Source organism: Leptodactylus fuscus, chromosome 1, assembly GCF_031893055.1.
Source record: "Leptodactylus fuscus isolate aLepFus1 chromosome 1, aLepFus1.hap2, whole genome shotgun sequence".
In the NCBI taxonomy this organism is placed as follows: Eukaryota; Metazoa; Chordata; class Amphibia; order Anura; family Leptodactylidae; genus Leptodactylus; species Leptodactylus fuscus.
Window position 1 is genome coordinate 243,075,756 of NC_134265.1, and position 72,089 is coordinate 243,147,844.

The following is a 72,089-nucleotide window of genomic DNA, read 5'->3' on the forward strand; positions in this document are numbered from 1 at the left end:
TATACCTATGGAACTCTCTGTAGAGAAAAACTCTGTGCACTTTCTGAGAAAAACGCTGCTAGAAAAAAAAAACTTTGTGGTGGGGCTTTAGCCACTTTTTTTTTTTTACCCAATTAAGAGTAGTGTACCTTGTAAATCTGAAAAATCTCAGTTTAAGAATTTTTTTTTGTTACCCAGTATACATAAAACTGCTGCCATTGTAACAGCAAGAAAAGAACAAGCTGACTGACACAGTTCTAGTCTAATACCATGTCACCATTTTAGTGTTTTTAGAGGTTTGCTATTTTGCTTGAAATAGTGCTTTGTAAAAAAAAAAAAAAAAAAAAAAAGACATATACATGGTGTCAAACTGTTGTCATTCATTATACTGACTGGAAAAAACAGTAAATGACAGGGAAAAGAAGGGGGAGGGAAAACTCATGCAATTACTAAAAATAAGAACGTGGGAGGCAACAGCAACGCTATTCATGTTTTTTGTTTTTTTTTATACTTCCTGAGAATGAAGATGACATGTTTGATTGCTTAGATCATTCAAATGGTTCACAGGAGAATATTGCTTCACAGAGTGATGTGATCTTAAGTTAGAGCTCTGTGTGTGTTCCTCCTCTTCCTCCTCTAATTTTGTAACATATAATATACCGCAGGGCCTTTCTGGACTGTCAAGCATGTCTCCATTATATTCTTTATTAACAGATATCCCTGGAAATAATGTGGCACTTGCTGAGAAAACTATTTCTCCTAGTCAGAGCTTTTTTCAAGGAGTGAAGGCAGAGCTGGAAGAGGAAGACATGACTGTTGGAGGTAGTAGTGGCAGCAGGTGTGATACTACTACAGGTAATCTGTCTGTTAATGGCACTAGGGGTAAATATGAAGATGAAAATTATGAGGGTATGCAGACATCGCATGGACATGATGAGTCAAAAAAAAGCAAGGAAGACCATGGCATTGTCAATAATGATTTATTTGCAGATGGGTCCCAGCAATCATGTCAGTGACATTAGATGAAGAGGGTGATGGCAGCGGTTATAGTAATGATTCCAGCCAGGGCATCAGGAATTTTGGGGCCCCATACAGCCTACGTGTCTGCCCCCCCCCACGCAAATTTAACTTTTCTGTTGACTCCGCACATTCATTTTTCATGTGCTCCCACACAGTATAATCCTCCTACAGTCACCTGTAAATTATATACCCCCCCATCTCTCCCCCAGTTTCATATACACCCTTCCTCTGCCCCCAGTTTCATGTCCCCCCTCCATCTCTGTCCCTAGTTTCATGCTGTTCTCCCCCTTTCAACTGCCCACAGTTTCATGTCCCCCCCGTCTCTGCCCCAGTGTCATGCCGTTCCCCCCCTCATCTGCCCCAGTGTCATGCCATTCTCCCCCCCCTTCATCTGCCCCAGTGTCATGCTGTTCTCCCCCCTCCTTCATCCCAGTGTCATGCCATTCTCCCCCCTACATCTGCCCCAGTGTCATGTCATGCCATTCCCCCCCTCCTTCATCCCAGTGTCATGCCATTCTCCCCCCTACATCTGCCCCAGTGTCATGTCATGCCATTCCCCCCCCCTTCATCCCAGTGTCATTCCATTCTCCCCCCTTCATCCCAGTGTCATGCCATTCTCCCCCCTTCATCCCAGTGTCATGCCATTCTCTCCCCACCCCCTTCATCTGTCCCAATATCATGCCATGCTCTCCCCACCCCCTTCATCTTCCACAGTGCCATGCCGTTCCCCCCCTCCCCTTCATTTGCCCCCCTGTTTCATGGGCCCCTTCACTTACCTCTTCCATCGCTGCGTGTCACCCGCCGCTCCGCTCTCACGCCACTGAAATAATTTAGGCGCGATGTGATGACGTCATCACATCGCGCCTACAGACGCCGAAGCCGGACAGCAGCGTTTAAAGAAGGAGCTGAGCTGTCACAGCTCCTGCTTTAATTGCGTAAGTATTCAGCTCATCGGCGTCCGACGGACGCCGATCAGCTGAAATCGGGACCGGCAAGTGCTGGGGCGGGCAAGTGCCGGGAGCCCCAAGAGGCTCTGTGGGCCCCGGCACTTGCCCGACTATGCCCTGCGCTGACGCCGGCCCTGAATGACTGGTGCAGGCGCCAGGAGGCCGGCACACGGTGGCGGGCCAAAACCGGGCCCGCACCAGTTTTCAATTTGGCCGGGCCCCTGACGCCAGTACCAGTAATACTGGCCTATCGGCGGCCCTGATTCCAGCCAATCCCCAACATGCAAGAATCCTGTCCTGGGCAGACATACACGGTAGAAAGGATGAGGTCCAGCAATCAAACACATTCAATAAAACTTAACTTTTAATCAAAAAACATATTACAATAAAAACAGGGGATGCTGTACACAAAAAAAATATAACCCCTATCATGCATATAAAGTGTCTGGGCAGACATAGATGAACTTCACAAGGTTGGGGCAGTGGCAAACACATTTTCACTTCTGCTGGTGTTTCAGCCATTCCTATATTGCTATAAACACCCTGCTCGACTTTTCCCTTTGCAGCCTCTTATTAAAACTGGAAGTTCCCTTTAAACATGCTGGAGAATCTGTATTAGCAGCAAAAGGGAGTAAACATTTGCTGCATGCAGCTGGCTACAGTAACATTGTGTTTTTTTTGAGATTCACTATTGGAGGCACATGTGGGAAGTGCGTTGGCTTCTCAAGCCCTTTGAAGTGGCAACCAAATTTGTCAGCAGGGAAAACTGCTGCATCAGCGATGTATTTTCTTTATTATATATTTTACAGGAAACACTCTCATGTGATGAAAGACAAAAGAGGAACAACAGATTCCACCTCTCAGTCTGAGCTGGAGAAGGATGAAGATCTGGGTTAGTGTCTTAATGTTGAAGGAACTGGATCTTCTAGACTGGAAGAGGAGGAGAAAGAAAACTCTCTTTAGGATGTAGTTGGGCCACTGGTATGTCACAGGCACAACCACGTGAGAAGTTTGACCCTTATTTCTTTCAGGATGATGATGATCATGATTATTATGTCCATGCTGGCCAGAAGATTAACCATGGCAAGTTCCTGGGTCCGTGAACTCATTTGCAAGCATGGCATGCTGCTTACAAAGCAACAAGCCTATTATTAGCATCAAGCAGAGGGATTAGCTCTGGACTGGAATGCTCTTAGACCCTTTCTCTAAATAAAAAAGGGGAATTCTTCTCTTCCCCCAAAAGGGAAACAAATTTGAAATATTGTTCGGATAGGCTGTATACCCAGCTTACCACAGCTTTTAGGGAGACCACTGCAAATGCCAGTTAATCACTTTCCCTGGTGTACTTTGTATGTTCCCAGTCCATCTCACTCAGTACTCCACCTCCCAGTGCCATAGTTACAAGTATGAGGAGTAAAAGCAGTATCAGCAACCAGAACACCTTCTGCAACATGATGAACCATAAGTTTTTTTTTCACTTTGCAGCACCAACCCAACAAATAACATGCAAATAACACCCACCAGCTACACTAGCAGGTATAGTCATATATAGAGTGTACCTATATTCCTGCAGATAACTCTGACCCCATGGAATTCTGGGACAATAAGTTAGAGCAGTGGAATGAACTAACCCTGTTTGCCAAGACAGTTTTATCTTCTCCAGCCTCAATCGTATTAGCTGAGAGGGTGCACCAGTGTTGCCAGTGGCATTGTGAAACCTAGAGGGACAAAACTGTCCATGGCTAACATACAAATAATTACTTTTGTCAAAATGAACCAGGCATGGATCCATGGGGATTTTCACACACCACCAACTGTTGCCTCCGAAACGAGCTGACACTGATTCCATGTATCATTTTCCATTTACTGTATAGATGATGGTGTCTCCGAAACAGCCAGACATCATCTCTTGCATCCCATCCATCACAGTACTCCATGTTTCACTGCCACTCATCAGAGCTACCACCACTGCCTCCACTCAACCAGATGTCCTGAGGCTTGATCCATCACATTCCACTATATTTCACTGTTAATGCCACAGTGTTGGCATCAAAAGCACCAAAGTTGGATTGAAAACAGTCCCCACATCAAAAAAGAAAACTCTGTTTTAGCATTTTTCAATTCCAATGCCATTTTGATTTCACATCTGCTCCTATGAATGTATCAATTATAATGTCTTTTTGTTTTGGAAACTCAATTCTTCATCACTTTTAAACTTGGCAGAGCCACAAATTTTTCTCACAAATGACACGCCTTTAGCATTTACAAGTCATCAAAGGGGCCAAATTATTTACAAAACCATTGCTTCTTGCAATATAGCCATCATATGTGTCTAAAAACCACACACCTTTCCCAAAAAAGGGTAATTTTGTATCCACTGCTTACCATCCATTCTTATGCTACTTTGACATGTGTTAGGCTATGTTTGGCTATGTTTGCCTTAGAGAGCTAGAAGATAGGTTCCTAGGAGCTCTGACATGTTTTAAGCCAATTCAAGCACTGGTTTGTAATGAATTTCGTCAATTTTTTTAGCTGAACCACCTTAACTCAAAAAACAACGAAACTTGAGTAGCTTGCCCTTCTCTAGTTGTGCCTTTTTTGAATAACTTTACAATATGCAGTACAATAATAAAAGTACATTCTGATGTGTGGACCAGACTCCGTTTTATGAAATAATATTTTCTGCTGCAGTGGATATTTCACAGCCACTTAAATGGGAAAGAGAGATGTATGTTTAACCTCAATCCAGAACTTATCCCACAGTCTCTGTCAGGTGCTTTAGTGACTGAAAGTGCAGAATAAATTGGTGTTAAGTGTAGACTAAGGCTTTATTTACAGACGAGAGTTTTTGTCAGTGTTTTGAATCAGTTTTTTTAAGGAATAATGGAAAGATTTAAACCAGTTCTGTGTTATCTACTTATTCCTGGTTGTGGTTCGCAAACATTGATGTAAAGTTGAAGACAGGATCAATGTGTACCATCTGCCTCATTTACAGGGGCATAATTAGCAAAGATTGATCCCCATAGAAAACTTTTGACTTGGCCCCCTACTCCCATTGTGCCCCCATTCCTGGCCCTCTCACAGTATAACGCCTCATTTATAAACACTATAATGCCCCAAAGTGACCTTCCCATAGTATTATGTCCCATAGTGGCCCCTTATCACAGTATAATGTATCATAGCGGCCCCTGCATACAGAATAATGTCACATAGTGGCCCCTTCATGCAGTATAATGTCATATAACAGACCTTCCACACAGTATAATTTCATAAAGCGGACCCTCCACACAGTAAAATGTCCCATAGCAATCCCTCCGTACAGTATTATGTCCCATAGCAGCCCCTGCACACAGTATAAGGTCCCACAGTGACCCCTGCAAACAGTATAATGCCCCATATTGGCCCTCCCCACAGTATTATGTTCCATAGTGGCCCCTACACACAGTATAATGTTCCATTGCAGCCTCCATACAGTATAATGTCCCACAGTGGCCCCTCCACACACTATAACGCTATATAGTGTACTCTCCACACAGTATTATGTCCCATTGTGGGTTCAATAGTGTTCGTTGCAAACATTGAAAACATTTTGGGTTCAGCAGAACCCAAATTCTTGGGGGTATACCACCTGCAAATTATTATTATACTTTATATCTTTTATATTTATTATACCTTTTTAGACCCAAGAGGATAATTATCTGAAATTATTTGAGGCCCTTGAGAGGTGACAGACAAAAACAAGTAGTACTAATCTCTCCTCTTCAATTAGGACATAGATGTGGATTAATCTGGCATCATCTTACTTAGTGACGTTAGCCTTACCCGCTTGATGTCTGTGATGTCACAAATGAGGCCTGAAGACAGCATGGAGTCACACCGGAGAGGTGAGTACAATTTGTTTTTATGTTCACTCACCTCTCCATTGTACTTGGAGATCTAAAAAGACCTCAGAGTATTTGTTAGGGTTCGCCCAACAAATACTTTTGCTCTTGGCCCTTGGCCTTACTTACAGATCTCTGCTCCTGCTCATGGCCGCCACACTACTCACTTGTATATCATCTCAAAGCTATTTTATTTTACTTTACAAAAGTGCCATACATAATAAAGGTATGATGTTTGTCACTGTAATGTGCTCCGAAGCATGGTGATGACAGTAGAATATGTTTATGGAAAGTGGTAAATTTTCTTCAAGGTTGGATCAAGGACATTGTTGAATGTCATCAATTGCTTCCTTGAATGTCATTGTTGCAAACCCTCCATTAAACTAAGTGTTTTTTCTATTGTATGCTGTCACACATGCATGATTCTTTAAAGGTCTTTGAACCTTTACATTGCACAATAGTAATTCACATACAGTGGTTTTAGAGGGAGTCTGTCAGCAGTAAATTGGTTATAAACTTAATCACAGTATCTTATAGAACTGATTGTAGAGTTTCTAAATACACTTGTGTTATTCAGCTTTTCATGCTCATTGTAATGTAAATCAACGTTTCATTCATTTGTAAATGAGATGATAAGTGATTTAGAGTCTTGTCATGGCTTACCTGGGCTTCAGTCTCAGCTCTAGATGCAGGGTCGGACTGGGGTGTCTAGGGCCCACCAGTGGAATTGTTTCTAGGGGCCCACCATCAGGACCCCTGCAGACCAGCGATACTGAGACAGGGTGGCTAAAGGTAATAACATGTCGGGAGCCATGCTGCTCACCTGCCATACAATGTGCAACAACGCACTACCTAAACCTATTGCTACATTCTGTATGGAAAGTGATCAGCATGGCTCCTAGAAATGTTACCATTACCTGTAGCCACGCTGTCCTAGAAGAGCTGATCTGCAGAGGTCCTGGCTGTTGTATCATCACAGATGTAATATTAATGGCCTATCCTAAGGACAGACCATCAATATTACAAAGATGGATAAATCCTTTAAAGATTTGTCCAGGAATTGGAGCAACCCATGTGCCTGGCGGGAGGTGTAAAATAAAAAATAAATAAATAGAAAGCGCCTTCACCTGTCCCCATTACTCTGTTGTCCGCTGCCAGTGTCCATTTAGTCTCATGCCGCCGCCTCTTTGCTGGGAGTCCTGCACCTCATGTGACGGCTGAGACCAATTAGGAGCAGGATTTCCAGAAATGAGGCCATGAAACTGAACAGACACAGGCAGGAGGATAACGGGGTGCTAGGGACAAAATCTCAATGAAAAACACTGTGTCTCACTGTTGTGCCTAATCCTTAAAGAGGACCTTTCACCATTTCGGGCACATACGGATTAATACACTGCTTGAAAGCCAACAATGTGCTGAATTCAGCTTACCCATTCTGTGCTATTCAGTGTCAGAAGGGCGTTTCTGAAAGTTAGGAACGCCCCTTCCTCACAGTAGCGTCTACTGTGCTGTACTCTGAGAAGGGGCGTTCCTTAGCACCCAGCCATGAAGCTGAGCAGTGAGGAATGCTCCCCCCCCAGTACTTGTCTATCGATGAGCATTCTCAGGAGGGGAGGGGGCGTTCCTCACCGCTCACAGTACAGCGCAATAGACCCTACTGTGAGGAGGGGCGCTCCTGACAGACTGTCAGGAACGCTCTTCTGACAGTGAAGAGCTATGGTACTGGCACCAATAGCTCTTCAATGGGAGCACAGAACAGGAAAGTCGACAGTGTGCTGAATGCAGTGCACTGTTGACTTTCTAGCAGTGTATAAAACCACATGTGCCCCAGGTGGTGAGAGCTCCTCTCTTAACATCTCAAAATACTGTACACCACACTATAAGGACAAGGCCTAGCACAGCATCCCGCATCCAAAAAGCGTTGTGGGAAAAAACCCCGGCGGCAACTCATCAGTTTTCTTGCAGCACTTTTTGCAGAAACTCCACAGAGGTTTCCTGTGAGGACTTTCTGCTTCCTTTATACCTATAGGGACACTGCCGGTGTTTCTGTAGGTATAAGTGACATGCTGAAATTTCCAAAAATTGCAACAGTTACTTAGACACTCATACATATACATTCATATATACTCAAACATGTGTGTGTATATATATAATAGCATATATACACTTATCCTAATATCCTAATAATATTATAAATGTGAAAGTTTGTGGGTTTGGATGTTTGGGGGGAGGAACCTGAGCATGGGGGGGGGGGGGGAACCTGTGAGCGGGAGGGGCGGCACCGCAAGGGAAGGCGGGGAATGGGTGCAGGCAGTCGTACGGGGGGGAAAGGCGCATGGGCGCGGTAGCGCGTGCGTGGGGGAAGGGACCTGGTGCGGGGGAAGAGCCCTGGTGCGCGGGGAATGGGGAGGCGGGGTGTAAGCCGTAAATAGGGAGGGGGCCCGATGGCGTAAGGAGTGCGGTGGATCATAGCCACCATGAGTTCGCTACATATAAGCGGCTCAGCGCCGCAACCAGCCCGCAGACGAAGTCGTGAGCACATGCTAGTATACCATATATAAGTCAAATATATACTTATATGAATACTATATATAGCCATACACTCACTCATATACATTATAGCATATACACATTTATATACATTCATATATATACATATATGAATACTATATATACTCTCCTATATACATACACTCACACATTATTATAGCATACTGTATATACACACACATACCTGTATACAAACATACAGTCCTCACACAGTATACAAGACACAGACTTTAACCCTTAAGTACTATCATGGTGTCTGTCATAATGATATGTGTATGGTAGTGGTGTATGATAGACACCATGATAGGACTTAAGGGTTAAACAAATGTACACAAATACATATTAAATATTACATTTTACCAAAAAAAAAAAAGAAAAAAATATACTCACATTTGTGAAGTAGAAAGGTGATGATCTGATCGCAGCAGCAGACTTCTCTCTGTCCCCTCACAGTACGATGTAAGTGATGACTCACTGCTGGGAGGGGGAGGGGAAAGTCCCAGTTTTCATCAGCTTGCAGGGATATCTGCTGCAGCCTTCAGTCCTCCCGATGTATACTTTCCCTAATAGGGAAAGTATAGCACTGGCAGGAGGCCCCTCTGTGCATGTCAGGGCCCTGGGAAACTGCTGGCAGCCGGCCATCTTTAATGATTACAGTGCTGCCGGCAGCCTGGGGCTGCGAGGTTACAGATCCAGCCCCTGCCACTAGCAGTGCTCATTTCCCCAATGCAAATGCATTGGTTCAGGGGCCCGACCCGGCCACTGAAAATGCCGATCGGGCCCCTGACCAATGCTTCTGCATTGGGGAAATGAGCACTGGTAGTCAGGGGATTCCCCGGCTCCCCGGCGGGCCAGTCCGACCCTGTCTAGATGTACTTTTCCTCTCCTTAGCATATGAACCAGTGCCAATTTACATTAACTCGAACTCTAAAGCTGAATAACAGAGACATATTTGGAAACTGTAGAATCACCCCCTACAAAATACTGTGACTAGGTTTATAACCAATTTACTTCTGACAGACTCCCTTTAAAACCTGCAGGAATGTGAGTTTTAGACATTATGGGTTTTAGTCACAGCACGTGGATGAGATTTGTAGAAATCTGATCCATTATGATGCTACAGTGTATTGCCGCTGATATCAAGTCGCCAGCATGTTTACAGTAGTAACGCTCTATCACTTTTTGTGTGTCCTTTACTTTCAACTAGAATTGTACAGAATTGTTCAGAATTTATTTATTTATTTATTTTTATATATATAATTGAGAACTCTGATGGTAGTTTCCCATTCAGGACACTTATTTATGAACTAGGGCAGAGAATTGTTATCAAGAGTATTTTTGTTCAGTAGAAGCCATGAAACATGTGCCGCACACAGCCTTCACATTCATTTCAGTGTAGAGTGTGTAATGCTATATTGTATTACTAGTTACTGTCTTTGATAAATCAGGGTGAAAATTACCTATATGAAAAAGGCAATTACAGTTGGAGAGGGGAAATGGCAATAATAATGGATAAATGTAAGAACAAGTGCAATTTTTTGTGCTTAATACAGTCAAGTAAATCATGCAGTATATTATCTGGTCAGATTCTAATCTTTTTTTTGAAATTTAATATCTGCACATATATAATTTAGGTCACGTCTTCTGATCATCATGTTTTAAATGCCAAAATATGTCAAATGCTCATCTTCTTGACCTTCATGAAACTTGATACATTTCTAGTGACATTAAATTATGTCATGTATTCTAATTTTGCAATAATATCAATGTAATATTAATAGAGGCAATGTTCAAAAAACTTGATAACATTTCTGACTTAAAGACATGCATTGTAATGATAGCAGTGTCACTGTTATGGAATTGCCCCTGGAGCAAAACCAGAGAGCAATAGAACAAGTTACCTATGTCTCACATTGCGCTAGGAGAGAAGGCTACTCAAACTGTTCACCAAACCCCATCGCAAAGCCAGTTGGATGAGCTGAATTTGGACTCAAATTATCACCCCAGAAGCTTATTGTAAGAAATGCACTAATATACTGACATCAAATCAGAGCCCACAGCAATACTCACAATACAGGTGAAACTAGCAGAGTGGAATCTAAGGGAACAATGTGTCCAAGCCAAGGTCAATTCTGAGAATTAACAGGCAATGCCATAATCAGTGATCAAATGAATATGCATTAAGTTCAGAGATACAGCAAACCAATAGAAACAACCAGAGTACGGGAGCCTCACTGGTAAATAACAACAAATTAATAGCAGGCACATGATAAACTCTGAACAGACTTTAAATATCCCTCCTCAGCTGCTGATTGGTTCAGCAGATCAGAACTCTGATTAGTGGCTGTGTCAGTGAACGCTTCACATTTTGACCTGGCAACCTTAACCTCTTCCCGACATCCGCCGTACTAGTATGGCAGATGCCAGGTGTTTAACTATGGTGGCCGCCTGGGAGTTGGGCGGCTGCCATAGCCACCTGGTGTCTGCTGTACCATACAGCAGACACAAAGCGCTAATGCCCACAGTCAAAGCTGTGTGCTACCATTTTACTGGTGATCGCCGACACCTGCAGCAAGCTCCAGGACTGATGTCACGTTAGCATGAGAGCTGGGAGCCTTGCCTGCAATCACTTTCTTTTTCAGGTTACTCTATTCAGCCTGCAAAAGAAATGACAATTTTTTACAATGCATTGCAATGCATTAATAAATGCAAAAAAATAAATAAAATAAAGAAAATTAAAAAGTATTAAAATTCAAATCACCCACTTTCCCTAGAACACATATAAAAGTAGTTAAATACTGTGAAACACATACAAATTAGGTATCCCTGTGTCTGAAAACACCTACTCTACAAATCTATAAAAATATTTTTCCTGTACGGTGAACGCTGTAGCAGGAAAAAAAGTCAAAAGTGCCAAACCGCCATTTTTTCACTCTGATAAAAATTTGAATAAAAAATGATCAAAGCAATACCAATTCCCCAAAATAGTAGAACTAAAAATTACATCTGGCCCCGCAAAAAAAGATGCCCTATACATCCCCGTACACAGAAGTATAAAAAAGTAACAGGTGTCAGAATATGGCGACTTTTAGAAAAAAAAAAAAAATTGGCAGAGTTTTGGATTTTTGTTAATGGGTTAAAATGTAAATAAAACCATATTAATTTGGTATCTCCAGAATCTCACCGAAACATATAATACAGGTGGCATGTCATTTTGGCTGCACAGTGAACGCCGTAAAAATGAAGTCCATAAGAAAATCACACAAATGCACTTTTTCTTCAAACCTCCCATTCCGAATTTTTCCAGCTTCCCAGTACATTATACAGAATAATTATTGGTAGGATCATGAAGAAAAATTTGTCCCGCAAACATTAAGACCTTATCTGGCTCTGAGAGCGGAGAAATAAAAAAATTATGGGGTGTGGAAGGAGGGGAGTCAAAAACGAAAAACGCAAATCAAAAAATGCAGTGTATTAATGCGGTTAATTAATCGGCTTTCCCGTTATGTGCCCCAGCTGAAGAGCACATAATGGGAAATAAATATATATATATATATATATATATATATATATATATATATCTCAATTAAAATATTAATTATATTATTTTTTCTATTTCCTAATTACAGTTATATCCCACTGATATTGCTAACAGCTAAGTGATTAAATAAAATTAGAGTTAGAGTATTATGCTTATAATATAATTTATGTGCATTGCATTATTTTACCTGATGATATGATGCGACCTGTTAACATTTTTCAGTTACTCAATTAGATATTTACATTTTGTTTATTAATTGGACTGATTGATTATACTTTACTCCAACCATTTGATTTACTTTATAACACATTGTCTAATAATTCCATAACTTATGAATAGATTTCTATTTGACACTCAGGGAATGTCCTTTATCTTTATATAAAACAATTTTATTTTATTGCATAGTAATAAATTATGCGGTTTATTGAAATAATTATTAAAGCTATTACTTTCCTATACATTCTCTTATACATTTCATTAATTTTGAGCCTATTGCAAAACACTGGCTTTATATATATATATATATATATATATATATATATATATATATATTTACATTTAAATATATATAAAAGATATATTCCCAGAGTAACACCTTGATACAGAACTGTTAAACCTTCCCAATTAAAACAGGCTTCATACTGTGGGTACTCTAGGTATTTTAAAAGACAAAAGCTTAATTAAACAAAGCCCACAAGAACTCCCTAACCTTCACTATATTGCCAATTAAAAATTAAGATCAAGTATTTTAATTTATTCATCTCATTACAATTGCTAATCTAAAAGTTGTACCAAATAAAAAATAGCTTAATGATTTTAACAAACTTGAATTTACTACTTATATTTCACACTAAAGGTGCATTCACACTAAGTATACACTGAGCTGATTCTGAATGTAAAACATAACGTACAAAGCAGATCCCATCCATTTCTATGGGAGCCGGCATGTGTGCGCTCCCCATTGATATAAATGGGCTACTTTTTTCCCCTATTGGTTTCAATGTGATACGCGCGTATCACATTGAAACCAATAGGGAAAAAAGCAGCCCATTCACTTCATTGGGGAGCGCACGTATGCCGGCTCCCATAGAAATTAATGGGATCTGCTTTGTACGCGCTGATTCTGAACGTGTTAATGTTCAGAATCAGTCAGCGTATACTCAGTGTGAATGCACCCTTAGACTAAAGTCACACAGTGTGGAAATGCAGCAATTTTTGTTGCAGATTTTTCTGCTATTTTTTGAGCCAAAGTCAGGAGTGGCTTGAAAAGGAATGGAAAATATATAGAAAGTAGAGATGAGCGAACACTGTTCGGATCAGCCGATCCGAACAGCACGCACCCACAGAGATGAATGGAAGCACCTGTGATGCTGACTTTGCCGCCGGCCGGCGTCACAGGTGCTTCCATTCATTTCTATGGGTGCGTGCTGTTCGGATCGGCTGATCCGAACAGTGTTCGCTAATCTCTAATAGAAAGCTCTTATACTTCATCCTTCTTCTCAATGCACTCCAGACTTTGGCTCAAAAAAAAAAAATAAAGCAAAATCTGCAACATAAAATTCTGCGTTTCAGCAACATGGGGTCTTAGACTAAATCAAGTAATATGCACGTCTATAATAATCCAAACTCTTTAATCATTGTGTTATTTAGATCCAATGCATAGATTAGGACAAAACAGTTTAAGGCTATGACCCCATGGGACGTCCAGAAGCCAAAAAGGGCTGTAGGAAATACCGCGGCGGCAACACATCGTGGTTCTTCCCATAGTACTTTAAACAGAAAGTTCAGAGTTTTCCTCCACGGACTTTCTGTTACAGTTATACCTACGGGGAAACCACTAGTGTTTCTGTAGATATAATTGACATGCTGCAATTTCCAAAACCGCGCCTGTTTCACGTCATGTCCACACCGTGGTTTTTACTGTAAAGTGGGGATGAGATTCGCTAGAATCCCATCCACTTTGCACTTTCTGTAAAATGCTGCAATTCTTCCCATGGGAAAAATGCAAATCGCAGCGGTTATGTCTAGTTGAGCTTTGCCCTAAGACTGAGGCCCCACATTGCAGAAACAGAGCTTTTTTGTTGCAGTTTTTTTTTTGGCCAAAGCCAAGAATGGTTACAAAAGGAATGGGAAATTTATAAGACGTTCTTATATGTCTACCTTCTTCTCAATCTATTCCTGGCTTTGGCTCAAATAAATGCAAAAAAATCTGCAACAAAAAAAGCTGTGTTTCTGCAATATGGGGCCTAACCCTAAGGCTTAGGCCCTATTTAGCGAAACACAACTAGAAAATGCTGTGGAAAAAAGGCAATGAAAGACATCATACCTTTTTTTCTGCAGCGTTTTGTGTATTTCTCCTGTATTAAATCTGCAGATTTTCCATAGCGTTTTTCCTCCTTCAATATGTAGATGAGATGAAATAATATCCCATTTACATTGTTGGTACTGTAAAACAGTGTTTGTTTTTTTCTCTGTATTTCTGTAATGTGGGACCTTAGACTAAAGCTGATGTTACACCTTTCAGAAACGCTGCATTTTTGATGAAGTAAATATAAACATCATACCTGACCATATTTAATATCTTAATGCAAATATCAATAGCAAAGGTAACCAAAGCTAATGTATATCCAATGTAATGTTAGCCATGAAGCTTAGAACATAGTCTTAGCCGATTAATCACAACACTAATTATACTAGATATTTCCAGATATTTGTATTAAGATACCTGGTGGGTTTTTTTTAATTTTTAAATATAGTCTGAATGGATGTTTATACCTATTTTAATTGAATTAAAATTGTATTACATCAATGCTGAGTCAGACTACTGTTGTGTAGTAACTGTAGTTACTTGTTCTTTATTCAATTTTAATTATATCCAAAATTAATTATGGCCTGAAGGCTTCTTTTAGCAATATTATGGTCAGTATTATAATTTGCAGTAGTATTTGTAAGCCAAAACAAAGACTGGAACCCAGACAGAAAAAAAACTAGAAAATAGATAGCAACCCTACTTACAGCAAAATAACTCCCAATTACCATCACTTGAAAAATATAATCCCAGGTTTTGATCAAGTAAAAACTATAATTGCAAGCAATTTAATGCAAAAAATATAGTTTTTTTCATTTTTAAATGGCAATATTGCTAGTGGATGCAGTTTCCTATTAATGCTGTGCCCTCTGAGTTGTGCAGAACATTGATAAAAATCAATAAGCCCAGTATACATTCTACCTGTAAAATGTGAAATTTCAGCTCTATTACTGAAACCAGATCTTTCATGTCCTCGGGCACATGCGATTTTATATATCCCTACAAAGCCAATAGTGTGCTAAATTCAGTGCGCTGTCGGCTTTCCTGGTATGTGCCCCAGGGCTGGAGATATTGGTGCCGTTAGTTTTGTCACCAATCTCTCCTCAATGTCAGAAGGTTGTTCCTCATAGCCTAGCTTCATTGCTGGGCTGTGAAGAACGCCCCCTCCCAAACAGTACTAGTCCATAGCCCTATACTGTCAGAAGGGGCGTTTCTTACCGCCCAGCCATGACACTAGACTGTCAGAAACATCCTTCTGACAATGGGGAGAGATTGGTGCCCAAACTATCAGTACTGAAATCTCCAGTCCCTGGGCAAATACCAGGAAAGCTGACAGTCTGCCGAATACAGCACACTGTCGGCTTCCTAGCAGTATATAATACCACATGTACCTGAGGACAGGGAAAGGTCCTCTTTAACAACTTTCAGGGAACACTGCCTGTTACAGTAAATAGTGTTAATAGAGCTAGTAGTATTTTAATAGTTAAAGGGGTATTCCTACCTCAGCCATTTATGGAATATCCAGTTTAAATGCTGGGTATGGGAATCAATCACTTATAGTCAACCCCTTTTATACGATCATGCTCCAAGTATCCAAAGTGATCCTTTGGATACTAGTTCTCCTGACAGTACTAGTCTATGGATGAGAGTGGGGGGTGTTCCTCACTGCTCAGCATCTTCGATGGGCGGTAAGTAACACCCCCTCTGACAGTATAGAGCTACAGACAGTACTGTCAGGAATGCCGTTCTGACATTGAAGAGCTATTGATAACGGCACCGATACAATATCTCTTCCCCTGGGGCATAAAATGGGAAAGCGACAGTGTGCTGAATTCAGTCAGCTTTCTAGTGATACATAAAACCACATGTGCCTGAGGACATGAAAGGTCCACTTTAAAAAAGAGATTATTTTACCATATTTGGACATATTCGGACATTTATAAATATATTCATCTTTTTGTGTACCTAAATGTGAGTTGTAGTTTTTGTTTGTAAATAAAACTTTTTTTTCTCTTTCAAAGTTTATTGAACAAGAAGTACATATATGACATCCAGTATATACAGTAAATTATTTATGGTCTGTTCACATCTGCGTTTGGGGTTCCACTTGCCCCCCCCCCCCCCTGAATGGAAACCTATACGCATAGAAAAGGGTTAACTGGGAAAACACGTGGACCGCATAAACTATAATGGCTTCCATTTAAGACACAATTTAAAATAAATTAATATAGTTACGAACTCTTGGCTTAACCACCATCTTCTACACCATCACTGGAATACATGGTCCTCTGATGAATGAAGAACTTTGGGAAAAACTGTCAGGTCAAATGGCCAAATATTTAAACAAATAGTGAGTAATTGTAGTTTTGTGCAATAGAAACAGTGTCCTATATCATCCTGACTATTGTCATGTAAGAGACTCATAATTTATCACTACATATGAGCAACATATCAATTATCTTTCATGATGTGCTGAGTATGGGCCAATTCTGACTGTTAGTGTTAAGTGTGACCACAGTCTTGACCTCTTAGTGAATATATCTGAATATAGTCATAGTCTCTTGATGGTACAGTTTGATCTATAGGATGTAATTGTGATTACTATAACTGTATAGGTCTACACTCATCTATAATTCCATCTGTGATGTCCTTATTTTGTTTTAGTTTTACTGTTCAGTGATTCCCCAATTCCTTCTATAAGCAGATGCACTGACTGAATTCAGAACAATGCCAATTGTTTATTCTAGCAATGTATTCTGGATTGTTTTCTGAGTCCTTGCCAATTACTGTTAGTTATCATTCAATTATTCTTTGTGAAGAGGCAAACAGTTGTGAATATAATAAGCCATTCTGCATACAATATCCATTCCACTAAAATTTTATCTTTCATCTTACTTTGCTTCTTTTATTTGTTTGAAATAAACCGTCTCCTATTATCTATTTGATATGAGTTAATTTATTGGTCAACATTCCTGTATGCAATAATTTATCATTTAGAATGTATCCTTCTGTATGTATTGTATCCTTACTATGACAATCTATTATCATATTTGCAGCAGCAATCCTTTCCCATTTACTTGAAGTGCAAATGATGGCATAATTATCATTCAGAAATAGCAGGAAAAATATGTCAAATTTCAAGTGCTTACAATCAGTATCTGTCACATAGTATGAGCCTGAGATGTGAGATATCCATTGGCCAGAAGACTGACTCCAGCACAAATGAATAAAAATTAATTATTAATTAAAGTAAAAAAAATAATTATTTCTAAAATATGAAAACAAGTTTTGCAACACTAGATATAAATCGTCATAAAAAACATAAAAAATATAAACACATCCTAATTAACCACTAAATCAGATGCTCTTAGGCTTAGGCCCTTTTCACATCTGCGTTCGGAATTCTGTTCAGGGAGTCCGCTTAGGGACCCCTCGAACAGAATAGTATTAAAAAGCAGAATGTATTAAAAAGCGGTAGGCAGAGAAACCATACAGACCCCATAGACTATAATGGAGTCCATGTGTTTTCCACGTGGTGTCCGCACGAATCATGCAGAGAGAAAAGTACTTCAAGCACCACTTGACACCACACGGAAAACACACGGGCCCCATTATAGTCTACGGGGTCAGTGTGGTTTCTCTGCTAACCACTTTTTAATGGGCTTGGGATTCCATTCAGGGAGGGGAGGCCCCAAGCAGACTTCCCGAACAAAATACTGAACAAAGATTTGAATCAGGCCTAAGGCCCCACCTAGCAAGTTGCAGCCAAGAAACGTTGAGGGTTTTTTTTTTTTTTTTCAGCTGTGTTTTTCATAGAAAGTCTACAGAGGAAAACGTTCTGCCTCTATTATACCTATACAGAAAATGCCAACATTTCCGTAGATATAATTGATATAATGAGCTTTAAACAGGACCTTTCAGGTCCTTGGGCACCTACGGTTTTATATACCGCTAGAAAGCCGACACTGCACTGTATGTGTTCCATCTTAGCCCTACTCCCTGACAAAGCCATTTCTGGTGAAACGTGCGTCAGGGCACGTTATACTTAGTATGTGGTGAGGTTTTCTCTACTTGCATTCTGGACTTGGACTTGTTTTTTGTCTTTTTATGCAGCATTCGTTATTCTAGTGACAGAGTGCCCTTTCCCTTTCACTTTTCATTATATTATCTTTGGCTATGTTTATATTATATGGAATATCATTTTCCAATTGGTGCGCTGTTTCTTATTTTTGGGATGATCATTCTACTTTAATAGGGTCAGTGTGGTTTTTTGTCACCATATTGAATTTATCAGTAATATTTTTATTACATCTGTCACATCTCAGCCCTAGCTTTCTACTTTATATGCACCTCCTTTGCCACACTGTTATCTAAAGTGGATATATTTGTCTCTTCCTCTCCTTATTTTTATGTCACTAGTATATTTGCCAGTACTTAATAAATTATATATTTATTATAATTATATTGTGTGTGGGATTTCTTTGTTATGTGCTATGATTTGATTCCATAATTTGATTTCATGAATTTGATTATTGGCCCAATTTTGTTTTTCCAACCTTAGGGGCTCTGCAAATGGGTAATAATTAGAGATGAGTGAGTAGTATTCGATCGAGTAGGTATTCGATCGAATACTACGGTATTCGAAATACTCGTACTCGATCGAGTACCACTCACTATTCGAATGGAAAAGTTCGATGCAGAACCAGCATTGATTGGCCGAATGCTATACAGTCGGCCAATCAACGCTGGTTCTTCTCCTACCTTTAGAAATCTTCTCTGTGCAGCTTCCCCGCGGTGTCTTCTGGCTCTGAATTCACTCTGCCAGGCATTGGGCCTGGGCAGAGCCGACTGCGCATGCCTGCTTGAAGTGCGGACATGCGCAGTCGGCTCTGCCCAGGCCCGATGCCTGGCAAAGTGAATTCAGAGCCAGAAGATGCTGCGGGGACGCTGCACGGAGAAGACTTCTCGGAGGATCCAGCCCGACCCTCACTCGTGGACTTGGTAAGTATAATTTGATCGAACGTTGCCTACCCCTGAAATGAGCATTTTCCCCCCATAGACTATAATAGGGTTCGATATTGGATTGGAGTAGTCGAATATTGAGGGGCTACTCGAAACGAATATCGAATCTCGAACATTTTACTGTTCGCTCATCTCTAGTAATAATACCTGAAAACTATTCTAGTAAAATTTGCCCTCCAAAATCCAAATAGCTTCCTTCTGCTCCGAACCCTGCCATGTTCCTGGAGAGGATTTTACCAGCACATATGGGGTACTTCTGTATTCAGAAGAAATTGTGAATGAAAAATTTGGGGCTAAAGTGACATTTTATTTGAAACTTGGGACTAAAGCAACATTTTATTCCACAAATTTATAAATATTTTACCAAAGGAAAAAATTATGTGAAAAACCTGTAGGCACAAAATACTCACTATACTCCTTGATAAATTCCTTAAGAGGTCTATTTTTGAAAATGGGTCACTTTCTATGGTTTTCCACTGCTTGGCACCTCAGGGGGTCTGCAAATGGGACATGGTACCTACAAACTATTTCAGTAAACTCTGTCCTCCAAAAGCCAATTAGCACTCTTTCTGTTACAAGTGCTGCCCTGTAACTGAACACCAGAGTACCCCCACATAGGAGGTATTGCCATACTCAGGAGAGAAATTTTAGTTGCATTTTATCCTTTATCCCTTTGTGAAGATCAAAAATTTGGAGCTAAAACATCATTTTATTGGAAAAAAGTAAAGCAACTTTTCATTTTCACATCCCAATGGTAATAAATTCTATGAAAACCTGTAGTGTTAAAATACTCCCTATACCAAAATGGGGGTCAATTTCATTGGGTTTCCACTGTTTAGGCACCTAAAAAAGGTACAAGGTACAAATGCATCTCAATTAGAATTTAGTCAAAAAGTTTTTATTTTTTTTTAGAAAGTCAATTGCAACAGTGAAACACATATATTATATTGAGTCATTACAGCCAAGGAAACCCCAAAAGTCATTATCTCAGAAAATTAGAATAATAATTAAACCAAAACAACTGCAAAGGCTTCCTAAGCATTTAAAAAAGTCCCTTAGTCTGGTTCAGTAGGCAACACAATCATGGGGAAGACTGCTGACTTGACAGATGTCCAGAAGGCAGTCATTAACACACTCCACAAGGAAGGTAAGCCACAAAAGGTCATTGAAGCCGGCTGTTCACAGAGTGCTGTATCAAAGTATGTTAATGGAAAGTTGAATGGAGGGAAAATGTGTGGTAGAAAAAGGTGCACAAGCAACCGGGATAACTACAGCCCTGATAGGATTGTTAAGAAAAGGCCATTCAAAAATCTTGGGGAAATTAACAAGGAGTGGATTGCTGCTGGAGTCAGTGCTTCAAGAGCCCTCACACAAATGTATCCAGGACAAGGGCTACAAGCGTGGCATTCCATGTGTCAAGCCACTCATGACCAATAGACAACGCCAGAAGTGTCTTACCTGGGCTAAGGAGAGAAAGAACTGGACTGTTGCTCAGTGGTCAAAGGTGCTGTTTTCAGATGAAAGTAAATTTTGCATTTCATTTGGAAATCAAGGTCCCAGAGTCTGGAGGAAGAGTGGAGAGGCCGCTGTACACAATCCAAGCTGCTTGAGGTCTAGTGGGAAGTTTCCGCAACCAGTGATGGTTTGGGGAGCCATGTCATCTGCTGGTGTATGTCCACTGTGATTTATCAAGACCAAAGTCAGCGCAGCCATCTACCAGGAAATTCTAGAGCACTTCATGCTTCCCCCCCAACAAGCTTTTTGGAGATGGAAATTTCATTTTCCAACAGGACTTGGCACCTGTCCACACTGCCAAAACTAGTTTAAGAACCACAGTACTACTGTTCTTGATTGACCAGCAAACTCGCCTGACCTTAACCCAGCAGTTTATTCTATTTATTACAATTTTTTTTTAATGTTTTCATATGCATATTTGTTTCTACAATAATTCTCATCCAATACCTTCCAATTGTCAATTTTTTCCCGACATCTCTCACCATTTCCACCAAATTAAAATACTTAAAAAAAAAAGAGCTCCCTCATCTCTTTTTCTGATAATTTCTTTCAGATTAACTGCTACTTCTTTCTACTCAGTCACATTTCTTGTCTAAATGTTTTCATCTAACACAGTACTCTGTAATCTAACACGCCACATATATCAGAGACTTAAGTGTAATGTAGATATGTGTCATATTTGTAATATCTGCACTAAGCCAATTTATTAAGCAAGATAGAGGAATAGTTTTATACAGTAACATTTTTATATATACTAATTTGATGGAACAAATAAGTTCAAACATTTATTATCTGCTGACAATATTTTTTTTACCCCTTAACATCTCCAATAGGAATTAATCAGATTAGACCTTTTAAAGCCCCTCTTTGGGCATTCCAATTTTAAATGTAAAAAAAATACTTATCTTGTGGGACATTATAGGCTGTGTACATTCAAGGTCTCACTTCCCAGTATATTACTTTCAAAAGTTATCCACTGCTCTATTGAGATAAGATGATGTTACTCATTGGTATGTAGTGAAGCTTTCAAGATCCTCTGATCCATTTCCCAGGGGTTTGCTTACATTTACATTAACAATTAATTTGTGAATGACATAGAAACATCAACTTTAGCTAATAAATATTTCTTCACAAGGTTGTGAAAACTCTTCATTTTCTCAGCATGCTGATTTATTGAAGATTTTATTGATGTCATCTCTTGCCAGCAGGGCCATTGCTCCTAATGTTTGAAATGTTGATTAGATTGCAATTGTTTGATTTTGTTTATATATTAAACCCTCTGATCTATAAAGTGCTATACAAGTAAGTTAACCATGCTTTGGTTACTTGTGTACTTTGGGTCATTGTCTTGTATAACACAGCATCTCTTCAGCTACATCTCATCTCTTCAATTTGAATGAGGTTTCAGAGGTCAACGTTATTTTACTTCAAATTATAGCGTTATGTATCTGTTGATAGAACATTTTCCTAAAGACATTTTGAAACATCCGCGTGATCTCAGGCAAACTTGAAATGGACTGAAATGGTTTATGGTGAGCAGCTTCCCAATTTATTGTGTTCTTAAATAAGGACAAACCTTGTTTAGAGCTTTTCTAATAGTGAACACATGAAAAGACGATTTTGCCTGTATAGAGCCAGTAGGTATTTTGATATTAATCTTGGATTCTTTCTCACTTCTTTCAGGATTGTCTGTAGTGTCCTTGATCTTAACAAGACAACATTACTTATAGATTTTCTCAGTTTAAAAGAAAATTTATCTAAAACCTGGTTCACATCTGCGTTCGGTATTCCATTCAGGGAATACGCATGGGTGCTGAATGTATTGACAAGCAGTGAGCACTGAAAGCACACAGACCCGATAGACTATAATGGGGTCCATGTGTTTTCCACACAGTCTCCGCATGAGTCATTCAGAGAAATAAGTAGTTCATAAGGTATATCCAAAAAAATGTAATAATGTAAAATCCCAGCATCAAAAATAAAATATAACTTTCAATTCATACTGTAAAAGAACAGAATAAAATCATTCCAAATAACAAGGATCCATGAAAAAGGAAAAAAGATCATTTAGCTTATGCGTTTCAGGGCAGAAACATGAAGCCCCTTACTCATAGCTTGACCCACTGTTCAACTAAACCACATTAAATAACAAATGGCAATCGCACTCAAAGACCACAGAAATAGGATTAACTCCTTAACAGCCATGTAATATCAACACAGAAACAAAACATCAATACAAGACAAAAAGGAAAACTTAACAAACAAGAATAAAGCCAAAAACAAATAAACACCAGAAAAATCAAAGAAAAAAGAAAAAATCCAATATAACACCAAAGTGAACATGAATACACCTTCTGTGTAAATCCCGAAACACTGAATCAGGACCCCCAGGAAATACAAATGAAGACTAACAGCGATCAGAAATATAGAAATTCAGTAAAAACAAGTTAAAAACACAAAAGTAAAATAATAACAAAGACATGAAGCAGAATCAGGAGGCAAAAAGGAATCCAGGGAGCAAGCCAGAGGTGAGTAATCAAACAGGTAATCATATACAAGATGGAGAGCCAAACCAGGAAGCAAACTAAATTCAGTCGGTACTGCCAAATGGACTAAGCCAGGAAGCCTCTGAGACTGCAAAAGCTTCCCATGCAATGTAATGTCAAAGGTGCAGCAGCAAGATAGAGAATCCTGACATACTGCATGACACTGTCTAAACTCCCACAACTCCATCTAGCCCATTTCTAGCTAAAGTTATATTAAAGTGACAGTAACATGTATGTCTATGGGAAACTGCCACTGTCACTTGCTTTTACACATTTTAATATTTAAAATACTCCAAAAAATTATCCTGCTTTGGGGTAAGATGCTTGTCTGTGGCTTTTTCATACACACCTGGTAGCTGTATTGAAAAAAAAAAAAATGGTTTTATATACAAATTAGCCCATTTTGGTTACTTGTAAGTGCAACATGCTTGTTATTTTGTAGAAAAAATTTTTGAAGTGAGACTGGTTAAAAAGTAATGAAGAAGAAGTAGCTTTCCAGGAAAAAAAAGCCATAAAAATGATCCCTTTATGGAAGTAGAATTCCTTACCAACTTGGCATTGCTATTGGTAAAAGCAATGGTGGTTTGTTTTGTTTTTTTGTTATTATTCCAACAGTGTGGTAGTGGCAAGTGGTAACTACAGAATTTGAAATAAAATTGTGTGTGCCTGCCAAGTTAAAAAGTAATAAATAATTTACACCAAAAATGATTCCTTTATGGATGCAAATTCGACAAAAATGTTTGACAATTACAGAATTTCACGTAAACTTGCAGCACACTACCAGCATGCCTGGCCTATTTGTTTAAAAAGCAAGAAATTCTTCAAAGAGCTCGTTCACATCTGCGCCCGTACTCCATTCTGCAGGTTTCCGTTTCCTGCACAAAACAGAGGCAGGAGACGGAAACCTGCCGGCATGTTTCAATCCCATTCATTTGAATGGGCTTGAAAAGTCTCCGGCCGTGAGTGCCGGTAAGCGTTTTAAAACCGGAAACAGAGTCAGACATGCAGTACTCTGTCTGGTTTAAAAAAAACAGTTTCGCCACAGAGCGCATAAAATGCTCACTGGCGCTCACGGCCGGACTCGGCATGGCAGGTTTCCATCTTCTGCATGCAGAAGACGGAAACCTGAAAATCGAGTTCAGGCGCTGGTGTGAACCCAGCGTAAAATGGAATGTATTTTTGGATCATGAGAATTTCACTTGGGAGTCAGAAGAGAACCTGGATTATCCTTTCAGTCATCCCTTTATGGGAGCAAAAGCTAAGAAACATAGCATTTGTGAATTGACAATTTACAATTTACACTGCCAGTATTTCTACCAATTAAAAAAATTATTTAAAAAAATTACTTAATAAACAATAAGCCACCAAAATGTATCTCTTTATTATAGCAGATGAAGCACCAAGGAATGACAATTGCAGAATTTTTGTAACATACTGACAGTGTGCCTGGTCTACCACCTGAAATATCTGGAAAATCTTTTTTCGTGAAAACATTTGGGAGCCAGAATAAAACCTTAACTATTTGCCCATTATCCCTTTATTGAAGCAAATGCCACAACAACAAAGTGTTGGTGGAGTAACAGTTTACAGAATTTCAAGAAAAATGTCTGGGGGGATATCGTCACTCCATAGGGAGAGACCACCATTTAGGTGTGTGGAGTCTTATTAAGCCATTAGAGGTCCACTGTGCAAAGGAACATGGGAAGATTATGCAAATATGACTTCCATGATGTCCTCTCTGCACCAAGCTGACAAGATGCAATAACATCGAAACAGCTGTCCATGGCTGAGAGACTACCTGGTAAAATCTCAATATCATTGCAAACAAAGGCCCCTGAGAAGGTCGGCATGATGTTAAAGGGAGCGCCCTCTATAGGTGTGTTTGACTGAGACTCTGTCTTACTAATTACATCATGGAAGATAGACTTGCTCATTCTCAGTGAGCGTCCTCTATTGGTCTGCATGCCTGAGGCACTGACTTTCTAATTAGATCATGGAAGTCAGATTTGCATATTCTTCCCAAGAAAAATGTCTGGCATGCTGCCAGTGTGTCTAGTCTAAAAGTTGAACGACCTTCCAAGAGTGACCAAGAAGTAAACGTTGTTATTCTACTTCCACCTCTCATTACTTACAGTAACTGTAAATATATCCTGTGAGATATATATCAAAGGGATGACATTACTGATGCTGCTCTTGGCCCTTTTGCTGACACATTTGGTGGCCTGAATCTTCTCAAAGGGCTTCAGAAATAAGATATTATCCTTGAGGTTTTCTGCATGCAGTAATCACTCACTGCCCTCTGTGGCTCAAACAGATACTCCAATATGTGCCCTTATGCCACCCAATGTGTGCTTCACCTTAGGGTGAGTTCACACTGAGTATACGCCAGCTTATTCTGAATGTAAAACACGTTCAGAATAAGCGGCGTCTAAAGCAGCTCCATTCATTTCTATGGGAGCTGGCATACGAGTGCTCCCCATAGAAATGAATGGGCTGATTTTTTCACTACGAGCACTCCCATTAAAGTGAATGGGAAGTGCTCGTGTGTACGGCTCGGCATGAGCAGAGCTAGCCGTACACGCGGGCACTTTCCATTCACTTCAATAGGAGTGCTCGTAGTGAAAAAAGTAGCCCATTCATTTCTATGGGGAGCAATGGTATGCCGGCTCCCATAGAAATGAATGGAACTGCTTTATACGCCGCTGATTCTGAACGTGTTTTACGTTCAGAATAAGCTGGCGTATACTCAGTGTGAACTCACCCTTACAATCATGAAATGAAGGAGGGGGAATAGAATCAATGTTTGTCCCTGGTGAAGTTGAATGAAGGAAATAGTCCAGTCAGGATGACATGGATGAGGTAGATGGGTCCTGCCTGGTGTTGAAACTGGGCCTGCACCTATGGGTTGCTGCATTTCTGGACAGTAACTACTACCCCAGGCAGTTGGGGCTGCACATCAGATGAAATTACCATTGCAGCTGTATTCACCTGCTTCATCTGATTCAACCTGAAACCCCTACCCAGTTGCTGGGTCTTATTTGCAATCATCATCCCCACTCATCATGACAATTAGATCCTTGTATGTCAGTGGTAACAAATTCATTTTTGCAAGGCCACATTAGCCTTATGGTTGTCTGCAAAGGGTTGTTAGTAGAGATGAGCGAATAGTATTCAATCAAGTAGGTATTCGATCGAATACTACGGTGTTCGAAATATTCATACTCGATCGAATACTACAAGGTATTCGATTCAGAACCAGCGTTGATTGGCTGAATGCTATACACTGACAAAAAACTCAGCTCCCTCGTAACAGCAAGCTGGCAGCTCTCCCGACTAGCACAGACGAGCCTGCAGCAAATCAACGCTGGTTCTGCAGCAGGCTCGTCCTTGCTAGTCGGGAGAGCTGGCAGCTTGCTGTTACGAGGAAGCTGACTTTTTCTCATAGGAATACATTGACCAGCGTTGATTGGCCAGTGTTCAGCATTCGGATATTAAACACTGGTTCTGCTGGAGGCTCATCTATGAGGAGACGGAGTCTAAGATCGGACCACAGCAGTCTCCATTGTGTTCCGATCTTAGACTCCGCCTCCTCACAGACGAGCCTCTGGTAGAACCAGCGTTGATTGACCGAATGCTGTACACTGGCCAATCAACACTGGTCAATGCATTCCTATGACAAAAAAGTCAGCTCCCTCATAACAGCAAGCTGCCAACTCTCCTGACTAGCAAGGAAGAGCCTGCTGCAGAACCAGTGTTGATTTGCCGCAGGCTAGTCTTTGCTAGTTGGGAGAGGTGGCAGCTTGCGGTTACGAGGGAGCTGACTTTTTATCAGCGCAACTGCAAGCGCTGTGCAGTTAAAGCGCACGGACCCCATAGACTGTAATGGGATTCGTGCGCTTTAACTGCTCAGTGCTCCTTCTAAACACTCTCCTCCTGCTACTCGTGGACTTGGTGACTCTCCTTTAGTTGAATAGTGGTTTCCCCTGAAACATTTTTTCTCATAGACTATAATGGGATTCGATATTCGATTGAGTAGTTGAATATTGAGGCTCTACTCGAAACGAATATCGAATCTCAAATACAGTCCTATGAAAAAGTTTGGGCACCCCTATTAATCTTAATCATTTTTAGTTCTAAATATTTTGGTGTTTGCAGCAGCCATTTCAGTTTGATATATCTAATAACTGATGGACACAGTAATATTTCTGGATTGAAATGAGGTTTATTGTACTAACAGAAAATGTGCAATATGCATTAAACCAAAATTTGACCGATGCAAAAGTATGGGCACCTCAACAGAAAAGTGACATTAATATTTAGTAGATCCTCCTTCTGCAAAGATAACAGCCTCTAGTCACTTCCTGTAGCTTTTAATCAGTTCCTGGATCCTGGATGATGGTATTTTGGACCATTCCTCGTTACAAAACAATTCAAGTTCTGTTATGTTTGATGGTCGCTGAGCATGGACAGCCCGCTCTCAAATGATCTGAAAACAAAGATTGTTCAACATAGTTGTTCAGGGGAAGGATACAAAAAGTTGTCTCAGAAATTTAACCTGTCAGTTTCCACTGTGAGGAACATAGTAAGGAAATGGAAGACCACAGGGACAGTTCTTGTTAAGCCCAGAAGTGGTAGGCCAAGAAAAATATCAGAAAGGCAGAGAAGAAGAATGGTGAGAGCAGTCAAGGACAATCCACAGACCGCCTCCAAAAAGCTGCAGCATCATCTTGCTGCAGATGGTGTCACTGTGCTTCGGTCAACAATACAGCGCACTTTGCTCAAGGAGAAGCTGTATGGGAGAGTGATGAGAAAGAAGCTGTTTCTGCAAGCACGCCACAAACAGATTCGCCTGAGGTATGCAAAAGCACATTTGGACAAGCCAGCTTCATTTTGGAAGAAGGTTCTGTGGACTGATGAAACAAAGATTGAGTTGTTTGGTCATACAAAAAGGCGTTATGCATGGCGTCCAAAAAAAACAGCATTCCAAGAAAAACTCTTGCTACCCACTGTAAAATTTGGTGGAGGTTCCATCATGCTTTGGGGCTGTGTGGCCAATGCCAGCACCGGGAATCTTGTTAAAGTTGAGAGTCGCATGGATTCCACTCAGTATCAGCAGATTCTTGAGAATAATGTTCAAGAATCAGTGATGAAGTTGAAGTTACGCCAGGGATGGATATTTCAGCAAGACAATGATCCAAAACACCGCTCCAAATCAACTCAGGCATTCATGCAGAGGAACAATTACAATGTTCTGGAATGGCCATCCCAGTCCCCAGACCTGAATATCATTGAACATCTGTGGGATGATTTGAGAGCAGGCTGTCCATGTTCGGCGACCATCTAACTTAACTGAACTTGAATTGTTTTGTAAAGAGGAATGGTCCAAAATACCTTCATCCAGGATCCAGGAACTGATTAAAAGCTACAGGAAGCGACTAGAGGCTGTTATCTTTGCAAAAGGAGGATCTACTAAATATTAATGTCACTTTTCTGTTGAGGTGCCCATATTTTTGCATCGGTCAAATTTTGGTTTAATGCATATTGCGCATTTTCTGTTAGTACAATAAACCTCATTTCAATCCTGAAATATTACTGTGTCCATCAGTTATTAGATATATGAAACTGAAATGGCTGTTGCAAACACCAAAATATTTAGAACTAAAAATGATTAAGATTAATAGGGGTGCCCAAACTTTTTCATAGGACTGTATATATATATATATATATATATATATATGCTTTAATACCACTAAACCTGACTATTTGTGAAATATTCATTATAAGAGCACTTTCACATCTTGATTCTTAAATAAAACATACTGAATCACTCTACTCTACTGACCACATTAGTCACTGTATGAACACTTATCCCAACTGCATTATCATCACTCTATTATACATACAAGCTGTATGCATGAACTGTATATTCTGCCTGCATTTAGCTTAACTCTAGGAACACAATGCATATGTATGTCTTTACCCAGCCTGACTTCAATAACCATACAAACTAGAGTCTGTAGGTCTTTGCACTTAGTGAAATGTATGATGTGAGGTATACACGTTACCAGACGCGCATCCTTTTGAATATATCCATTAGGATTACATTACACACTTTCAGAGATGAGAAAACTTTTCAAACTTTTCTTCTGTTTGGTAGCTGTTGGGGACAAACATTGTATTAAAAACCAAATATGTTCAACATATTTAAATTAAAAATCAAACCCTTTTTGGAGGATGATGCCTGTGGGGTTTTATACACTCAGGGTGCCACTGAATGAAGAAAAGAATTTTACAAGCTCTCCAAAAAGTATCCCCTTTGGAGAATAGGAACAGGTTTGGTGTTACAAAAAAAAATACAACTATACTAGCTTAATGACCCAGTGGTATAGAGGGAGCGAGGTCCTTGCCTGCAAAACCTTTAAGATGAATGGTGGTACAATAACTGTTACTTGGGTGCAATACAACAACTTACTGCAGAATTTTTGTAACTAAATAGAGATGAGTGAACAGTAAAATGTTCGAGGTTCGATATTCGTTTCGAGTAGCCCCTCAATATTCGACTACTCGAATCGAATATCGAACCCTATTATAGTCTATGGGGGGAAAATGCTCGTTTCAGGGGTAGGCGACGTTCGATCAAATTATACTTACGAAGTCCACGAGTGAGGGTCGGGCTGGATCCTCCGTACAGTCTTCTCCTTGCAGCGTCCCCACGGCGTCTTTAAATAATTGTTAATGGGATTTTAGTAAAAGTTGCTCTAGTTCCGTATGCCAATATACAGAATTTTATGTAACTAAACACTGAAATACAGTATAAATTATCATTACTGCTGTGCTGCGGTTACATTGATGCAATATGATAATTTACAGTCACATTTTTCTGAGCTGAACACTGAAGTGGAATGTAATTATTAATGGGAGTGTAAAAACTGTTGCTCTGGCTCCAAAGGCCAATTTATTGAACAACATTTGTGACTAAACACTGAAATACAGTATAATTATTAATGTCAGTGTAATAACTATTGCTCTACTACAATATGCCAATTTAGGCTGGCGCTAAATTTTTACTTCACTTTGGCACAGATTAATTGTCAGATTTGTGTGATGAAGCAATGTGACAGGCTGTAATGACGGCTGTCCCTCCCTGTCTATTCCTGTCTGATGCCGACTTCTGTTTCATACCTTGTTAAATGTAACTGCTCATTTTGTTCTCATTATATACTCCCATTATATAGTCCCTCCACACAGTTATCTATCTGAATTCTGGATTTTTCACTCTCCCTGCTTCGGCCAATCAACGCTGGTTCTCCCGGAGGCTCGTCTGTGAGGAGGCAGAGTCTAAAATCAGACCACAATGGAGCCTGCTGTGGTCCGATCTAAGACTCCGCCTCCTCACAGACGAGCCTCCTGCAGAACCAGCGTTGATTGGCCGAATGCTGTACACTGGCCAATCAACGCTGGTCAATTCATTCCTATGAGAAAGAGTAAGCTCCCTCATAACAGCAAGCTGCCAGCACTCCTGACTAGCAAGGACGAGCCTGCTGCAGAACCAGCGCTGATTTGCCGAATGCTATACACTGTATAGCATTCAGCCAATCAACGCTGGCTCTGAATCGAATATTTACTGCAAATAGCTAGTAGTATTCGATCGAGTACGAATATTTTGAATACCATAGTATTCAATCGAATACTACTCGCTCATCTCTACTAATAGCCACACGAACAAACCAACAGGCACAATATTATCTCACCGGACTCGGGGTAACAGGACAGACCCAGATGCCTATTCTCACTCCCTGGATCTGCCTTGAAGTGCAGGATCTGCAGCCTTCTCCTGTCTAAGTAATGAGCCTAGGACTCACACCTAGGACTCACACCTGAGGCCTACTCAAGACCCGCACTGGACCACACATAAGTTAAAAATCTGGAGGAGTTATGGCGTGATTCCAACACTCTGCCTGTCACCTTCTCTCACTATAATAATGTTTTGATATGGTTGTTTGTTTAACTGGTGCTCAGCTGCCAGGTTACCTCTGCTACACACTGTGCATGTCCTACCTCTATGTAGGTATGCTTGTCTTCTTTTTGCTAGTGCAATGCCTGCCATCCATACAACTTGTAAGCCTAACATGCACATCTGTGGTCCTTTCCAGTCAATCTCAGGAAGCCCTGGCCTATTGATATCCACCTATCCTTCAATACAACACCTGAGCAATACAGGATGTCAGCTAGCTGGTTCCTGCAAGGGTTCTGCATTCTACATTTTGCCCATTTATTTGTGTAGGATCACTTGCTTATTCCTACTTCTTCATCCTGATCTGCCTGATATCAGTGTGTATCCTTTACATAACATTACTTGCATGCCAGAGCCATGATTTCGTTTGTGACACAGCCCAGCTTCCATTATTCATTACCCAGAGACTTTGGCTCCTGCAATCTCAAGTTCCTTTTTATAGAGAAAGATGCAAACTTCTTATGTGTGCATGCATAGAAACAGACATAGTCATAGATTTTTTTCCACATGTTACTTGGATTTCTTATGCCCATTACACTTCAACCAAGTGCAAATCCTGCTTTTAACTCGCAAAACAGAAGTATGTGTAATGTCATTTCAAATTGTTTTACACATCAATAGTTCTGATGGATGTAAGAAGCTTTGTAATACATCTCATCAGAGAAAAATGATTTATTTTGCCTGTTAAACTGCTATGTACACTGTCAGGTCCGTTTTTAGTGAGCACAAGCTGCAGTTCATAGAAGTCTATAGAGAGGGAAGGGGGAAGGAGGAAGAGGAATGAAAAACAGTGCATTGTGATAGAGTCTCTGGAGCAAATATCAGAAACTGATGTAACTAGCTCACAACAGAGTGCAGTAGAACTAGCTGATTACATTTTATACAGTGCTTTCACCAAGCCAAATGAACTTGTGCTGAATTTTGCATCCAAACTGAAGTCCAACCATAACACACGATACCTTACAAAAGAGATAAGAACCAGGAGGATAATTCAGGAGAGTGACCGTTCAAGCAAAGAGTAAGTCCATGGGGTAAAAACAGGCAATATACTTCTAATGTAGTCATACACATTAGATATATGTTCCCAATCCAGTTGGAACTACCTAACCATCTAATGTCAATGAGGTCTTCCAACTCTCCCCAAATACCACAGATTTTGGGAAAGGTAAGGATAAAGCAACTGAATGTAAATTGCCTGATCCTTTTGCTCTTGGAGATATAAGCGGCTACCAGAGAAGTTGCAGCAGCTTTCTCTTCCCTCCCCATTCAGAACATATGCAAAGCCAAGTGTGCATGTACTGTGTGTGCTCGATTCAGGTGAGATAGCTGTCAGCCCTATAAGCAGCATGACATACAGTATATGTTGACAAACAATTATTAGTTTGGTTATTACCTTTAAAGCTCAATGTAAAATTGCATCACAGCTTAACATTATACTTTTTAACCCCTTCCTGCTTCAGGCATTTTTTCATTTTAGTTTTTGACTCCCCACCTTTCAAAGCCAATACCTATTTTTTATTTCTGTAATTTCCTTCAAAAACTAGACCCCTATAGGTCTTGAACGACAGAGGGTCTGATCACTAATGCAATACTAATGCTTTGCAATACATTGCAAAATGTTGGCAGGTCTACATAGAACATAATGTCTGTAATAGAAAATAATGCCAGAAAAACCTGGGACTCTTCTGAAATGATGGCCCTATGACTCCAATCTCAGGCAACCCAGACTTCCCTGATGCACATCATTCCTCTTTCCTCTTCCATTCTGTGGGTCATCCTACCATTAGATTCCATAGCGTAATGTTGGCCCCCGATTTGAGCTTCTCACTACGACCCCAAACCCTGACTCTAAGCCTCTCACTGGCAGTACGCCAAGTTTACCCATTTTTCTAGTATTCTTAAGATGTCTCATAATCTTGACAGTGCTTTGATACCTTTTGAGCATTTGTGCCTCTCACCTAATTCTCCAACCCATACTAGCTCACTTATTTATGGCATGCTCATGGAGGATTCCCCCAACAGTCTACCTGCATTCACGGCTAGTTGGGAAAGGAAATTGGAAATCTTGTTCTTGCTAATTGTGAGGTCCTCGGCTTTCCAGGCATGTAACAAATTCTCTACATCTTAGGGGCAACGTGGTGGCTCAGTGGTTAGCACTGCAGCCTTGCAACACTGAAGTCCTGGGTTCAAATCCTGCCAGAGACAACATCTGCAAGGAGTTTGTATGTTCTCCCTGTGTTTGCGTGGATTTCCTCCAATACTCCAAAGACGTACTGATAGGAAAAAAAAATGTACATTGTGAGCCCCTGTCCCATGAGTCCCACTTCAGACTGATGATAGAGATGTAACATTGACTAAAGCAGGATGGCACACATCTGGTGGGATTTACATTCCTGCATCCCTTTGAGTTATATGTCCATTGTATTATTCAGACAATCACTGGCTTTGCTATGAAAGATGACCCTGCTCCTCTCTATCTTCCTGTGTAAGTTTAAGAAGCACACCCCAAGCTATTAGGCTTTTTTGTTGGTGGTAGCAAGGTCCATTAACCATAGACTGTGGAAATCCCTGACACCCCCCTCTCTGCTGTCTTGGCTACAGGAGGTCCTATCCATACACAGTATGGAAAACCTGCTCGCACAACTGAAGCATGATGATAGAGTCCACCAGCAGACATGGCTCCTGTGGAATCACTTTTACTACTCTGCTGAATTCCAGTCTTCCTTCCCATCTGTGTCCTGTAGATTTTCCCTTTCCTCCCACTCCATTGGTTTCCTTTTCCTTTTTCACATTAACACGAGGTATGTTTACTAGAGATGAGTGAATACTATTCGGAACTCTAATTTCGAATACTTCACTCCCATAGGAATGAATGAGAGTAGGCGAACTGCAAGGGGTCAAGCGCCGGATGCTGGCGCCGGCCGGCGTATGGCCGCTCCCATTCGTTTCTATAGAGCAAGGTATTCAAAACTGCAGTTTCGAATACTATTCGCTCATCTCTAATGTTTACCATTGTTATTATCTCTAATTTAAGTATCTGACTCTGCTCCGACAGAGCTACTGTTTCCCTTCTCACTCCTATATTCCTCCCTGTTCCCCACCTGCCACTTCTTGTTTTCCCTACCATCCTCTCCTTTCTCTCCCCTCCATTCAACAAGTGTACCCTCTTTTTACTTCCTTAGCTGATACCTTGTTTGACTTGTTCTTTGTGCTATTACAACAATTTCAATAAACTTTTATTGTCAAAAATAAGGTCATTAAAATCCACCAATTTCATCAGGCTCACACTTAACTGATCTCCGCTTTGGTTCAGGACTCCAACTTTTCATAAAACCAGTTCAGCACAATATCATGACATGAGCTTTAATAGACTGTAACTTACACTTCCCCCTCCCCACCACCAGAAGACCTCACATAGACAGATATAGGATAATTAGCGTATCTTTGTCATAATTTATTAGGAAATCATGGTGTTTTTAGAAAATTTGCTTAAAATGTGTTGTTTAACATTAAAAAAAAGTAAAGTAAAATATATATTACAATGTATGTACAGGGTGTTTGGTTAACAGTTTTGTAATGTTCTTTATGTACTGAGACCCAATCTCAGGCTCAGCGGGTGCACTGAGGGTCAGGGATGCATTAAGGGGGCTGTAAGAGGCCTAAAAATCCTTTTGTGTGGTTGGATGCACAAAAGAGCACAAAAGAAGTGTGTAACAGTGTTTGTGTTTCTTACTTTCACTTGGCCTCTGCTTATTAAACCCTGGCGTCTGAAATGAAATTGCTGGTCTAACCTTTTGAATATTCACAAAATAATTTTCACATTGTTTGCCCAACACTACTTCATAGCGAAACTCCTGCATCTTTATGTTGCAAGAATAAGTAAGTGAAATATTTAGAATTACCTGGATTTTGACATTGACTATATACAATTATATACAAACATATTCTAAATAAACTACTTATGGAGAGAACATTGACTAAATATCCACAATGCAAAAAAGAACATGTAATCGAACCCTTGATTCCAATAGCCTGCAGATATCTTTTTATCAGTGGTTACATTCAAGAAAGGCTATGTGCACAACAGTCATATAGATGACAGATAGATAGATAGATAGATAGATAGATAGATAGATAGAGTAGTAGGAACATTATCCAATATAAAGAATGCACTTGTAAGCTTTATTTTTCCCTGCATAGCTCCAGTAAAATTGGGTTTGTCTTCAAATATGACTGAGATAATAATCAGACCAAATTTTATTAGCAATCTATGAAGTACCTCCAAAGAATTCACTTACTTTGGACTGTATGTGAGAATAGGAAAGTATTTGCAAAAAAAGTAAAAAAAAAAATGAATTATTGAATTATGAATAGAGATGAGCGAGTAGTATTTGATTGAGTAAGTATTCGAATGAATACTACGGTATTCGAAATACTCGTACTCGTTCGAATACTATCGCTATTCGCAGTAAAGATTCAATACAGAATCAGCGTTGATTTGCCGAATGCTATATAGCATTCGGCAAATGGACGCTGGTTCTGCAGCAGGCTCATCCTTGCTAATCTGGAAAACTAGCATCTTGCTGTTACAAGGGAGCTGACTTTTTCTCGTAGCAATGCATTGATTGGCCAGTATACAGTATTCGGCCAATCAACGTTTGTTCTTCCGGAGGCTCCTCTTTGAGGAGGCAGAGTCTAAAATCGGACCACAGCAGTCTCCATTGTGGTCCGATCTTAGACTCCGCCTCCTCACAGACAATGTATAGCATTCGGCCAATCAATGCTGGTTCTGCAGGGCAAGTAAGGGTCAGTTCACATTAGTGCTTGCCTTCCGTCCAGAAGGAGTCCGCAGGAGGACCCCCCCAAACGGAATATCAGCGCAACTGCAAGCGCTGTACAGTTAAAGTGCACGGACCCCATAGACTATAATGGGGTCCATGCGCTTTAACTGTACAGCACTACTCCTAAACACTCTCCTCCTGCTACTCGTGGACTTGGTGACTCTCCTTCAGTCGAATAGTGGCTTCCCCTGAAACGAGCATTTTTCCCATAGACTATAATGGAATTCGATATTCGATCGAGTAGTCGAATATTGAGGCTCTACTTGAAACGAATATCGAATCTTGAATATTTCTCTACTCACTCATCTCTAATTACGAACAGTTAGATCACTATAGTGTAATAGGATAAGTAAAAACCTAGATGATAATTTAGAGGTAAGGCCTTTGAAGCTTTAGCTTTTAATCTCCTAATGATTTATCAAGTCATAATGAAATAAACCTGAAGAGATGAGCGACATTAAACTCAGTTTTTAAGCTTTTTAATCCAAACGGCACTTTCATATGCTCAGCATGGTAACCTAAACTAATTGCTTCATTGCCTGGATTCATTGATTTTTAAGAGAATGACCTATCTTTAAAGAGCATTTCACTTGAGTGAATTGTATCTTTTACTCTCTGTTGTAAAATGATAAGGATTGAGAAATAGCTGTCTGATGAGTATAAGAGCAGATGTTTCTCTTAATAAGTTAATGTTCTCCTGGACAATAAACAATGTTTCCTAGGCGCACACAATTAGGATGCAACACATAGGCATATCTGTGCAAACAGCGACAATTCAAGACTTCTCAAATCACTAAAAAATTAAAATAAAATTACACCGTTGTGAGACAGAAATAGAAAAGATTTCAATGTACAGAACATTTGTTATTGAGTAAAAGTGTCCCTTTGCCAAAAAAAGACAAAACAAAAAAAAAAAATACCATGTATTCAAATGTACCATATCAACATTTGTTACTGGTTGCTTTTTTATTAATTTAATTCAATAAAAATTATCAATTGTGCTACAAGGAAAATATATCTTTTTTTTATTTTTATGTAGATTGTGAGTCCCATATAGGGATTACAATGTACTTTTTTTTTCCATTTAAGTATGTCTTTGTAGAATGGGAGGAAATCCACGCAAACACGGGGGGAACATACAAACTCCTTGCAGATGTTGTTCCTGGCGGGATCCCAACCAAGGACTCCAGCGCTGCAAAGCTGCAGTGCTAATCACTGAGCCACCATGTTGCCCCAAGGAAAATATATCTTTAAGCAAAAAATAAAAATAATGATAGCAGATATACTGTGTGCAAATATTATATATTCCTATTGACAATTCTCTCCTACAGTATGTAAATGACGGTGTAAGATTATTCTTCTCTTTTCCACTTTAGACCATTAAGACCACATATATATATATATATATATATATATATATATATATATATATATATATATATATACCACATAATGGTACCAATAAAAATATCAGTTCATCCTGCAAAAAAGAGTCCCCAACTGCAGAAGGAAATGAACAAAAAAGTTATTAATAAGATATTAATAATGAAGTTTTATATATTTTAAACATATTCAAATATAACAAAAGCAGAACATAATTTTTATCAATGTGATCATGCTGGCAAGGTGTAAATAGGTAATGAGTCATTTTTACTGAACGACAACCATTATAAAAACATATCCAGTAGAAAAAAAGGGCAATCATATTTTTTTTTCAAAATTTCAACCCATTCAGAATTATTGCACAAAATATTATAATGGCTAATTTATAGACGGATCAGACAGGACTTCGCAATGTAAGTTGAGTGCTGGAGCAGCGTTCCAACTCTAGTAATCATGAATACTAAGATATACTTCGCATTTCAGAATGTTGCTCTTACATTTTTGCCTGAATTTGCTGCTATCTTCTGAGTCTGAGCTACTGTCCATTCAGTTATACCTTGCTGCCTATTCATTCCCTCCATCTCCAGACACCTAAGTGGAAATCTGAGCACTTTTGCTCCAAGCATACTTTGTTCCAGGCGTGACTGCTTGGAAGTTTGGATTTTTTGTAGGGTTTTTCGTGTGATGCTAAGATCTGTTTATTCTATCCTTTGCATAGTGTCACTATTACTGTGTTTCACATTTATTTTCTACTATATCCTTGCATTTCCACATTTTCACTGTCAGTCCAGTCGGACACCTGTGGGGGGCTTTCTCTGTAACTAACCTTCCCTTTCTAACTGTGAAACAAGTCAGGTCTTCTGTTTCTCTAGTAGGTGAGTTATTTCTCAAGCTGTGTTCGTGCCCTCTCAGGTTAGTCGGGCCCATGGCTACTTCTAGTATGCAAGGCAGCTATTTTTGTGGGGTTTTTTTATAACTTGATTGAGAAGTTGCAGTCAGAGGCCAGTTCCTGGTCAGAGATCCCAGGATCATAACACTAGGCCTATCTATCATGCGGTTGCTTCCAGGAAGCCCCAATCCACCTTGTCAAAGGCCTTCTCTGCATCCAGGGAAAGTAGCATCATAGCGATATGAGAGCATTGAAAATGGTGGATAGTGGAGAAGATCTTCAAGGTATTGTCTCAAGTCTCCCTCTGCAGAATGAAGTCTACCTAATTTGGATGGATTAAGGAGCTCATGTGAGGTCCTAATCTAGTTGTGATTAATTTTGAAAACAGTTTGTTGTTGGTGTTCATCAGGAATCAGGGCAGAGTTGAGGGTCTTTTTCTCTTTATGAAGGGAGTGTTAGTGGAGATCACGTTGAAGGCTTTCAGGAGTAAGGGTGCATTCACACTGAGTAAACGCTAGCTTATTTTGTAGAGTAAAATTACACTTGTAAATTTTGCTATCCCATTGACTTCAATGATATTTTTTTACAAGTGTAAAAATACGCCTGTAAAAAATACGCCTGTAAAAAATATGCCTGTAAAAAATACGCCTGTAAAAATACGCCTGTAAAATGTCATTGAAGTCAATGGGATAGCAAAATTTACAAGTGTAATTTTACTTTACAAAATAAGCTAGCGTTTACTCAGTGTGAATGCACCCTAAGGGGGAGAGCTCCCTCTATAGTATTTTGTAGAAGCAGGCTGTGTAGCCATCCGGGTCTGGGTTTTTATGTCCAGGGAGACCAGATATATAAAACTCCAATTCCGTTGGGGAGAATGGTGCATTTAACTGGGATGTATCATCTGTTATGAGGGAGGGCAGGGCAGTAACTGTGAAATATTGTGAGAGGGAAAGGGGAGGGTTTTTGATTGGTAGTGTAGGGCAGGGGCAAATCATAAAGTGACTGATAATAGTCTCAGAAGGTAGAAGCTATTTTGGTGGTTAGATGAGATACTCAATCAGAGGGCTTTCTGATACACATAATAAGTAAGGCTGATTGTCGGTCCTTAACTGCTTATAAGCCTTATTAACTCACTCATAAAATGAGTGTTTATCCAGATGATCCAGAAGGGAGCTCCATTATTATGGGGTTTGGAATGGAGGAGGAGCAGGGGAAAAGGGAGATCAAGCAGTGAGGTGATATTGGATACAGGTAAAGCAAATTAGGGGGAGGAGGAAAAAGGAGTTAAGAAGAGGGAATAAGAATAAAAGCGTGAGTAGTATAGCTGCCCACAGTGGGGCTAGAACAGGTGAGTACAACTCTCAAGGTGGTCTGTGCGTAGTGACCACCAATCTATGAGGGGGTCATGGTAGGCACACTATGAGTCACAGGTGTGAACAAAGAAAGAACCAATACAAGAGAAAGTAGATCCCTGAACCCCCCCCCCCCCCAAAAGGGGCAAAGAGATGAAGAGGAGCAAATGAGCAGGAGAACAGGAGAGAAAGTGATGAGTAGACACTGGCATAACAACCAATGCTATTCACAACACTGGAACCTGGATCAAACAGTCCGGAGTGTAGAAAGCAACTGGTGGGATCCCCTCCAGCAGTAGAGTTTCATCCCAGAGTGATGTGTTGTCTGCGTCAGGAATGTTGAGATCAAGGTGTGCTCAGGGGGCAGTTGTTATCTATATTCCTCAGTGAGGTCTAGAAGACGTTAAAATATGATAAAATATGGTTACTTGTTTTTGCATTTACTTATGAAAAAACTGAAAATTTGGTTAAAACTTGGAAAGATTAAAAATTTTGAAAATGTTAGATGTTTTGCTCTTCAGAAATACCACCAAATTAGTTAACTGAAGGTAGATAGTCCTTCAATAGTTTTCAGATGCAGAGCCCCTAAAATACTGATACAATATAAACCCCAAAAAAGTGACTCCAGAGTTTATCAAGGACCATAATAAGCATTTTGACACAACAGGTGTTTCACAGATTTTATTACCATTAGGACATAAAAATGAAAAATTACTTTTTTCCAAATAAACATCACTTCAGCCCCAAATTTTTCATTTTTACAAGGGATTAAAGGAAAAGCACAACACAAATTGTTACACAAACATAACAATACTCTATATGTAATAGTAAATTTCTGTATAAGTAATGGTGGGGATCAAAAAGGAAAGAACACTATTTGGCTCTTGGAGCACACACTTTGCTGGAATAGTTTTGGGGTGTCATTTTACATTTGCAGAGCCCCTAAAGTACCAGTACAATTGAAACCTCTCAAATGTGACCCTATTTTGGAAACTATAAAATGAGCAGATTTTTACCCATAGATGTTTCACAGATTGTATTAACATTGGGATGTGAAAATGATTTTTTTTTTCAATTAAACATCACTTTAGCCCATTTTTTTTTTCATTTTTTACAGTGCGTTAAAGGATAAAATGCACCTCACAAATTGATATGCTATTTTTTTCTGAGTACTTTCATACCCCACACACAGAAACTCATATAAGGTGAAGAGCTCCAATAAGCTCTTGGAGAGCAGAATCATTTTCAGATGCCATGATACATTTCCAGAGCCCCTAAGGTACCAGTGCAGTGGAAAGTACAAAGAAGTGAGCTTATTTAACTAAATAGTCTCCCATTACCCCCCTCCAAATTTCTAAATAAGGGTCCATTCACATGGAGTAAAATGGTGAGGAATTTTGTGTGGAATTTCAGTGCTAAAAAAAAAGACTTCCATTGACTTCAATGGGTTCTTTTTACTACACCATTAATAGCAGGTTGCCCTTCAGCAAGTACTGATAACTGCAGCAAGACGACAAGGCATGGACTCCACGAGGTGTTGGAAGAGTTCTGGAGGGATATTGATTCACGCCGTCTGCACTGTAACCCACAATTGGTCTTGTGTAGTTGGTGCTGGGTCCATGGAGCGGACACTGGTATCCACAGCATCCCATAAATGCTCCATGGGGTTGAGGTCAGGTGAGTGGGCAGGTCAATCGAGGGTCGTGAGGTCACTGGTTTGTTCATGAAGCCAGTCCGATGCCACTAACAAGCGATGATATGTTGCATTGTCCTGTTGGTACACAGTATTCCTATCAGGGAACTCCAACACCAGAAAGGGGTGCAGATGGTCTGCTATAAGCCACCCCCTCCCCTCCTGATAGTACTTGTCCATAGACGAGTACTAGGGGGCGTTCCTCACTGCTCATGACTGGGCGGTAGGGAACGTCCCCTCTCACAGTACAGCGCAACAGACGCTACTGTGAGGAAGGGCGTTCCTGACAGACTGTCAGAAACGACCTTCTGACACTGAAGATCTACAGTAACGGTACTGATAGTTCTTTAACGGGGGCACAGAACAGGAAAGCCGATAGAAGTCAGCCTACTGTTGGCTTTCTAGCAGTCTATTACACTGCATATGACCTGAGGACGTGAAAGGTCTTCTTTAAGGCTGAAGAGAAGACCTACATTACGGAAATGCAGCTTTTTTTTGTTGCAGATTTTGTCGAGGTTTTTTGAGCTAAAGTCAGGAGTGGATTGAGCAGTTGGTAGACGTATACGAGGTTCCTATTTGTTTCCTAATCCTTTTTAGCCACTCCTAGGTTTGTCTCAAAAAACCACAACAAAATCTGCAAAATCTTTGATAGAGAAACCTCTGGAAACCTTGTCAGAAGATAATGGCCATGTGTTTCAACACCCATCCTTCCATCATCAACGTGGGACATCTGGGAAGTCTAGAGAAGCAGTTTGTTTCCAGAACAAACAGGTATAAAATGGAAGTAATGAGAGGAACAATGAAGCCAGGCTCGAGGGGCAACCAACAAGCAGTCTTCTACTATGATGAAAGGATACAGTCTTAAAGTTCAACAGAATTTCCACCAAATAGACTTCAGATCTGATAAATTCATTACAAGAATTTTCCGTCATGAAGTTCCTCACTTCTTAAATATGCAAGAAAATCCACCCCTGTTCTTACCGTGTGCCAAAATCAGGCAACAAGTAAATACTCATCAAGGAAGTAGCAACAGAGATGAGCGAAAAGTGAAATATTCGAGAATCGATATTTGTTTCAAATAGCCCCTCAATATTCGACTATTCGAACGAATATCGAACCCCATTATAGTCTATGGGGAAAAATGCTTTGCTTCAGGGGAAGCCACACTTCGACTCAGGAGAGTCACCAAGTCCACTATGACACCCCAGGAAATGATGCTAACACCCTGGAATGCAACTGGGACAACAGGGGAAGCATGCCTGGGGGCATCTAACATGCCCAAGTATCTGTATTACGCCACTATCTCGTCGGGATCCCTGTCAGCTTGCGATACGCGGGAGCTGACTTCTTCCCATAGGAATGCATTGACCAGCATTGATTGGCCGAATGCCATACAGAGTACGGCATTCGGCCAATCAACGCTAGTTCTGCCGCAGGAGGTGGAGTCTAAGATTGGTCCACAGCAGTCTATATTGTGGTCCGATCTCAGATGTAGCAGTGTTGAGCGCACAGCTCTGCCACACCGGAGATGTAGCAGAGCTGGTCGTGCGCTGAGCTCTGCTACACCCGAGATGTAGAAGAGCTAAGTGTGTGCTGAGCTCTTCTACCCCAGAGATGTAGCAGAGCTGAGTGCCGGAGGAGGCACTGTCTAAAATTGGTCCACAGTCCGATCTCAGATGTAGCAGTGTTGAGCGAACAGCTCTGCCACACCTGAGATGTAGCAGAGCTGGCCATGCGCTGAGCTCTGCTATACCCAAGATGTAGCAGAGCTGGCCGTGCGCTGTTCTCTGCTACACCAGAGATGTAGCAGAGCTGAGTATGTGCTGAGCTCTGCTACACCAGAGATGTAGCAGAGCTGAGTGTGCGCTGAGCTCTTCTACACCAGAGATGGAATCCCTGGTGTAGCAGAACTCAGCGCACGGCCAACTCTGCTACATCTTGGGTGTAGCAGAGCTGTGCACTCAACACTGCTACATCTGAGATCGGACTGTGGATAGATCTTAGACTCCGCCTCCTCTGGCATTCAGCTCTGCTACATCTCTGGTGTAGCAGAGCTCAGCCCACACTCAGCTCTGCTACATCTCATGTGTTACAGAGCTCAGCGCACGGCCAGCCTTGATACATCTCAGGTATAGCAGAGTTGTGTGCTCAACACTGCTACATCTGAGATCGGACTGTGGACCGATCTTAGACTCCGCCTCATCTGGCACTCAGCCCTGCTAAATCTTTGGTGTAGCAGAGATCAGCTCACACTCAGCTCTGCTACATCTCTGGTGTAGCAGAGCTCAACGCACACTCAGCTCTGCTACATCTCGGGTGTAGCAGAGCTCAGCTCATGGCCAGCTCTGCTACATCTCCGGTGTAGCACAGCTGTGTGCTTAACACTGCTACATCTGAGATCGGACCACAATGAAGACTACTGTGGACCAATCTTAGACTCCGCCCCCTCCAGCAAAACCAGCATTGATTGGCCGAATGCTGTACATTGTATGGCATTCGGCCAATCAACACTGATCAATGCATTCCTAGTGGAAAAAGTCAGCTCCCGCATATCACAAGCTGACAGGGATCCCGACGAGTTAGAGCCCCAAAGAGCTGTTTGAGTAACATTCCTACCCTAATAAAGCTAATTCCTAGATAACCCTGCCAGTACATCCATCCCTGTCTCACAGTCACATAGTTCACAGTCTCATATGATCCGGATCTTAAATCCACTATTCGTATAAATTGAAGGTCACCTGATTTAGCCAGCCAATTACTTTTTCCGATTTTTTTTCAATGCCTCAGTTGTCGTAGTTCCTGTCCCGCCACCCCTGCACAGTTATTGGTGCCAAAAAAGCACCAGGGAAGGTGGGAGAGGATACAAATTTTTAGTGCGTTTGCCTCGTGGTATTCGATTGTCATCAAATGCCTCGAACGACCTGATATTCATTTGAATTGATATTCAATCGAACACCGTTTGCTGATCTCTAAGTAGCAAGTCTTAACAAGTGTCTTATGGAGAAGATTAAATTGTAAACCATCCAGCCAGTTACAGCACTTGTATAGCCAGATGGTTTTTATACACTAACTTAACATATGCCTACATATGCTTGTATTGTCAGTTCTAATGCCTTTTACATCACTACCAATCTGATTGTCCACAAGAAGTGCTATGGTTCTGACAGCCGGACTTCGCCTGCACTGACTCTTCTCACTACTACTGCTTCATGCATCTTGATCCAGAAAAATCTATGAACTGATTCATCAGACAACAAAATTGTATGCAAGGGGAGTGTGGCCTGAATATAGCGTCTCATTAGATTTACCTTCCAGAAGCTCCCAGTCCCCGAGTGGCTTTCTGACTTCTCCTTGGGTCGGATCCAGGTCTCTCCTCATCTGTGGCCATGTAAACTGTCTGGGTCACAATGGCTCCTCTTCCTGAGCTTTGAAACAGCAGATTGCAAAGTTTTTGCTGCCCTCGGCCCTTGCTTCTCTGCTGGAGGGCAGTTTCAAGATGGCGCCGTGCGTGCTCTGCCAGTATTCTCCACACCAGCAGCATTCCTGCACCAGGCGGCTGAAGCTCCTCTACTCCATTGGGCTGCTCAAGACCTGCCCTCCTTGGCTCCCCAGTCATACTACAGCACAGCACAATCCAGCCACTCCTCTGCACATGGCCTCCTTACCCAACCAAATCCAAGCTGGAGGTCCAAGACCTCTGAAGGCCTTCCTACCCAACCCAGCCTTTTGCCCAGAGGTCAGTGTTCTCCACAGACAGCTCTTGCAGTTCCTCCTCCTCCAGCAGTTGTTCCCCCGGAAAGCTTGAGCCTCCATTCAGAGACTGTTGTACAGACTACAGGGTCCTCTCATCAACCTGTACAACTCTCTGCCTTGGCCCCTGACTTTCCTCCTCCTCAACCTCCCACTGTCCCTGGGAGTTCCTCAACCCCCATTTACTGAGCCTTGCAGTTTCTCTTGGTCCTTACAGCAGGGAGACCTGCTTATGACTACCCTGGCTATGGATCACCAGGCAAATGACCCCTTTCAGGATGTGCCCACAAGGATAGATCACTCCCCATTAATATAAGCATCTACCCTTAACCCAGAGCCCGTGGACGTTGATGTCCAGTCCATGCTGGCAGTCTTCCGTCTGCCAGATTCGTCTGATTCCTCTGCTTCTGCTTAGCCATATATCTAAGCGCCCTAAGATGACTAATATTTGGAATCTTCTCAGTTTTCTCCCTAATCAGGTGGACTTGAAAACTATTTTGTGAGTGGAGATTAAGCAGGACATGCCCTCTCCGAACTCAAGTCAGAACTTAATTCCTTGTCTACTCAGATTTCAACTAAACTGCAGCAGTACACTCTGCTTGAACAACGGCTCACTACGGTGACTACTCAGTGAATGCTCATCAACAGATCTGTTCTTCTGTAAGTGGATGGTTGTGGAGTGGAGGTTGGCATAATAATGTCAAGCTGAGAGGTATCTCCAACAGCGTCCCTCCGGCTGGGCTCCGTGCTGCGGTGACCTCTATCTTCAATACCGCTTTCCCACTCTGCTGATATGGAAATCAACTTATATAAAGTCCATAGGGTGTTGGATCCCAGAGGCACTAACTCCATGGAACCTCGTGATGTTCTCTGCCGTATACAGTTCTATAGGGAAAGGGAAGATATCCTTTGAGCGGTCTGTAGGAAAGGCCCTATCTCATTCAAGGACACTCATGTTCAACTTCTTCATGTGTTTCTCGACGCACCCTGGCGATGCACAGAACCCTCAAACCGGTCCTACAGATCATCGTGAAGGCTGTAGCCACCTACAGACAGGGCCATCCCTTTCACCTCCAGATCCGGCGCAATGAGGTGATATTTGCTTTACATACCCCTGATTAGCCGTCTGCAATAGCCACGTTCCTAAGTCCTGCTTTAGTGAACTATCTGTTAGTGTTTATCTGCTCATGGACTAGCTTTGGTCAGAGATGTTTTTATATATTTTTTTGCCTTTGTGTGTGATTCACTTGTACTCTCACTATAGTATTTGGAATAGGCTCTCTCTAGTGGTGATTGAGGCCAGCGTCATGTTAGGCTCAGTCTAGTGGTCACTGGGGCCATAGATGTGTTACTATTAGAGATGAGCGAACAGTGTTCTATCGAACACATGTTCGATCGGATATCAGGGTGTTCGCCATGTTCGAATCGAATCGAACACCGCGTGGTAAAGTGCGCCAAAATTCGATTCCCCTCCCACCTTCCCTGGCGCCTTTTTTGCACCAATAACAGCGCAGGGGAGGTGGGACAGGAACTACGACACCGGGGGCATTGAAAAAAATTGGAAAAAGTCATTGGCTGCCGAAATCAGGTGACCTCCATTTTAGACGAATAGTGGATTTCAAATCCGGGTCATATGAGAATGTGAACTTTGTGACTATGAGACAGGGATAGCTGTACAGGCAGGGATAGCTAGGGATAACCTTTATTTAGGGGGGAATATTATTAAAAATAACTTTTTGGGGCTCTATCGGGTGTGTAATTGTGATTTTTGTGAGATAAACTTTTTCCCATAGGGATGCATTGGCCAGCGCTGATTGGCCGAATTCTGTACTCTGGACAATCAGTGCTGGCCAATGCATTCTATTAGCTTGATGAAGCAGAGTGTGCACAAGGGTTCAAGCGCACCCTCGGCTCTGATGTAGCAGAGCCGAGGCTGCACAAGGGTTCAAGCGCACCCTCGGCTCTGCTACATCAGAGCTGAGGGTGCGCTTGAACCCTTGTGCACACTCTGCTTCATCAAGCTAACAGAATGCATTGGCCAGCGCTGATTGCCCAATGCATTCTATTAGCCCGATGAAGTAAAGCTGAATGTGTGTGCTAAGCACACACATTCAGCACTGCTTCATCACGCCAATACAATGCATTAGCCAGTGCTGATTGGCCAGAGTACGGAATTCGGCCAATCAGCGCTGGCTCTGCTGGAGGAGGCGGAGTCTAAGGTCGGACCTGAATGGAGACTGGTGTGGAGCGATCTTAGACTCCGCCTCCTCCAGCAGAGCCAGCGCTGATTGGCCGAATTCTGTACTCTGGCCAATCAGCACTGGCTAATGCATTGTATTGGCGTGATGAAGCAGTGCTGAATGTGTGTGCTTAGCACACACATTCAGCTCTACTTCATCGGGCTAATAGAATGCATTGGCCAGCGCTGATTGCCCAATGCATTCTATTAGCCCGATGAAGTAGAGCTGAATGTGTGTGCTAAGCACACACATTCAGCACTGCTTCATCACGCCAATACAATGCATTAGCCAGTGCTGATTGGCCAGAGTACGGAATTCGGCCAATCAGCGCTGGCTCTGCTGGAGGAGGCGGAGTCTAAGGTCGGACCTGAATGGAGACTGGTGTGGAGCGATCTTAGACTCCGCCTCCTCCAGCAGAGCCAGCGCTGATTGGCCGAATTCCGTACTCTGGCCAATCAGCACTGGCTAATGCATTGTATTGGCGTGATGAAGCAGTGCTGAATGTGTGTGCTTAGCACACACATTCAGCTCTACTTCATCGGGCTAATAGAATGCATTGGCCAGCGCTGATTGGCCGAATTCCGTACTCTGGCCAATCAGCACTGGCTAATGCATTGTATTGGCGTGATGAAGCAGTGCTGAATGTGTGTGCTTAGCACACACATTCAGCTCTACTTCATCGGGCTAATAGAATGCATTGGCCAATCAGCGCTGGCCAATGCATTCTATTAGCGTGAACTGAGTTTGCACAGGGGTTCTAGTGCACCCTCGGCTCTGCTACATCAGATTGCTACATCTGATGTAGCAGTGCCGAGTGTGCATCAGATGTGTAGTTGAGCAAAACTGACTCAGCACTGCTAAGTCTCTGCATTCGCATAGGAATGCATTGGCCAGCCTTCGGCCAATCAGCGCTGGCTCTGCCGGAGGAGGCGGAGTCTAAGGTCGGACCTGAATGGAGACTGGTGTGGAGCGATCTTAGACTCCGCCTCCTCCAGCAGAGCCAGCGCTGATTGGTCGAGTTCCGTACTCTGGCCAATCAGCACTGGCCAATGCATTGTATTGGCGTGATGAAGCAGTGCTGAATGTGTGTGCTTAGCACACACATTCAGCTCTACTTCATCGGGCTAATAGAATGCATTGGCCAGCGCTGATTGGCCGAATTCCGTACTCTGGCCAATCAGCACTGGCTAATGCATTGTATTGGCGTGATGAAGCAGTGCTGAATGTGTGTGCTTAGCACACACATTCAGCTCTACTTCATCGGGCTAATAGAATGCATTGGCCAATCAGCGCTGGCCAATGCATTCTATTAGCGTGAACTGAGTTTGCACAGGGGTTCTAGTGCACCCTCGGCTCTGCTACATCAGATTGCTACATCTGATGTAGCAGTGCCGAGTGTGCATCAGATGTGTAGTTGAGCAAAACTGACTCAGCACTGCTAAGTCTCTGCATTCGCATAGGAATGCATTGGCCAGCCTTCGGCCAATCAGCGCTGGCTCTGCCGGAGGAGGCGGAGTCTAAGGTCGGACCTGAATGGAGACTGGTGTGGAGCGATCTTAGACTCCGCCTCCTCCAGCAGAGCCAGCGCTGATTGGCCGAAGGCTGGCCAATGCATTTCTATGGGGAAAAGTTAGCTTGCGAAAATCGCAAACTGACAGGGATTTCCATTAAATAAAGTGACTTTTATGCCCCCAGACATGCTTCCCCTGCTGTCCCAGTGTCATTCCAGGGTGTTGGTATCATTTCCTGGGGTGTCATAGTGGACTTGGTGACCCTCCAGACACGAATTTGGGTTTCCCCCTTAACGAGTTTATGTTCCCCATAGACTATAATGGGGTTCGAAACCCATTCGAACACACGAACAGTGAGCGGCTGTTCGAATCGAATTTCGAACCTCGAACATTTTAGTGTTCGCTCATCTCTAGTTACTATATAATGTGGAATAGACCCTCTCTACTGGTATTTGCGACCAGTGGTATGTTACTACACAATTTGTAATAGTGCCTCTCTAGTGGTGATAAGAAATGTTACTGTATACTATGGAACAGGATTGGTCTTCTCCGACTCTCTTACCACACAACTTCTTGCTTTTATGTCTATCTCTCATTGTAAGTAGTACTATGGGTGTCTCACATCTTGTCTTTCTCTTTGTTTGTTATTGGCCATTTCTTAGGATTGTTTACTGACTCCTTTTTGTTTGGAAGTTCACCTTATATGTGTTTTTTTATATTGTGTCTTTGTTTGCTTTATTGGTTATAAATAAAGAATTTATTTAAAAAAAAAAAAAAACAATATTATATGAAACTATATTCTGGCTCTCCCTCTTTCAGTAATCACAGACCTCAGTTGTGACCCTGGGCACATAACATCACAGAAGAATGCCAGACGCTGAGAGGAGGGAGACAGCCCAGACCGACGCAAGTAGGCCCAGAAGAGATAATAGAAGGTGAGTTTAAAAATGTATTTTTGTCACCTCCCCTCCATCTGTTATTGTCTGGGGTCTAAAGAAATAATAACTGCTGCTAGCCTGTCAAAGTAAAAATGAAGATGCATAGAGAGAGGCTATAGGTATGCTTATAGCGTTGCTGTTTACCTCCTTGGAACAACTGCAAAGCCTCATTCTACAAAGAGGTAATTTGCATTTTGAAGAAACAGACGATATCTTGGCAACAGAAGCACAAAATTACAAGGAAAAAGACAGTTTGATTTAGGTGACCCTAACCTAACTGTGGGACTGGTTTGATATATTGGATTCTGGTGACTGATTCCCTTTAATTTAAATGAGACTCTCATCTTTCATATGACACCAAGTTGTTTTATCTGTAATATTTTCAGAGGTGTTTGAAGGAATACTAAAAATCCAGCACACTGACAGCTCCAAAATATTACAGTATTACGTGCTCCACTGTGGCCCCCACACAGTATTATGTGTTCACCAGTGGCCCTCACACAGCATTATATGTTCCACAGTGGCCCCCACACTCAAAATTATATGCTCACAGTGGCCTCCACACAATATTATGTGCTGACAGTGCCTTCCCTCCCTTAGAGCCGGTGCTATTATTATACTCTGGGGTCTCCTCAGACCCCAGAGTATAATGAGTAGAGGACCAGGAGAAATGATTATAAAATAACAAACACTTATACTCACCTTACCTCACCTCTCCAGGGCATCCTCGCTCTGTCCTATTGTCTGTGGCATCTTCTTCTATCCTCCGACTGACGTCTTGCGCTCCAGCGGTCACATGCGGTGCGATTACATCATTACACCGCTGCGTCCCATGTTACCACTTGCGTGACTTGCTAAATCCAATTTGGCTAAAGGACAGTTAATGTATACAGAAGTGTATTTTTTTTATATCAAAATATTTTCAAATATTTTTTGATAGCACCAACATATTCCAAAGCACTTTTCAGGTTCTTGGTCCTTTTTATTGATGATGTTAAATTCCATGGGGCTTTGATCAGCTGTTTGAAGCTGCAATGATTCTCAGTGAAACCACTTCCATTTTACAGGCACTCTGACATAAGTCGTATGACCTGATTGCAGCTCAGTCCCATACAAATAATTGTGCTGAGATGTGAAATCAAGCACAGCTCACGTGAATGTTGATCAGCTGTGGATTCTCAGCAATCTGTAACTGCCCACTGGAGATAGCTAGTTTTGAGTAGAAGGATCGGGTCCCTTTGCCTACTAGAATTTAGCCAGCTATATTTAAGAATGCTAAATCCTAGTGGGCTAAAGGACTAGATCCCTCTGTCCACCTCTTGCTCACACACAGCCTGCACCCTCACTTCACCCTCTTTTTTGCATACAGCCTGCACACCCATGTACCCCTCTTGCTCACATTCAACCTGAAGCCCTTATTCTGCCCTCTTGCTAGCACGGAGTCTGCACCCCCATTCCCCCCTCTTGCTCACATGCAGCCTGCACCCCCATTCCCCCTCTTAATCACACTAAGCCTGCACCCCTATTTTCTCCTCTTGCTCACACACAGCCTGCACCCTCATTCCATCCTCTTACTCACACACAAACTGCACCCCAATTCCCTTCTCTTACTCATGCACATCCTGTACCCCCATGTCCCTCTCTTGCTCACACATGTTCTATTCTCTCCTCCTTACCTTCCATCAGTCTCCATTTCCAGCAGCTTCCTCTTTCTGTGTAACACCACAATGTCTTGTATAATTCAGAATAGCTCTGCCAACACAATGATAATCTCTTGTTTTGTGTAGCATCCACTAGCATGAAACCTGGAAGATCATGGCATCCATTTTATCAGACTGTGCTAACATAATTACACTAAAATGGATGACACAGACAACCATGTGTTAACCCATGTATTGCTTATGCACGTATTTATCATTTGTAAACACCCATTTTGTACTCTGACCAATGATAATTCATATTTCTATGTGATGTAGTTTGTTATGTCTAAATTAGCATACAGTCATTATTCCTCTATAAAAGCTAAATAACATGTAATAAACTTTAGAGCTCTTAGATATACATCTGGCTATGTGTTACTTTGTGTTCTCCCTGTACCGGCAACCATTTTGTTTTTAATTGGAACCGACAGCATGGGCTCGAAGGGGTGTTCCCCCAACATCAGGATCTGGATTGGCATAGTCACAAACTCCAAGATGTTAGTCCAAAATGTAGAATTTTCTTCACTCTAACCGACAGCGATACTTGCAGCAGCAAAGAAAAATACAAAATAAACACCTGACAGTCTGGGCTCTAACTAAACAAAAGTTGGTTGCACCAGCAGGAAATGGCCTAGCAAAGATGAAAAAACAGCAGAGGCCCACCAAGCCCCCTAAGGGCTCATTCACACTACGTATACGGCAGCTTATTCTGAACGTAAAGCACGTTTAGAATAAGCGGCGTATAAAGCAGTTCCATTCATTTCTATGGGAGCGCTCCCCATAGAAATGAATGGGCTGCTTTTTTCACTACGAGCAATCCCATTGAAGTGAATGGGAAGTGCCGGTGTGTACGGCTCGGCATGAGCAGAGCTAGCCGTATACGCGGGCACTTCCCATTCACTTCAATGGGAGCGCTCGTAGTGAAAAAAGCAGCCCATTCATTTCTATGGGGAGCGCTCTTATGCCGGCTCCCATAGAAATGAATGGAACGACTTCATACGCCGCTTATTATGAACATGTTTTACGTTCAGAATAAGCTGCCGTATACGTAGTGTGAATGAGCCCTAAGGCCACTATATGCTACTTATACTACTGTTTATGGCTCCACTAGTAGCACTGTTTTGTCCCAAATGCTGTCAGAAAATCAAAAAATGTTCAAAAGCTTAGGCACTCTAATATTTTAGTGAAATGAATGAGGGTGAAAAGAGAGAGGAGGCAACAGAAAGAGAAATTATTGTCCAAACTGAACAGCTCTCACATTATACAGGTCGAATCTGCCTATGGAGAAAGAAAATGAGAACTTACGGAGATCTGTAGAGGAAAGACACCAATATGAAGGTTAAACGACTTTCTGACTTCAATTCATTTAATATATACCTACAACTGCCTAGAGCGGGATTGAGTATTTGTTGTAATGACAGGTACTCTTTAAAGTATCTGCAAAGTTAAAGAACATTTAACATTCCAGTTAAATAAACTTCAATGGTATAAAACTTTTACAGCTGCTTGTAATTCTATGCTGAAGCCTTGTGGGCTGAATGTATAAAATGGATTATGTAGACTATGATTTTCTGAAAATTCGTTTATAGACTTGAAATTTTAATTTCTTATTGTTGAGATATAAAAAGTTAATAATGGCTGCCAGCAGAAATGGATCATGTAGGATTGTGGGGTTTTTTTGCTCCTAAACATTAGCTGCTGTTACTAACAAAGGTTTCAAATATTGCAAATTCTATATTCTCCTCACATCAACTGTAGTCTTCCATATTGCTTCCAACTCTGCTTGTTCAGTATTACTAAGACTATGTTCCCATCAAGTCGCTGTTGGAAACTCCATTGCTATGTCCGCCTGAAAATTTGGTGCAAGAAAAAGTCCTAGTTTCAGATTCAAAAGGACAGACGCCTGATGGACTCTATTATAGGTCATATGTATTACCATTATTTTAGCAGTCCACCTCTCCAGAGGCAACGCTAGTGTGAGCTAAGCATAAGAGAGAGTAAGTCGATTCAGAGCCACTGAAGCATCCTATTTTTGGATAGTGGATACTTATATGCATGTGGGGATACCTAAAATGTTTGTTTATTTATTTTTGTTTACATTATATATTTTTTTAAAATATTAAAAGGTGTTTTTTGGTTTTACTTGTTATTATTTATTTGTTTATTTTTGTGTGTTTTTATGTTTTTATGTGCCTGTGTATTGCAGAACATCTCACATTATTTCCTATGGGAACTATGCCTGGGCAGTCAGGAGACCATGGCAGGCCTAGATAACAAACTCTCGGAATCCACCCAGTGCTGGGTTCAAGGGGTGACCTGGGGAGACAATCTCCTGGATGCCGTGATTGCTATTTATCATGACATCTAGAGGGTTAATTCACTGGAGTCGGAGTATCTTTCAACTTCAGCGGCTGGTCCCAGTCCTCGGCTACGTAACACAGCCGTGAGCAGGATGTAATGCCACAGCTTCTATGCCCACTGAACTTGTTGCAAATCCAAGTCAAAACTGCCATTTTTGTAAAAAGTCTGAAAGGGTCCACAGGATACTGACTTCAACCCCAAAGAACACTTTTGGAAGTTTGAATGAATTAAAATGCCAAATGTGAAACCTTTTTGTCCAACATCAGGGTTTGACCTCACAAACATTCTTTTGGGCACAAATTCTCATAGACACACTACAACATCTGTGTAAAGTCTTTCCAAAAGAGTGGAGACTGTTGTAGCCTTAAGAAATGGACCCAAATAGATTTTATCATATACCATAGGTGTTGTGCTCTGGTGTCCCGATACTTTTGGCCATATTGTGTAGAAGAGTAGATTTGTTCTTTCATTCAAATCTATGGAATGGGTCTTCCTAATAATATTGTAGATTTAAGTGTCTGGGACAGAAAAAGCTAAGTATTACCGTATATACTCGAGTATAAGCCGACCCGAATATAAGCCGAGGACCCTAATTTTACCACAAAAAACTGGTTAAACTTATTGACTCGAGTATAAGCCTAGGGGGGAAATGCAGCAACTACTGGAAAATTTCAAAAATTAAAATGGTTGGAGTTTTTGGGTGCAGTAGATGCTGAGTACTGGGGAAGGGGAGGGGGTGTTTTGGTTGTCTGTCTGCCCCTTCCCTGAGCTTGAGGACTGTTCTTTCTTCCCCCACTTGGAATTCAGTCTGGCTGAATATAAGGTATCTGCAGTGCTCCTATTAACCCCTTTCCAATGGAAGAGGAGTACTGCAGATCCTATATTCAGGAGACTGGGCACTTTCAGACACAGGGATACCTAATGTGTATGTGTCACAGTCATTTTCTATTTTTGTATGTATTCTAGGGAATTTAGAACCTTTATTTTATTTTATTTTTTTTTAAAAAAAGCTTCTTTTTTCCACCATTTTATAGGAGATTCTATACATTGATATTGTGGCTGGTCATAGACCCCCGCCCCCACCTCCTAAAAAAATAAATAATAATTTTTTTTTTTTTTTTTTGCTGACTCGAGTATAAGCCAAGGGGGGCTATTTCAGCACAACAACTGTGCTGAAAAATTCGGCTTATACTGGAGTATATACGGTTAGGAGTGATATGAACTTTTTGGAAGATGCACTATTTTCTTTCCTATTAATTGATTTATTGTTATGATAAAAGTTGCAGTTTTGTGAAAATTACTACATTTCTAAATTGTATTTCTATCATATCATTTAAGCATCTATGCCTGACTATACTCTGCCTCTTCTTTGTAGTTTGTCATCTTTAATTTTCCAAGGGGTTTAGAGTCAAGAGCAATTTTTTCTTAATTTTAAACTCTCAGCAGTTTAGTGTAGCAATGAGATTTTCTATAAATTGTGTGTTTACAAGGACTGTAGCAGACCAATAGTGCAATTTCTACTGTTTTACCCATGAGTATTCTGCTTTTTTCCTGAACACATAATGATAAGGTATGCTGTGTTGGTGGTAAATATATTTTCAAAGATTCATATAAACATCTCAAAGATGACAATGTGATGTGTTTTTGTTGCCAGAATGCAAATAAAATATGTAGTGTTTGATCTGTTCAACAATATCTATAATAAAGAATACAGAAGTGTTTCTGTACTGTAAAAGAATTTGTAAGATAAACATACAAAAAAGAAATCAAATATTTACAATATAAAATCATATACACAGTCTATGGATACACACACAGACACATATACTATATATATTGTCAGGGTCTGGGGTTGCTAGGTGGGGTGGCATAGACACACAAGTCCAGTTACTTTAGTCCAAAACAAAGGTAGAGTTTTATTTTAACTCAAAAAGGTAGTGCAGCAACAAAAGGAAACAATACAAAAATAAATACCTGCCCGGCTAGGCTCTAACTAAACATAGAATAGGTTACCTCACCTAGAATAACAGAAATATAAACGCCAGTAGAATTATTCAGGACCAGCTCCAAAAATATGACCTCTTTCTTTGGCTCTCCAGCCAAGCTCTGCCCAAAGTCTGCTGCTGGAGCTGACTTCTTAAGCCTCCCTTGATGAGCAGACTCTCTGCAGCTGAGTCGCTGCCGGAACATCCCCAAAGTGTGGACTGGAGGGGGGGTGGACTGACAGGTCCCACTGCAACCTACCTGCCATTCCAAAAAATCCAGGCCACATTATCCCTGTATGGCACATGTCCTTAATCTGGTGGTTTGTAGCTTTATTAACCTGTATAGTGGCTAAAAAAGTGCTCTACATGGCCAGAAAATATCTGCACATTTCAGCCTTTCTTACATTGCAAAAAACACCCTGTTTAATATGCAGCGATGAAACGGTCTGCCTTTACACCGCCTTATCTGCGACATTCTAACTGCATCAGTAGGCGGTGAATCATTTATTTATTTATACTTATATATAGATTGTGAGCCCCATATAGGGATGATCAGTATGTCTTTGTAGAATTGGAGGAAATCCACACAAACACAGGGAGAACATACAAACTCCTCGCAGATGTTGTTCCTGGTGGGATTCAAATCCAGGACTCCAGCGCTTAGCCATTGTCTTGCCCCATGGTGAATGATTCTTGTATGCAGCAGACCACAGGGGCAATGTGTTACTTCAAGATACTTCATTGGAGGACCATGAGGGAATTGTACAGTTTGAACAACTGAAAACCCAAATAATAGGTCTTGCTAAGAAAGAGTGAGGGCCTGAGCAAAATTTATGCTGAGTGACACAGATACCTACTTAGTGAGTGGGTCTTAAAGGGAGTCTTTCACAAAATCCCAGCATATCTACACAGCTCCGCATATAGATAGGTTAAGGTCTCCTTAACCAAATGTTTTTTCCTTGTGAAAAGCAAGGGGGCCACGAGCAGCCCAGCAGTGTGCATAGAGAAACAATCTCAGTGCATAACTTGTATGTGACACCAGGAGGGGGTGGCAGGGACTCTTCTGACCCTATTAACCCTTCTCCTGCCAATCAGAGCGCATACTATACTTTTGCTGTCTGATTGTCATATACAGGTATAATACAGTATAATCCCCCCCTGAGCTTTACAAGTGGGGTATTCTTATGTAATACCCTCTAAACATAACCAGGAAGTTTATTGGCGCTGTGACCCAGACGTTTACCATTGTCCAGGTCGCAGCGCCAAAATAAAGTCGCACCAAACACTTACACAACATATACACAAAGTCATGAATAAAGTTTCACCTAATCCCTGTCCTGTCCATACCTGAGCTTTCTACAGTAAAATACGTCTCTATCGATGTCCGTTACATGCTAAAATAATAGTAATAACGATTATCACTAGAGATGAACGTATAGATTGCTAAACTCCTCATATCTCGCAAATTAGAATTTTTGTGCAATTTTTGCTTGCAATCTCTGTTTGCCTCTATTTGCCTGTTTTTGCATGAAGGTGGTTGTATATATGAACTATTAAATTGTGTTTTTATATACGGTATGCTGTGTAATCTGGAAAAAGTTAGATTTTGGTGTCACAGTCACAGTTTGCAAAGGGCAGTATAGATTTTTAACATATTAGTGAATAACAGCAAAATCCTGCTTGTCTTCTGTATTAGGGTTTTTGGGAGTCTGAGCTCTTGTTGTAGTTGATGTTTGTGGTACATATAGTATATATACATATTGTATACACCTTAAGCTATTATTTTAAATGTATTTTATATATGAATCTGATTGAACATGAGTTTTAGGTGCAAATATGTGTTTTAGCACATTTTTAAAAACAATTATTTGTGTCTGTTACAAAGTTGCATGAAGGTGGATGTGGCTATTGATGATCCATTAAGACATTTGTAATCTTCAGGTTGTCTACTTTCAAAAAATATATAGGGTTTAGGGGTTCACTTACTTTTCATGGTGTGTAATCACTACATTTTATAGGATGATACTTTTTTTTAACATTTCCAGCTTCAAAGCAGATTTTTGTTCCTTCCAGTTCTGGTGATTTTCTGAAGACACGTGCATGTGGGTGTAGGCCATAGTGATATGTATGAACTCTGCACATGTTGAACTCTTATTTTTAGAAGGTTTGGTGCATTTAATTTTTTGTTTGGTTTCCGCTTTTAGCAACTAATATACATTTATTTGCATTTTTTCTTAAAACATTCACTTAAAGGGGCTCTATCAGCAAAATTATACTAATAGAGCCCCACATATGCATGAATAGCCTTTGAAAAGTCTATTCAGGCACCGTAAATGTTATATTAACCCCCCGTCCCGTTTTTAATTAAAAGCATTAAAACATATATGCAAATCTTACCGAACGTGCACCATGGGCTGGGATGCACGATGTGACATCAGCTTCGGGCACGCCTGCCTCTTCTGTCTTCTTGTAGTAACGCCCTCTGGTTCCGTGTCTTCTTCTGGCTTCTTCTCCTCAAATCCCGCGCCTGTGTAGTAGCGTTTCCCTCCAGAGCGCAACTGCGCAGGCTCACTCGTGAACTGTCATTAAGTAAAATGGCGAGTGAGCCTGCACAGTAGTGCTCCGGAGGGAAGCGCCACTACGCAGGTGCGGGATTTGAAGAGAAGAAGCCGGAAGACACGGAACCAGAGGGCGTTACTACAAGAAGACAGAAGAGGCAGGCGTGCCCGAAGCTGACGTCACATTGTTTATCCCCGCCCATGGTGCACGTTCGGTAAGATTTGCATATATGTTTTAATGCTTTTATTTAAAAATGGGACCGGGGGTTAATATAACATTTACGGTGCCTGAATAGCCTTTTTAAAGGCTATTCACGCATATGTGGGAAACTATTAGCATAATTTTGCTGATAGAGCCCCTTTAAAACATTCACATAAAAATTGCATGAAGGTGCCTGTTTGTATACAGTGCCAAGTAACATTCTGACAATGCTGCAGGTGTCTACTTTAAGAAAATATATAGGTATGGGGCAATTGGATGTTTTTTTAATGTTGCAATTTAGGTTTGATTTGTCCATCTCAAAACTGTGAAAATTTCTCTGGCTACTGGAGGTGCAAAATTTTCATAAACCCTTGGCAGCAAAAAGGTTAAGGCTTGTTGTGTTTTCTCAATCTAAGCTGAATCTCAAGAATTTCTGTTTGGATACTGTTGCTTTAAGGTTACTGTGACAATCTGTGAAGAGTCTACAGCAGGGGTCCTCAAACTGCGGCCCGAGGGCCACATGCGGCCCGCCAAGCACTTCTGTCTGGCCCTGCCGACAACGGTGGCAGGCGTGCATTTATAATGAAGCTCCTGGGGAGCTCGGGACAGGCCATGGAGCGCACTTCACTTTACCTATTGGAGGGCACCGCTCCCGATGTCTGTGCGACCTGCTCTGCCTCCGGCCCACTGTTTAAAAAGTTTGAGGACCCCTGGTCTACAGTTTTCAGAGCTCTCCTATGCTGATATTTAAACCCTATTCCTGCTCATCCAGGTGCTGCTGTTTGGTTGTACCTAGAGTAGCTTCCATACACTGGACTGCTCTATTTTGGTTTCGTTTTTCTCTTTCAGACTGACAGACTGGCTTGGAAATGTTCATTCTTCTGATTCATCCCGCTGGTTTTGATCGCGAGTAGGGTTGAGCAATCATCTTTTTAGGTGGGATCGAGATCGGTGATTATTTCCCACAATGCTTTGCTACAGGCCAAGCATTGTGGAAAAAGCTAACAATGTTGGCCTTCACACTGAGTATTGTATACTCAGTGTGAAGGCTCCACTGCGGTTCCATAGCAATGAATGGAAGCAGCCGGCACACAGCCTTAACCCCCTGCACGCTGGCTGCATCCATTCATTGTAATGGGAGACTAGCTAACATCTCTAGTAGCTACTTACCTGCAGAGATGGCTGGTCTGGTGCCCGGTGTTCTCGTTCTTCTTCGTCTTGCTTCCCCCGCCTCCCAAGTTAGTGCTAAAGAGCTAGGAAGAAGACGGGGCTTGTGGCTAAGGAGAGTGTGGGCGGGTACAGGGTGGGGAGACGTGACATCTCCCCTCCCAGTACCCAACCAAACTCTCCTAACCCTACCACACTCTCCTAACCAGGGAGGCATGGGGCAGCGAGGCGAAGAAGAACAAGAACACCGGGCACCGGACCAGCCATCTCTGCAGGTAAGTGGACACCAGGGGGGACTAAGTAGCCAGAGGATTAATAAAAAATCTTCTGGCTACTTAGTGATTTAAAAAAATCACTACACAGCGTGGATTCTAACCATTAAAGCATTCAATTGTTAGATTCCATGCTGTATAGTGAATAGGATTGTTTTTAAAATCCGATCTCCGATTAGTAAAAAAAATCCCATTGACTTGCATTAGGATCGGAAATGGGATCGAGATCGATTTTGAATGAAAAATGATCGGAAATCGAATTTCAAAATCGATCCTGAAAAGTCAAGATCGGTTCAACCCTAATTGTGAGTTTATCGTGGGTTCTAGTTACACTTCAGTTTATAGAAAGTTTATCTCTTATATCAGTTACTGTGGTGTTAATTTGGGCCCCAAATTCAGCACCATCTGGCTTTGGGTGTGAGATTTAAATAGTTCTACTGCTCTCTGTTATCAAGGAGTTCCTGCAATTTCTGATATTTGCTTATAATACTGAATATGGATTTCTCTTCCTATTTTGACTAGTGAACAGCAAAGCTTCTGGAATAAAGATAACTGTGCAATATTTTACATATTATATGCTGTGTTCCTTTCTCTTTTGAGCTAGAACTACTGCTAATTTTTCACATGAATACTGCCATAAATGAGGTGATAAAAATGTGCAGTATGGCGATTGACCTACATATTCACAAAAATAATCTTTACAACACAAAGAATAAAGACATGGGGAAAAAAAATTGGAATTACACTTACAATGTAGGATGAATGTAAAACGCTTTTCATTGCGGTTCATGCTGTTTTTAGATGCAGCTTTTCTATTTTCAAGTGTTTGTAGGTGTAACTACCGGGTGAAACCCAGCAACTGAAGTTATCCTTCTGCATTGTAACTAAAGCAAGATGAAGGATAGCTGGTGATTGCTGATGAACGTAGTTTATAGAATATGGACCATTTAGATTCATAAGAGCGAATTATACACTAGAACAGAGGAAATCTTTATTACCGTTTTCATTTCTTAAAATCATCTTTGAGATTGTTCCTCGCTTAATCCATTCTCCCCTCATCAACCATCCCCTCAGCCTCACCATGATCCTCTTCCTGCTGACACAGTTACACCGCTGCTGGAGCAATCATCACTGGTGAGTCCAGGTGTTCCAGCCAAACCTGTCCTCTCCTCTTCTCCACTGAAGGTGGGAAATGGGCTTCCATTTTACTGACCCAGTATCTCCAAGCCACAGTCACAACAATCTATGGCTCATACTCACACCTCACTACCACAGGGGACCAACCTGTCTGCTACTTTGAACCCAGCCCTCCCTCTCACACCCCGTCCTTAAATGTATAGTTTTTGTAGTTGTATTTATATATGGCATAACAACATGAACATTACTACATTCTGGTATGGTGACAATGAGATAAGACCCATATATAGATGCAAGTAGTACCATTTTGATACATATCTTTGATATATCGGAAAACCTTTAAAGTTATTTAAAGGGGTTGGCCACTTTCAGACCAATATTGACAAACAAGTGTACAATAAAAAGATATACAATTTTCCAATATACTTTCTGTATCAATTCCTCACGGTTTTCTAGATCTCTGCTTGCTGTCATTTATTCTGTTACTTCTAGAGCAGGGGTAGGGAACGTACGGCTCTCCAGCTGTTGCAAAACTACAACTCCCAGCATGCATACTGGCTCTGCTGTTCTGGGAACTCCCATGGAAGTGAATGGAGCATGTTGGGAGTTGTAGTTTCACAGCAGCTGGAGAGCCAAAGGTTCCCTACCCCTGTTCTAGAGGATAAAACTCTGACCATGGTCATGTGATCAGTACACAGGTGCGACTCGTTACAGTCACAGCACACTAATCAGACATCTGCCTGGTAATCAGCTGTGCACCTGTGTGCTCATCACATGACCATGGACCGTAAATCACATGACCATGGTCAGAGTGTTATCCACTAGAAGTAACAGAATGAATGACAGCAAGCCGAGAACTAGAAAGCCATGAGGAATTGATACAGAAAGTATATTGGAAAATTCTATATCTTTTTATTGAACAGTTGTTTGTCAATATTGGTCTGAAAGTGGCCAACCCCTTTAAAGCTAAATGACTAGAGATGAGCGAGTAGTACTCGATCGAGTAGGTATTCAATCAAATATTACGGTATTCGAAATACTTGTACTCGATCGAGTACCACTCGCTGTTCGAATGTAAAAGTTCGATGCAGAACCAGCATTGATTGGCCGAATGCTATACAGTCGGCCAATCAATGCTGGTTCTTCTCCTACCTTTAGAAGTCTTCTCCGTGCAGCTTCCCTGCGGCGTCTTCCGGCTCTTCATTCACTCTGCCAGGCATCGGGCCTGGGCAGAGCCGACTGCGCATGTCCGCTTGTAGTGCGGGCATGCGCAGTCGGCTCTGCCCAGGCCCGATGCCTGGCAGAGTGAATTCAGAGCCGGAAGATACCGTGGGGACGCTGCAAGGAGAAGACTTCTTGGAGGATCCAGCCCGACCCTCACTCGTGGACTTGGTAAGTGTAATTTGATCAAACGTTGCCTACCTCTGAAACCAGCATTTTCCCCCCATAGACTATAATAGAGTTTGATATTCGATTCAAGTAGTCGAATATTGAGGGGCTACTCGAAACGAATATCGAACCTCGAACATTTTACTGTTCGCTCATCTCTATAAATGATTAAAAAAGTGTTGAACTGCCAACATTCAGGGGTGAACCTGCCCCTTTCGCCGCCCGAGGCGAACTACAGAAAGCCGCCCCCCCCCCCCCCTCGGGAGGAGGGGGCGTAGCGGAGGGGTGTGGCAACGCGAAGGGGCGGGGCTTAGCACCGTTCGCAGGCAGAGAGCAGGCACGGAAAGGACCTGCTCTCTGCCTGAGCGTGAGGGGAGGCTGCTGGAGCAGCGCTGCTCCAGTGGCCTCCCCAAACCACTGCTCGGTGCTAAGCCAGTCCAGGACAGCTTGTCCTGGACTGGCTTAGGTAAGCAAAAATGCCGACCTCCCTGGGGCCCTGGCATAGCGCCGCCTGAAGCGGTCGCTTCAGGTCGCCTCATGGGAGGTGCGGCGCTGCCAACATTATGTGATATTTGCTCCTTTGCTCCGTTTGTGAAATATAAACAGCATACACAATAGAGACAAAGACTAAGAACAAATCTAATTTTAAAATTCACATTTTAATGCCATGAACTGAGTTATTCTATGAACTAAAACTGATGTTTTATAAAGAGTAACTCCTCAATAGAAATGCCAATAAAAGGAGGTGGGAAAAAGTCAGGGCCCCTTCACACGGAGGATACGCTGGCTTATTTTATTTTTTTTTATTCAAAAGTTTTATTTGGGTTTTTCAAAAATTTTTACAAGAACAGGAAATATAATAAAAGCAACAACAAGAATAAAACACAAAAATGCGTGAGGCATGCAAGTACGCCTCTCATGAAAACAATGAGAGCACAACATAGTGAAATCCAGGGATCCGTAGAGAACCAGCAAGTACAAATCCATATGTCGTCAGGGAAAATGCAAAGGCTCAGTCAGCTCAGTTGTACCAGAGGAGAGCAGGGAATAGGGGGGGGGGAGAGGGGAGGGTAGAGCGAAGCGCAGGCAGAAGAAAACGGAGAAAAAAGGCAGGTAGCAGGAGGAAAAGAGGCCGAAGAGAAAAACCAGGAGGATATAGAACTAAGAGTAAAGAAGGGGGAGAGACAAGGGTAAGATAGGGAAGTGAGGGAGGAAGGGGGGGACGCTGGCTTATTTTGAACGTGTAAACGTTCCGAATCAGCAGCATTTAAAACAGGTCCCATTACTTTCTATGGGAGCCGGCATACGTGCGCTCCTCATAGAAATGAATGGGCTGCTTTTTCCCATTCATTTCTATGGAGAGCGCGCGTATGCCGGCTCCCATAGAAAGCAATGGGACCTGTTTTAAACGCTGCTGATTCGGAATGTTTACACGTTCAAAATCAGCCAGCGTATCCTCCATGTGAAGGGGCCCTCAATGAGTAAAGAGACGTTTTTATGAAATGAAAAAAACTATGCTTTTATTAATCAGATTAAAATACTATATGAAAACAAAATAGGCAGGAAAAGGAAATAAGAGTATAGATAGTCCTCTGAATAGCCATCCCAATAATAATATGGGCTAGTCATTCAGACAACTCAAGCCTAAAATCTGGGGATGATTTATTTATTTAAGTTACAAAGCTATTTTATTCCTAAGCTGGGGGTGCCCAGTAGTAAGTGTGAGTTGTAAAATGACCTCTATCTACCAGGAGTCAATAGATATCCCCCAGGAATTATGATTTATCAGGGAATATAGATAGCACTGCTAGCTATAGTGTGTATTTAAAAGTAATCCCCCTATGATAAAGTCTGTGCTTAAAATATGACAGTCTCTACAAACAACATCATACTGTGGCTTACAAAAGTATTCCAACCCATTGAATTTTTTCATGTTTTGTCACCTTACAGTCACAAACATAAATATATTTTATTGAGATTTTAAAGAGAACCTTTCATGTCCTCATGAAAGGGCAGTTTTATATACCGCTAGAGAGTCGACAGTTCGCTGCCCCGATGGTGAAGATATTGGTGCCATTTAGTTCGACATCGGTATCTCCCCACTGTCAGAAGGGCGTTCTTTGTAGCTCAGCATCATTGCTCGACTGTAAGGAACGTCTCCCTCCCCCCGACATTACTCTAACATAGCCTTGTACTGTTAGAGGGGGCATCTATGGATGAGTAATGTTGGAGGGGGCGTTTCTCACAGCTGACCGATGACGCTGAGCTATGAGGAATGCCCTTCTGACAGTGGGAAGATATCGCTGGCAAAATTAACGGCGCCGATATTTCCACCACCAGGGCACGTACGGGAAAAGCTGACAGTGCACTGAATTCGGTGCACTGTCAGCTTTCTAGTGGTGTATAAAACTGCATATTCATGAGAACATGAAAGGTCCTCCTTAAGTAATACACCAACAGAAAGTAGCACATCATTATGAAGTGGAACAAAAATGACACATGGTTTTCAAAATCTGGCATTTATAAAAGAGTGACAAGAAGAAAATCATTGTTGAAAGAAAGGCATAAGAAGTGCCATTTGCAGTATGCTGTAAGCCATATAGGAGACACAACAAACATGTGGAAGAAGGTGCTCTGGCCAGATGCAAACAAAGTTGAACTTTTTGTCCTAAATGCAAGGCGTTATGTGTGGTGGAAAAGTAACACTGTTTATCACCTTGAACACAACATCTCCATCGTGAAAAATGGTGGTGGCAGCATCATGCTGTGGGGATGCTTTTCTTCAGCAGGGACAGAGAAGCTGGTCAGAGTTGATGGGAAGATGGATGGAGCTAAATACAGGGCAATCCTGGAAGAAAACTTGTTGGAGGCTGCAAAAGACCTGAGACTGGGAAGGATATTCATTTTCCAGGAAGACAATGACCCTAAACATACAGTCTTGAGATGTGCAAAGATGGTAGAGACTGGTAGATACCCAAAAGACTTGTAGCTATAATTGCAGTGAAAGGTGGCTTTACAAAGTATTGCTATAGGAGGCTGAAGACTTTTGCACGTCACACTTTTCAGATTTTTATTTGACTAAAATTTTGAAAACCATTCATCATATTGATTATTTTATCTCAATAAAATAAATTTAAGTTTGTGGTTATAAGGTGACAAGATGTGAAAAAGTTCAAGGGGAATGAATACTGTTGCAAACTACTGTACAGCAAAAATACTCTCTTATTTATATGAAAAAAAACATTGCAACTCTGGATATAGCGTGATAGCAAGGTGCACTATGTCAGATCACCTATGAACATTTCTGCAGTGAGCAAAGGTGGCTCATAGAAGCAAGAAAGTGGAGGAGGCATTCTGCACTGCATCAATACAAGCGCTCCTTGCACCACTGATAAACCAAGCCAGCTGCAGAGCTGGGCTACAATATGTGTAAATAGTGGTGTTTGTGCCAGGAATGCTATATGCGCTGAAGTGTTGTTGTGAAAGACAGATTTAAAGGGGAAGCTGATTGGAAAATGCCTTCTAAGCTAGCCATGGGTCATCCTATCTGTATCTGATGTATCTTTACATTTTCCATTCATTGTTTTAATTCTATGACAGATCAGAACAAAAGACTAAAATGATGCTAGTTTGAATGTAACCTTAGGTGTACTCTAAACTGCAAATACCTGCAAATACAAATCAAAAAGCACTGTAATGGGACGCAGAACATGGCCCCACTGGGTATCAATCCCATTTGGCTTAAGGTGTTAGTTCTATTCACCTTTTAACCTCCATATGGGCATCTGCACTTCACTGCAGGAAGATCACCCGATCTACCTTTTGAAATGGTCCCAGTGTTGGTGACAACTGACCAGGGTCAGAGACTATGGTACAATGAGCGAAATAATCAATCAAATGCAGATTGTAAATACCAATTAAAGTCATAGCAGACACCATACATGCATATAGTAAAAACAAACAAGAATTAAAGGGAACCTGTATGGGCAAGTTGAGACACTAAACTACCCACAGGTCCTTATGGACTCATGTCCCAAAAAGCCATCTTTTTATGCCATCTATACCAATAAAAAAACATTTGTACTTACCCTGCTCCTGTACTCTTGGCAGCAACACAGTTCTTCAGTGAATCTGGAGAAGAAAACCTGTGCTTCAGTGGACATGCATCAAACCTCGGGGGCATGTACAGTGAAGCCAGGATTTACATTCCCAGCTTCACTGAAGAACTGTACAGGTGCTGGAAATACCATTGTCAGCTTTCCAGTGGTATATAACACTGCTAATGTTAGGGGACATGAAAGGTGAAATTTAAGGGCTGGTAATAGAGGTACTAAATAAGGAACAGTTCAAAACAAACAGATAAGAGAAGCCAGGTCTGGCTCAGGAGTCCAATCAGACCAGGTACCAGAGTTATGGACTAAACACAGGAGTATACTGTATAACAGAAACAAGTGAGATAAGACATTAGCAAGAACAGGAGGACCAAGGACATAGATACTAATAGAGTGAGATATACAGTACAGACCAAAAGTTTGGACACACCTTCTCATTCAAATAGTTTTCTGTATTTTCATGACTATGAAAATTGTAGATTCACGCTGAAGGCATCAAAACTATGAATTAACACATGTGGAATTATATACTTAGCAAAAAAGTGTGAAACAACTGAAAATTTGTCTTATATTCTAGGTTCTTTAAAGTAGCCACTTTTTGCTTTGATTACACACTCTTGGCATTCTCTTGGTGAGCTGCAAGAGGTAGTAACTGGAAATGGTTTTTCAACAGTCTTGAAGGAGTTTCCAGAGATACTTAGTAGAGATGAGCAAACAGTGAAATGTTCGAAGTTCGATTCGAGTAGCCGCTCAATACTCGACTGTTCGATCGAACATCGAACCCCATTATAGTCTATGGGGAAAAATACTTGTTTAGGGGGAAATCAATGTTCGACTCAGGAGGGTCATGAAGTCCACTATAACACCTCAGCAAATGATGCCAACACTTCTGGAATGCAACTGGAACAGCAGGGGAAGCATGCCCGGGGGCATCTAACAAGCCCAAGTCACAGTTTTACCCCAACATCACAGCCTATCAACTACACACTTTCCACACTCAAAAAACCCACTATTGGATGGACAGAAACTGAAATTTTACTCTAATGAAACCTTAACAAGCACCCCTTTAAATCACATTACCCATGACAACCACAGATGGAATAGGCAATGAGAAATCAAACAGTACCCACCCTTAACTGTCATTGTGGATGTGTGTGTGTGTGATGTGGTAAGACCTTCCAAAATTCACTTTTCTGGCCCTTAATGTGAGCCCTTCCAAATTAAGTTAGAGGCCCATAAGCCTTTTACCAGCAGAGATTGAGGCCCTTTAGGTGACTTCAGCCTCTTACCAGCAGAGTTTTAGGCCCTTTAACTTAGTTGAGCCTTGCACCAGCAGTGTTTTTGGCCCTTGGAGTGAGTTGAGCCTCTAACCAGCAGAGTTTGGGGAAATCAGGTTGGATTCAGCCTCTAACCAAAAGAGTTTGGGGAAATCAGGGTGGATTGAGCCTAAAAGGATCAGAATTGTGCAACGCAGATGGTGGAGGAATATGAGGAGGAATTGTAGAGGTTGAGATGTAGGCATTGCTGGAGTTTTTTGAGGCTAGCAGCGGATACTGTAGACTTGCGAAAGTGGGCGCACAAGCTCCACACTTTCACCAGTAGCACCACTAGGTTAAAGACGTGGGCCAGGCATGGAACATGTTATAGGCTGGAAAGCTCCAGAGCTTCTACCAGGTTCCAGCCGTTATCAGACACGACCATGTCTGGGCCCAGGTGCAGTGGCTCAAACCATATGGAAAATGCAGCGCCAGCACTGGCAACAGTGGGAGAAGCAGTGGCAGCAACGCCAGACGACAATTGTCCTGTGTTTGCTCTCTCCCACTGAGCCCAGTGCTTGGATTCCAAATTGCTCTTTTCAGAGCCCCTACTCAGTTTCGAGTGGCAAATTGTGCAAACCGCACTATCTTTGTCCTCTGTGCATTCCTTGAAAAATCTCCACACCATCAAGGAATGTGCCTTCGACGGGGGAGTTTTTCTGGGCTGGCTATAATAGGGAACATCTTGGGTCATTCTGGGTGTGGCCTGGCTTCGGCGAAGCAGCTGACCTCTGCCTCTGGACATGCCTCTGCCTCTGCCTCTTTGGTTCTGCACCTCCTCACATCGACACTGCTTTCCCCGCTTGACATCTCCCCTGTCCAGGTCGGGTCAGTGTCCTCGTCGCCCACCACCTCCTCTGCCAATTCCTCTCTCGCCTCCTCCTCCTGCACACCGCACATGGCAACAGGCTGCCCTGATGGCAACTGTGTCTTGTCATCGTCACTGAGGGTGGTTTGCTGATCAACCACCACAAAATCAACAGGAGATGGAGGAGACTCCATTGCTTGGGCATCTGGACACAGAAAGTCATCTGGTAGCTCCGTGGAGTCAGGAAATGGAGGGACAGGGAGAGGGACAGTTAAAGGACCAGAGAACAGCTCCTGGGAGCAGGGAAAGTTGGGATTACTCTGCTGAGAAGATTGGGCATTTTGGGAGGAAAGCTGACCAGAATGTTGTGTAGGAGGAGGAGTTGAGGTAGAGGCTGACTGGCCGGTGGATAATGTGGTGGAAGCATTATCTGCCAGCCATTGTAACACATGTTCCTGGTCCTCGGGCCTACTTAGGTTTGTGCCCTACACCCTATTTAATGTGGCCAATAAGCCGGGGACTGTGGAGAAGCACAATGTTTGCTGCCCCTGAGGAGTAGGCACGGAATGCACTGTGGCTTCACCGTGACCTTGCTCCCAAGCAGCATTCCCACGCCCCCGGCCTCGCCCACGGCCTCGTCCACGTCCCTTACTGGTAGCCTTGTACATTTTTAGATGGTTTTGATGGTTTGGTGGGTACACACCGTGACAACCTGGATGAAGTGTATATAGCCTGATAATTAGAATGTATATCCCACTGATTTTTTGTGGGTACACACTATGACAACCTAGATGAAGCGTATATAGTCTGAGAATTAGAATGTATATCCCACTGATTTTTTGTGGGTACACACTATGACAACCTGGATGAAGCGTCTATAGCCTGAAAATTAGAATGTATATCCCACTGATTTTTTGTGGGTACACACCGTGACAACCTGGATGAAGTGTATATAGCCTGAGAATTAGAATTTAAAACCCACTGATTTTTTGTGGGTACACACCGTGACAACCTCAATGAAGCGTATATAGCCTGATAATTAGAATGTATATCCCACTGATTTTTTGGGGGTACACACCGTGAAAACCTGGATGAAGCATCTATAGCCTAAAAATTAGAATGTATATCCCACTGATTTTTTGTGGGTACACACTGTGACAACCTGGATGAAGCGTATATAGCCTGATAATTAGAATGTATATCCCACTGATTTTATGTGGGTACACACCGTGACAACCTGGATGAAGCGTATATAGCCTGAGAATTAGAATTTAAAACCCACTGATTTTTTGTGGGTACACACCGTGACAACCTCAATGAAGCGTCTATAGCCTGATAATTAGAATGTATATCCCACTGATTTTTGGGGGGTACACACCGTGAAAACCTGGATGAAGCATCTATAGCCTAAAAATTAGAATGTATATCCCACTGATTTTTTGTGGGTACACACTGTGACAACCTGGATGAAGCGTATATAGCCTGATAATTAGAATGTATATCCCACTGATTTTTTATGGGTACACACTATGATAACCTGGATGAAGCGTATATAGCCTGAGAATTAGAATTTAAAACTCACTGATTTTTTGTGGGTACACACCGTGACAACCTGGATGAAGCATATATAGCCTGATAATTAGAATGAATATCCCACTGTGACAACCTGGATGAAGCGTATATAGTATATATGGGCTGGGAATTTCAGTGTATACCCCTTAGTTTCAGGACGGGGAGGGGGGGGGGGGGAACACACTGTTGAACCCTGGATTAAGCGTATATAGGGTATATGGGCATACAATTTCAGTGTTTTCCACTTAGCTTAATCCCCACCGCGGAAAGCTGGTTTGCACAGATACAGCCTGGCTTAATTGCTGTGAATCCCACTTTGGCGTTTGTGGGTAGACACTGTGCCAAGCTTGTTTCAGCTTCTCCCTTTAGTGTAGCTCTTAAAAGAGCTGTTGTGGTTCTTCTTCTTTGATATTCCTGCCTAGCAGAATCTAAAAACATAACTAGCCCTCAGCAGATGTCTGTCTCTAACTAAGTGCAAGCACAGAATGAATCGGAACTGATGCCGCCTGTTCGTTTGGATCTGAAGTCACATGTCCTCGGCAGCCAATGGCTTTTTCCTAGTTTTTTTCAATGCCTCAGTTGTCATAGTTCCTGTCCCACCTCCCCTGCGCTGTTATTGGTGCAGAAAAAGCGCCAGGGAAGGTGGGAGTGGAATCGAACTGTAAGTGCATTTTCAACGCAGTGTTTGTATGGAATCGAACAGTGCGAACAGCGTGATGTCCGATCGAACATGTACTCGATGGAACGCTGTTCGCTCATCTCTAATGCTTAGCACTTGTTGGCCCTTTTCCCTTCACTCTGCGGTCCAGTTCACCCCAAACCATCTCGATTGGGTTCAGGTCTGGTGACTGTGGAGGCCAGGTCATCTAGAGTAGCACCCCATCACTCTCCTTCTTGGTCAAATAGCCCTTACACAGCCCGGAGGTGTGTTTGGAGTCATTGTCCTATTGAAAAATAAATGATGGTCCAACTAAACGCAAACCGGATGTAATAGCATACCGCTACAAAATGCTGTGGTAGCCATGCTGGTTCAGTATGCCTTCAATTTTGAATAGATCCCCAACAGTGTCACCAGCAAAGCATCTCCACATCATCACACCACCTCCTCCTCCATGCTTCATGGTGGGAACCAGGCATGTAGAGTTCATCCATTCACCTTTTCTGCGTAGCACAAAGCCACGGTGGTTGGAACCAAAGATCTCAAATTTGGACTCATCAGACCAAAGCACAGATTTCCACTGGTCTAATGTCCATTCCTTGTGTTCTTTAGCCCAAACAAATCTCTTCTGCTTGTTGCCTGCCCTTAGCAGTGGTTTTCTAGCAGCTATTTTACCATGAAGGCCTGCCTGCTGCACAAAGTCTCCTCTTAACAGTTGTTGTAGAGATGTGTCTGCTGCTAGAACTCTGTGTGGCATTGACCTGCTCTCTAATCTGAGCTGCTGTTAACCTGCAATTTCTGAGGCTGGTGACTTGGATGAACTTATCCTCAGCAGAAGAGGTGACTCTTGGTCTTCCTTTCCTGGGCGGTCCTCATGTGAGCCAGTTTCTTTGTAGCGCTTGATGGCTTTTGCAACTGCACTTGGGGACACT